Raw genomic sequence first — 72,089 nt, forward strand, 5'->3', positions numbered from 1 at the left:
ATTGCAAATAAATTTAATAAAAATAAGCATGAGATTATACTTGCTTTCTAGTGCACCATATTCTCAAAATTCCTAACATAAAACTCCCTCCACCGCTTGCTTAAAAGTTATCCAACCTCCATTCTAAAACTAAAATGATATTCAATCTTCTCATGAGAATAGATGAAAAATTGACAGGCCAGGTTGAGAAAATAAGCAAAATTGAAGAAAAGCTACAACTTCTTGAAGATCTACTATTTGAAGGAAAAAAAACTACAACCCCTATTTCAAAAAAGTAAGCAACAACCTTAAGTGCCTCCAATGAGAGAACTACTATAGAGTAGTTTGAGGTCCTTACATTTGACCATGAAGGTGAAACTGAAAAAGAAAAACTTGAAACTGAAAACATGAAAAAGGAAAATGACTCTGAAAGAGAAAAGGCTGTACAAGAAGAGAAGGAAAAAGAAAAGGAACCAACAACAGAAAGAAAAGAACAAGAGGAAAAAGTAGAGGTAGAACAAGAATTTGAAAAGCAAAGTTGAATTAAGAATAGCCACCAATAGAAAAAGGGATCCACTAAATTAAAAGAGATAGAGGTATCTCAATTCATCAGTGAACTGTTGAAAGAGACTAAAGCTAATTAACAAAGGAAAAAGGCAAGAATGGAACAAGAGGCTAAGTTAGCCTAAAAAAATTAGAACAACTTGTCACTCAACTAGTCAAGGACAAAGGGATGACAACAACTATTGGACCAACCTCTTAAAAACCTACTAGTAAAGGTAGAAAAACATTGGCTACTAAGACCACCACCTTTAAGAGAAGAAAAGCAGCAAGACTAGCCTTGACCTCCACTAATTAGCCTTCAAAGCTTGCATCCCCCAAGATTATCTCATCCACCTTGACCTTTTCATCCTTATCATCAAACTCTTCATCTAGCTCCTTTCGTAAGCCTTTGAAAGTGTATTTTGGCATTAATGAATCCTCACCGTCTTTGGACTCTAATTAGGATCCTTTTTAGATGATGACAAAAAAAGGGAGATAAGATTAAAGACTAGAGGTAGGAAGTAATGTGTTAGACATAAACTTATTTATTTAGCTATGTTTTTATGGTGTGTTTTAAGTTGAACAATGCTTATGTGTGTTTTATGTTGTCTTGAAGTTTATGCTGTTATGAAGGAATTGTGTTGATTATCTATATATATATATACATGTTCTTATGATTGAATGACTTTATTGCTCATGCTGTCATATTAGATAATTTTATTGTTTATAGGGCACATATTTAGGGGGAGCAATCCTAAAAAATTCACACATAAATTTTTTATAGATATTACACTCTTAATCTAGGAGTGTTTTGTCATTATAAAAAAAAAGAGGAGAATGTTGACTCCATATGTTTTTTATGATAATAAAACATTCCTCATTCATTAATGTATAACTTCACTATTTAAGTGTGTAGGATAAAGTTAATTTCCTTAATAAAATTAGTGTTTAAAGACAAGATCATATAATAGATAGGTTAATCAGTTAGAGTGAGAAAGATAAAATGAGTTAAAGAATATAGAACTTTTGTAATTGATTAGCAAAAAGCCTTAATTAGTTAAGGAATGACTAGGATACAAGTTGAAACAAAATAGAAAAACAATAATCAGTTACTATTAGGCTTAACTGATTGAGAAGGTGCTGGACAAAGGAAAACAGAGGTGTGATAATCGTTTAAGGCATGGAGTTAATAGGTTAAAGCACAAAACTGGAAAAACCTCAAAACGTCAAAAATTCAAATTTGAAATATGTCTGACCGCTAAGAAAATTCAAATTTAGAAATTTTATAATTGATTTAAGATTGTGTCAATCAGTAAAAGCTGAAGGAAGTGAAGCTCCAATCAGTTGAGGGGAGAGTTAGCCAACTAAAGGAAGTCTGTTGAAGTAGAGAAGCTTTAACATAGAGATCTCTTAATTGATTAGAGTATCTTGTAATTGATTAACGTAGAGTACATAGCAACAAGATAGTGCAAGGCAAAAAAGCTGTAATTGATTAAATTTGCTTGTAAGTAGTTAGTCAAACTTAGTTTGCCTATTTGAATTTAAGCACTCAAGGATAAAAGAATGGCTAGAATGGCATCAAAGTTGTCTTCAATGGCTAGAAATTGTCCTCAATAGAAAAATATAACTCCCCAAGTATAAAAGGAAGCTCTAATAGTTAGAGAAGGTAGATTGAAAAAGAAAAACCCATTTTGAGCAAAAAGCCAAATATCTTTCACCAAAAACACTTGTTCTTCGTTCTTACTTCAGAAAAAGTATTTAAGCTTGCTTGTAATCTTTTTGGATTTATAAAGACTTCTAGTTGTACTTCTTTTTCTTCTTTATCTTGGGTATTTAAAGTGTAGAAAGCACTCTTAAAGGTCATTGTAAAGGAATAGAGCTTGGGTTAAAAGCTCACCTTGTAAAAGCTTGGTGAAAGTTATTAATTCCACTGGTATAGTGAAGTTAGGTTGAAAATCCTTGATTGGTTGATCAAGGTAGTGGATGTAGGTTGCGAGGATTGAACCACTATAAATACTCTTGAATTATCCATTTTTCGTTACCTTTCCTTGGTGTTTTTTAATTCAAACAAGTTCCGATCCTTCCTTCATCGAGTTGATTAAGAGCTCTACAAGCTCTAAAAGGCTAACAAGAAAATTTTAAGTGCTATTCAACCCTCCCTTGTAGCACTTCAATGGGTCTAACAAACTCTAAATGATATAGACACTCCACTCAAGAAGAGTTATTTTTTCAGTGAGCATGTACTCAAGTATTGAGAACAAGATTGAATATAACAAGACAATTTCTCAAAATAGTAGAATTCCAAAGAGTAAGACCAAATGTATTGAGACCTACATCTCAAGTATCAAGCCTTGCTTTCAATCTTCAAAGTCTAGAGAAAAAGTTTGAATGAGTCAAGATAGAAGACTTCAAGTACAAAGACTTTACCTTCAGAATTCCATAGCAAATGTCTAAGTGCTTGACATCAAAATTAAGTTTAAGAATAAGAATTTTCTATACATCAAGACAAAGGTATAAAGACATTAAAGTGAGGTATGGTGACATTTCATAGAGTCTTGACACTTGGATTCAAAATCTTGACACTTGGTTTGAAAATCTTGATACTTGGTTTCAAAGTCTTGATACTTGGCACAATGTATAGAGACATGGCTTCAAAGTTTCGATACCTCACCATCAGATTTCAAATTCTGGAGAAAAAATGTTAAAGTATCAAGATGACTCCCGAAGGTATTAATACCTTTCTTCAAGAAAGCCAAAAAAAGATAAGAATAATGGCTAGTTTCTACATCAAATCATCCTCAATAGCTATAAAGCTTCTCCAACTATAAAATGGAACTTTTTTCAGTACATTTAGAAGTGGAAGAGAGAAGATCGAAAGATCATTTGATCAAGAATCAAATGAAATGAACAAGAAGAGGAAAAAGAGAGAAAAACTAAGTTAGAACAACCACTCTTCTATGAGCTATGTTTGAGCTTCCACCCTTTTATGTTTTCACTCATATATTTTATAATAATTTTTTAGCTACACCAAACTCTTCCTTTATGTACTCACCTAGCCAAATTAGCCTTCTAGAGGAATATGTGAGCTTTAACATTGTAAGAGAGAAAAAGTTATGCTTGAAATTTTAAAAGGCGATGATGTAAAGGTTTTACCAAATCCTTGAAAAAGGTAAGGTTTTGCTTGATCCTTGAAAAAGCTAAGGTTTTGCCTGATTTTTGAAAAGGAAGAGTGTGGGTTATGCCTGCTCATGTGAAAAGGCAGTGTGTGGGTTGTGCTTGATCTTGTGAAAAAGCAGTGTGTGGTTATGCTTGATCTTCTCGAAAAGGTAATGTGTAAAGGTTATGCTTGATCCTTGAAAAGGCAATTTTCATAATGGATTAAGAACTCTTTGGTGAGCTAAGGGAGAGGATGTATGCACCTATGGACAAGGTCGAACATCTACAAATCATTTGTATCTTTTCTCTTCTCTTTCTCCTCTTGAATTTGTGTGTTATTTCTTCGCGCTTCATTATTTATCACTTGAGGATTTTTTACTTTGTTGTGAAGAAATTTGAACATTTGTTATTGATCTTGCTTATTTCATTTTGAAGAAGTTTTTGAAATTTATTATCAGCTCCTTTCCTTTTCAATTTGAAATTGTGTTTCTTTATCTCAATGTGAAGTGACTTGAATATTTGTCTTCAAAATGATTTTAAATCAACTCACTCTTTAAATAACTTATGATTTACCTTGATACATATCCTCGTTTACTTCTCTTTGAATAGTTTTGAGAATCCACTTCCAACCTACTTGCTTATTTGTATTTTAAATTGTTTCTGAAATGTTTTAAAGAGAGAGCAAGTTTATGAATCTTTCTTCTTCTTAAGCTTGTGTTTTTATCATGAAAAATGTTTTAGAAATTTGTTCAAAGCTCACTTACTCTTCAGCTATATACTTGAGCATTTCATTTCACCACGAAGAGTATTGAAAATTTGTTTTTATCTTGTTTGTTCATTTCCATTGATTTGTTTTAAAGTGACAACAAATTTTGAAAACCATCATCAAGCTAAAAAGCTCAAGTTGTTGAAAGGAATTTTTGAAATCCAATTCATCCCCCTTTTACATATTCCCTCACCATTTTTATTGAGCTAACCAAACTAACTGATGTATAAAGCTACATATTTTTTACATAAACGTAATGTTAAATAAAAACTAAGAAAGTACCCAATCTAGTTCCTATATGATCTTTGTTCAATTTAGTCCTTATACTTTACAATTTTGTTCAATTTATTCTCTATGACATAGCATAAATTATTTTTTCTAAAAATATTTTTTAGGTCTTCCATATCATTATTGTCACATTAGCATGTTAGTGTCACATCATTATTGCCATGTCAGCATTTCAAGCCCACATTAGTGCCACATCAACAACAATAATGGAAAAATTAAACAGTGTTAGGGGGAGGGACTCAGTTGTTCAAATTTCAAAGTAAAAGGGCTAAAAAAGGTATAAATTGATGAAAATCGCATAATATAAGGACCTATAAGGTTCTTTGACTAATTTAAGGAAAAACTAAAAAAAAGACTTCTTTCTTATCTCCATGTCTAAGCTATTAAGTCAAACTTTTTAAAACATCCAAATAGTGGAATGAACCCAAAAATCTTACCATTTGTTTAGGGGTTACTACCATTGCTTCTACCAATAATGTAACCTTGTCACTTATTTCAAATTACTTGCATTAATCCATATGGTAGTGTAATTACCTACAAGACAAACTTACATGATATTAAAAAGATGATATACTAGTGGACAAAATCAAGCATCTACATTTTCTTCTGCATGAGAATTCTTGGTAGAGATGTTTGTTTAGGAAAAGTATTACTAACACAATAGAAACTTAAAACTTTTTCCCTTAGATAGAATCATTCTTTGCTTATTTAATATAGTGTTAGGAAGATAAGCTTAAAGTAGAGTAACCAAGATGGGGGTGAATTGGTTATGAATAAAAAATTCTCCTTTTTTAAAAGATATTTGAAAATGCAGCAAAAAAGTAACAAAAACAAAGTATGAAACAAATAAGTAAAGTGCAAAAAGTAAATAGTATTCAGCTAGATTTTTATAGAGGTTCAGCCTTCCAATACCCACGTTCTCTCCCTTGATAGCACAAGGAGTTTGAATCCACTATCAACTTGCCTTTTCAACAAGATCAAGCGTAACGTTTACAACATGTTTTCTAATATGATTAGACGTAACTTTCACAACATGCCTTTTCACAGGACCAAGCGTAATTTCAACCAAGACACTACTTTTTTCAAGTTCAAGCACAACCTTTACATAAAATACAACCTTTTAAAGTATCAGGCAAAACCTTGGTACCTTTTGCTTGGAGGTATAACTATACAATAGTAGATTCAAAAGAATCTCTAGCTTAAAACATCTAATAAAGCTTATAAGGAACTTTAGGCTCAGAAATATGAGAGCATTCTCAAATGATAGGAATGGTGAAGGAAGGTTTAAGCTCAATAAGTATCAGTTAAAGGATAAAAATGTGATCTCTAGGTTCAGCTCTTAATCAATTATATTATTTTTCTACTCACAGCTCTTTTAATTGTTTTTTGCCTTTTTTCTTTTCAAAGATGATTCAAAATTGTTCAAGTCCCTTACTTTAATGTTCTCAAGGAAAATATTTATAAGCCCTGTGATTTCTTGCCCACATGAGTCAAATTTGAATAAGCTTTTGTACATTCCAACTAGCTTGAACATTTTTGTCCTAAATGCAAAATCGATTCTTTGATCATGAGTTGTTGGTTCTTCAAAAAGTTTGAAACTTTCTATCTTTGGAGAATCAATTCTTCTATTTTGAGATGCCAATTCTTTTACAATTAGGTTGAAAAGTGACACCTTTGCACCTTTGAGAAATCGATTCTTCAACCTTAAGGTGTGGTTTTTCACTGTAGTTTTGTGCCAAAATTTGAATTTGGGCTTGATTTTTTATGCTTCATTCCTATTCATTTACCGAATCTTTTTCTTGGTCACCAAGGTTTTAATTCTTTCTTCTGGTGCTTCAAGAACTAATATCTTCTCCATGTAGAATCGATTCTTTGTCTTCAAGCTTATGCTCTTTTATTCATTCTTCACCCAAAATCGACTTCTGCTTCTTGGAGAATTAATGATTTCTTCTTCACATTTCTACCTTATGCATTTTATTCTCCTAGAATCGATTCTTGCTCTCTGAGGTGTCTGTTTTTCTTAATTGTTGAAGCTTCTATCTTTTAAAAATTGACTTCTTTTTTTCTCATAATCAATTTTTCACTGTTTATGTCTACTTAAGAATTGACTTCTTTTTTTCTCATAATCAATCTCCAGAATTGATTTTTCTTATGATAAAGAAATATATTTTTTTCAATTTAAACCTTAAACCCTAAATCTTAAACCCTAAACCCTTTAAATTTAAGAATTTAATTCTTAGGCTAGCACTTTGAATTTGAGTTCTTTAAAAAACAATTTCTTTGCATATAAAATTTCAAAAGTATTTGAGCATGTTTAAGAGCATATCTTTAACTTCATTAGCATGTTCAAATATTCAATTCATTTCTCTTTAAGATTAGCTTCAAAACATCTCCCTTTTTTTGATATGACAAAATTAATAGTTAATTTGCTCATTGAAGGAAACTCTTCCTGAAAATATGCTTCATGATTTCAAAATATTTTTCTCAAGTAAAGCTCCCCTTGAACTTGTGCTTTTTCAAATTACATTTAAGTTTGAAAGCACTTTTGACATCAGTCTTAAAAATGCAACCATCATGAATGAAAAATGAAGCGCATATGTACTCATAATATTTCTTTCCTTTTTTGTTATATCAAAAAGGAATAGAAAATAGAGTTTAAGAACAATGGGAAGAAAAACTCATAGGAAAATACAACGTTAATAGCAAAAGTTAAGTATAAGTATTAATCAACATTTAAGGATAAAACTTAGAGACATTCACAACAAGTGAGTTCAAACAATCATCAATCAACACAGAGAGATATTAACACAGAGTTGTGTAATCAAAGAGATGTCTCATTAAGTAAAAGAAATACAACATATCAATCTCCTTACAATTAGATTTGAACAAAATAAAGATGTATGCACGTACTAATGCATATGCCTATGGGTCAGAATTAGTATTAGCGTCTAAGTTATCAAGATTGTGAATTATGGAGGTTTTTGTCTTGTTCATCCTATCATGGAGTTTCTTTTGGTTATGGGCTAAATCAATTTGATTTTGTACTAGTTGCTTCATTTCTTTCTTCAATTTACTCAATGTTGCTTGCAACTTCTTAATTAAGTGACAATAGTGATCAAAGATGCTTTGTAACTGTGAACAAACTTTGAAATTGCATCCTCAATTTTTTGTTCAATTCTTTCAAGGTTCTGTTCAACCATCCTCCCTTGATTATCAACCCTTGCACTTAAAAAGTCATGCACCTCAACCCATATGCATCATGCTAGGTTGACTAAATGGCATGGAGTAATCTGTGAAGTGGTTGTTGATGAAGTAATAGCAGTGGTTGGAGCAAGTGGAGTTCGTGATGCTTGTTTCTTTCTTTCTTGAGCTTCATCCTTTTTGACCTAACCATGCTATTCAGCACTATACTCATCCCATTCTCCCAAGAGTATTATTGTCCAAAAACTTAATCTTGTTCTGCATTTTAGGTTTATCAATGCCAATGTCTATCTTTAGCTTATCAATTACTTCACAAATAGCCATACCATAGAACAAATTATTTCTTGCACAACGAACCAAATATATCATGTCTCTAAAAATGAATTAAACAAGTTCAATAGGTGTCCTTTTGATGTGATACATGAACAACATTTCCTTAAATGTCACCAAGGTATGCTTTGTTTCAATGGGTATTATGTTGCAAGTAATAATTTGATGCAAGATTCTATCATTGAGACTTAGCATGGAAGCACTGTACGGGAAGTTTGCTATTGTGATTAGGCCCAAAAGAAACTCTACATTCAACTCTTCTTTTGATATAGTATTCTCCTGACCCATGAAGGTTATTACATTCCTACTTGGTGGTTTTAGCTTTAACAACTTTTGAAGTAGTGAAGGTGTGATAGCATATGACCTTTTAACTAAAAAAGTGAGGACTAAGTCATCATGACTAACCACATCATCATCATATTCTCCTTCATAACTAATTGTCCCATTTGAATAAAATATTCTTACCAGATCTTTATAAACGTTTATTCTTAGATTGAGATAATCGTACCAACCCATTTCCTTTAAATTTTCAATTTTGGGAAATCTTAACTCATTTTCCAAAAAATCTAAGCCAGTAATCCTTCCATGAAATGCTTTTCTTATTGTATAGCGATTATCAAACATTCTTCTTTTAGGTGGAGTAGAAAAGTGTACGTCAAGAACATCAATTTTCTCTTTTCTCTGTTTCTTTGACGAAGTGGCAAAAGCTTTTCCTTTTTCTTCTCTTGACCTTTTGGAGCCATTTTCTCTGAAGGTTTGGAGTGAAGAATTGAGGTTTTGAGAAAAAGGTGTTGATTCTTGCATGCATAGAACCAATCCTACCCTTAGATGACTTGTATTTGTAAATGGGTCAATTGGAACTTAAATAAATTTAAAATTGAAAAGCTTTTTAGAGAAAGTTTCAGTCTTTTTATTCTTAAAACCCTACTTTTGGAAAGAGAAAATTTCTTCAGAGAGATAAGATTGTGAAATTTCAACTTTTGAAAATCTTTAAAACCGATAAATGAGAGTTTGAGGCTTAAATAATTTCCTGACTTAAAGTGCAAAAGTTGATTCCAAAATGATAAGAATTGATTCTTTACGCCTTAGTTTTTCTTAAACTTTTGCGATTCTTTTTGAGAATCAATTCGTGAAATTTAAGAGGTTGATTCTTTGAATTCTTGAAGCATTTTGGAAAATGTTTTTTTGAAGGATCGATTCTTTAAAAATCAAAGGTCGATTCTTAAACTTTGTAAACTTGAAAAATAAAGATCTTTTTATCCAAGTCCAATACAAGAAAACTTCTAACTAGAATCAAGTTTAGTTCACATAGTTGTTGGTTTTTGAGTGATGCATGTGTATGAAATGATATGTAAATTTTATTACAGCAACTATTATGCACACAAGATCATCAAAACATCACTCGTTCAAATTATGAATTCAAGAAAAGTAATATTTATTTGAGCAATAATCAACCAATTAGAAGGCAATCAAACAATCAACAATTCACTTTTTATAGGCAAGTTATTCATGAAATAGATATCACTTAATTTTGTAATAAGCTTAGTCCATGCATTCTTGCCTTGATTTTTCCTACAAAACAGAACCAATTTTTTATCTTTGTACACAAGCTTTCTTGTGTCTATGAGAGTTAGTTCTTCCAAGTTTGTTTTTATTTGGAATCTCAAAAATTTCCATAATTCTTCTCAATGTAGGTTTGGTTCCTTTTGGAACCTACACCTTTTTTTACAATCTTTTCCTTGGGGGCTATATTCCTGAGAGGACAAAAAATTATAGAATGTCCCTTCTTATGGCAACAAACACATATATATTATGCACCATGCTTTTCATTTTCTTTTTCAATGAAAGTTTTTATCTTTGTCCTATCATATCCTAAGCCATTGTAGTCAAAGAATGCTTTTTGAGTTTCAAGCATCTCATTAAGTTTTTAAGAGCTTATGTTCCATTTAGAATATGATTCAGTTAGTTGCTCATTTTTCTTCTTTAACACATTCACTTCATTCTCTAAAATGTTTACTTTATTTTCTATCTCAGACTTAATGTTAATCATGTAATCATTTTTTACGTTAAGCTTAAAGATGATCTTTCTGTATTTCAAATTCATATGTTCAAATTCAAATGCCAAGTCATCATATGCATCCTGAAGCTCATCACAAGAAGCAATGTTTAAAGAACAAACCTTGGAGTTTTCAACTCCCATAAAGCACAAATTCGTAATTTCCTATTCTTACTCATCTTGGGATTCATCACTATCACTCCATGCAACTACCATTGCTTTTCTCTTGGAGTTTCTTTTATGACTCTTTTTGAGTTCTTTCATATTTAGAGTGACCAGGCTTTTTTCATTCATAACAAATAATATAATCATTTCCATGATCAACCTTTGGAATATCTCTTCTCAAATTTCTTCTATGTTCTTTTTTTCTTGAAAGGCTTTCTGCTTCCTTGTTTAGTCCTTGGAAATCTATTAAACCTTTTGGTCAATAGTGTTATCTCCTTATCATCTTCCTTTTCATTGTCACTCTCAAGTGACTTTTCATCATTTTACTTTACAATCTTGAGAGCAATGTTTTTTCTTTTTGATTCTCCTCTGATTGCCTCATTTCTTTCTTTCTCATGCCTAAAAGGCATTTCATAAGTAAGCAAAGATCCTATGAGCTCATCCAGCTTAAGTACATTTAGATCTTTTGCTTCTTCAATGGCGGTGACCTTAAGTCTCCAAGATTTGGGTAAGTAGTGAAGGATTTTCTTCATCAACTGTGCATTTAGGAACTTTTTCTTAAAGCTTTAAGTTCTTTTATGATCTTTGTAAATCTCTCAAACATCTCTTTTATGGACTCCTTATCTTTCATTTTTATACAACTCATAATTATATGCCAGTATACTAATCTTTGGCTTTTTTACTTGACTATTGCCTTCATAAAAATTTTATAAAGTATCCCAAATTTCTTTTACTGTAGAACAAATAGCTACCATATTGAATTCATATTTAGTAAGGGCACACAAAATAGTTATTACAGTTTTGTGATCCAACTGTATCAACTTTTTAACATTGTCAAGCATAACCTTTACAACATGCCTTTTGCAGGATTAAGCATAAATTCTACAACATGCCTTTTGTAGGATCATGTGTAACCTCTTTCAGGTCCAAACACAACTTTTACACAAAATGAACCCTTTTAAAGGATCATGAAAAACCCTTCTACCTTTTGCTTAGAGGTATAACCAATATAACAATAGATTATAGTGAATCTCCAACTTAAAACCTTTAAAAAAGTTGATAAAGGAATTTAGGATCAGAAAGGTAAGAGCTTTCACAAAGATATAGATGATCAAAAAAGGTTTAAGCTCAAGATGAATCAGTTGAAGAATAAAAATGTGATCTTTAGATTCTTTGCTTGCTTAAGGATTAAAACTTTTTGCTAACAGCTTTTTCTCTTTTTTTTCGCTCTATTCTTCTTCAAAAATGATTCAAAATCTTTCAAATTCTTCTTCTCATTTTTCTTTAACATCCTCAAAAGGAATATTTATACCATCTGTGATTTTCCACCTATTGGAATGAAATTCAAATAATTTCTTGCACATTCCAACCAGTGTGCAAAATTTTGTTGCATCTGTAGAATTGATTCTTTGTTATTGAGTTGTCAGTTCTTTGCAAAGTCCATAGCTTTCTATCTCAGGAGAATCGATTCTTTTGCCTCAAGGTGTTGGTTCTTTACTATGGTTTGGCATCAAAATTTGAATTTAAGCTTGATTTTTGCTACTCCACTTTTGTCCAGTTGTACCATGTCTTTCTTGGTTACCAGGTTTCTGAATTGTACTTATGGTGCTTTAAGAACCAATATATTCTCCATGTAGAATCAATTATTTCTTCTTTGCTTTTCTGCCTTCTATATTCTATCTTTCCAAAATCGATTCTTTGTCTCTAAGGTGTCAGTTTTTCATAAATCTTAAAGCTTCTATCTTTCAAGAATTGACTTTTTCTTTTTTTAGAATCTATTTTTCACTGTTGATCTCTATTCAACAACTGACTTTTTTTTCTCCAGAATAAATTCTTCTTGTAATCAAAGAAATAGATTTTGCTTTCTTTTCTTTTAAGAATCAAGTCATATCTTTTGAGAACTTGATTCTTTATCTAGCATTTTGAATTTTAAAAACAAGAAATTTTTTAGAAAACTAAGAGATATTTCTTTAAGTTCAAAAGCAAGATCATTCATATTCAAAACATGTTCAAAAATCAAAGCATTTCAATATATCTTTCTTTTAAGTTTAGGGTTGAGGGTTGAGGGTTTAAGGTTTTCTTCATATTCAAAAATATCTTTCCTTCATTTTCAAAGGTCATTAAGTTCAATCAATTTTATCATGTTAAAACAAGAATAAAGCTAACATCTTTTTTCATGCCAAAACACTTAACCAATTCAAATCTAAGTATTTAGGGGATCTTATACTAATCAAATCTCATTTCAAAGACTTGTTTAAGCAATTTTGATCTTTTGATTTTTTTCATTTCAAAACATGGATCAATTGTAAAGCTAACAAGGCCAACTATTGCCAAGGACATTTTTAGCAAGTGGAATACAATAAGTCACCAATCAAGGGATGAAGAATCGAAGGTTAAAGCAACAACAATATCAATCATCAATGTTTAACGGGTTTAGGAGCAAAAAGGCAACTTGTAAGGTTTGGATTCTCTCTTAACAATTTCCTCAATAACCTATCAAGTTTTTGGTTGTTTGTGGATTGAAATAGCTTTTCAAGTGCAAGATAAGCCTCATATTTATATGCAATTTATGTTAATCCTAACCCTAGTAGGATTTGCACAACTTTTGATGCTAATTGCAAAATTGCCTCAAGATTAATTGATCCATTCAATTAAGTCCTCCAAGTTCTTAACTTCTTTCAATTAAGTTTAACTTAATTAACGCTATTTTACATTCAAGGTAAATATAAACTATAATCCAAGGTAAACCAATATTAGATAAATCAAACTCTTTTGTATTCATAATCAATTTCCTAATTGATTAAGTTACAGTTATAAATCAAGATTGGCATCGACCAATGCATCATGACTACCCAAGTGTTAAGAAAAGTCATAGTGGTTTGACTTCACCTTTCGGTGCATAGTCTTTCTGTGTCACATCCCATTTCAAGAGAGATCATGACCAATTCATGGACCTATGTGGGCATGGCCCATTAAGCCCAAGCAAGCCTAAATCCATAAATGTATGGGCTAATCATCCATCACATTCACTAACATAAGTTCATCTATGATCAAAACATGCAATAATTCATGGAGGCTAGTACATTACGGAACTTCTCAATGTAAAGTGTGGTTTCTTTCACATTTCATATAAATATTCACATGTAAATAAAACAATTATGCTATAGCAAGTACCTCGTGCCTATTTTGCTATAGACATCCACCATAGTCTTATCATTTTATGCACCCATATCAACCATAGCAAGTACCCATATCCTATTTTATGTTTTGCTCAACATAACATGTAAAAACGTAAACAAGTTTATTGACATTATTTACATAACATAGTTCATTATCAACAAAATAGTTCAAAACTAGACTAGACACATTACGGAGTGTATGACATTGAAAGGCTGGAAAAAAGGCTTTACCACACCTACCATGAATGAGTTGCTCTATTACTCCACAAGTTGCCTAATCAAGCAAGCTACTGATCTGAAACAAAATAAGAGAAAATAAAATATGGGTTACAAAGACTCTGTGATTGAATATGGGGTAGGAGACAAACAAAGGGATAAGAGTTTTTGCAATAATTCATAGTTGCAAAATAATTATGACAATTATGTAGCCATAAATGCACTCAAAATACATGATGCATAAAATATGGTACTCATATCAAAGCTCAACTTACAAAACGTTTGCAAGGAGAAAATGGTAAGTAACCTATGAACCTTCAAGTTAAACATCAAACATTTAATCGATAATGAACCCTTCATTTAATAAGTCATATCAATACATACTATAAGCAAATTAAGGGAAGAATGGGTACTTTTGGCCACTCATCCTTGAGGTATTCTTACCTCCATACCGGGACTCATAAGAAAAGGAAAAGTGGTACAATGCTTAGCTTAACCTTATGGTATTCTTAGCCCCACATTGAGACTTATAAAGAGAGTAAAAATGGTATGGTGCCCAACTTAACCCTATGATATTCTTACCCCACGCCAAGACTGTAGCCAACATACAAAAGGGGAAAAAGTGACACGTTGACCAAGCTTAACCCTGTGGTATTTTTACCCCCACACCAAGACTAGAACTAATCATAACACGATCAAAATTTCATAGAAGCTCATATATGAAACCCCACCCTAGTGTGAGATTTTCTAAGTTAGAAATCCTTTTAATGAGAAATTTAAATTGTGTTTTTGAAAACTTGAAATTTAGTTTTGTGAATGGAAAACTTCATGGTGTAAAGTTTCGAGATGATTTTGTATTTGGAATGTTAAAAAGTAAGTTTTGATCTTTGCAAAATTCATGCTTTGATGCATTAAGATGATTTACAAAGTTTTGTGTTGAAAAGAGTTCAATTGGACATGTTTCTAAGGTTTATTTTTATTTTTGGACCCAATCAATTGATAGATGTTCTTCATTTATCAATAGATATAACCTAGAAAGGGTTCATCAAAGCTGCCCTAAAGAATATCTATAGATAGATGAGCAAATCTATCCATAGATGGCCAAATCTATCTATAGATGGAAACCATCTATCGATAGATAGCCATCAGGAAACTTCCAAAAAGGGCTCTAAAGCTCATATGTAGATAAATAGCCCTAATTTATAGATAAATGACATCGTTTTCACAAAAATAAATGAGGTAAAAGCATATTTTCACTTCCCAAACTATATATATGACCCAATGCTCAAGGGTTTCTCAACCCTCAACCTTTTTTTTTTGAAAGGTAAAACCTCTTTAAAACTTTTTCAACTCATTTTTAATGAAAAATCATTACTTTTGATGAGTTTGATCTTAGTTTTAAAGTTTAAAGGTAAAAAAGATATTTTTATGCTATAAAACCTTTCAAGCTCACATTTAATGTTGAAAATTTATGATTTTTGCCCAAAAGTTTCTATTCAAGATTAAAGCTAAGGTTTTTGTGACCTTTTTCAACATCTAAGCTCATTTAAGGTAAGTTTAGAGGATTTATAAATTTCTAGCTTAGTCTAGAGACAAAAAATGGCCATAGTTTAAAGCGAATAGATTTTAAAAGTTTTTAGATTAATTAGTCTGAGATTATTAATTTAGAAATTGATTGTTATAAATATTGTCTGATATGAACGCTTGATAACACACCGAATTACATGCAATCGGAGTTGTAATCGATCTTCTAATAAAGTGAGTTGATACACCACTTTCAAAACCATTTTGATGTCTAAAGTTGAAGCATGATTTGAAGTTTAATGGCAAATATGATTTTTTGCAAATATTTATGAACTAAAAATTTATTTGTGGATGAGGAAAATATTTTAAAATCCGTTTTCAACCTATTATGTATGTAAATATGATATTATGTATTAGTTTTCAATAAGGGGGGATAAGCATTTTATGTTTGAGTCCACTCGATTACTCCAATCTTCGGACTAACACGGGTACAAGATATGATTTATGACTAATGCATGAATGTATGAAGTGTATGCTAGTTATGTTGAGGCATGAAATGTGTGAAGCTTGAATGATGGTTTTCATCTAAGTTATTATGATTATGTATATGAGGTGTTTTTCATATACTACATGAGATGTTTGAGGAAGCATAATGAATGCAATTTGATTATGCATGTAGTGTATGTTTTACATACGATTTGATGAAAGAATAGGTATGAGGAAATGCCATGAGATGTGTATATGATATGAAATTCCATGTACAATATGAGATGAGTAAGCATGTATATGATGGACATTCCACATACTAAATACTTTGAATATATAAGCCTAACGAGTGCATTTGAATCCACTCACATGGTATGTAGTGACGACTTCACTCCTATGATGCATCATAAACACTTAAGGTGCAACGGGGTTAAACATTGCCGACCTAACGTTGATGGGGGTTGTATCATCACAATATGTGAGTTCAATGGTAATGGATTTATTATGATTGTTATCTTTATCATATGCTGCATATTAAGTTCATCTTGAATACTGTTTATGATCTATATTCGATGTTGGCATGAGTTTGTATTTGGAGGAATGAAATTAGCCATAGAGATAGACCCAAGAGGTCAGGGAATTTAAGGAATGACAAAAATACACAATTTTGCCTAAATAATAGAGGTTTAGAGTCTATCTATCGATGCACATAGAACATTTATCGATAGATAGCATACAGAATGCAGCAGGAAGCATTTTGCTTTAAATCAATCAATAGATGTTCATCATCTATTAATAGATGTCCATCATCTATCAATAGATCAATTCAAGAATTGTATGTATTAGCTTGTTTGAAAACTTTTCAAAGGTAACAGGGTTTTCCAAGTGGCTATTCACACTTTTTCACATCACATATGCTATTTCAAACATGTTTAAACACCATGTTTCATGAGATTTAAGTTTAAATTGATCACAATTGGCATGAGATTATAAGTGCATGTTTATAAAATACTCTTATCCCTTAGCTTGTCCTCTTCCCGTATTTACTCATGGAGTCTTTATGACTCACACATTATTTTTTCCATTTATTTTCTTGTAGATCAGTGATAGCATATTGATAGCAGCCAGTGTCACAGATAACAGTGTTCGGTCTTCATTCTTTGATAGGTGTCTAGCAACCATTTGATGCTTAGAGGGTTAGTCACGTTTCGCTAACGATTCGGTCTTTACTTTATGTTTATGTTTATAGACTATGAATATGTTTATGTTGTGATTGCAAGTGTTAGGCATCTTACATGGATAAATGTATGTATGAGATTATGACTGTGGCTCTAAAGCCTATACGGACACTCGAGGGTACTAATGATGTTTAATGTTTATGTTATTGTGCATTATGATAGTGGCACTAGTAGATATATATATTTATCAAATGCTTAAGCTTATACAATTAAGTCTAGAAGTTTCTTAATTATATAATGAGTACTACAAATGCATGCATGATGATTTTATATGTAAATGGAGGCTTTAAAATGCTTCTACATAAAATGATGAATGTTAACGATGTTATGATAAGAGGCTTGCTTGGGTCTAACAGGTTATGCTCGCTTAGGTTCATGCACCGGCCATGATCTCTCTAGGAAATAGGATGTGACATCATACCAAGATCAAGCATCAATAACAAATCATGCCAAACACATGAATCAAGGAAAAGTGGAGACCTTCTCAATCCACAAACATAGTACTTACATTTAAGAACATTTTAATTATCCATAATCGTTCTCAATCACATATATATAATTATTGTACTCACACTAGACCGAAGGTCAGAGTAAGCGAATTGACTGCAATCATAAAAAGGCTTATCCACTCTTATTGAAAACTAATACATAATAGCATATTTACATATACATATGGTTTCAAAAACCAACTTCCAAAACATTTCCACATCCATAAATACATTTTCTAGAATAAATATTTATGGGAAATCATGCTCATCAATAAACCCTTAATCATTCAAATCATGCTTTCAACTTTACATATTAAAGTGGTGTACCCACTCACCTCAAAAGTTGATTTCGACCAAGTACGCTAAAGTCTACTTCAACGAAATTTCTGGAGTTTCAACTGTTCCTAAATTCCCAAATAAATATTTCAGTTAATACTTAGTCTAGGAATCGCATAATAATTGTTTCATATTATTTCAAGCTATTTGAGTTTGCCTAAATTGATTTTCTAAACTATATCTATTGCTAATCAAAATACCCATTTGTATAAACACATAAAATCAACATTCTTACCTTAGGTGATATATAGCGAGTGAGAAAATCCTTGCAAATCCTCTAGTTCGTAGACATCAATAATTCTTGAACAACAAACCATACTTTAAAAACCAAAAATCCAAGAGTTAAAGATTCAAGAATGGGAAAATCTCATTTTTCTCATTTAAATCCCAAAACCAAGCTTCAATCTTTCAAAAAAGGTGATTTTGACCAAAAATGGCTTGGAAGAGCATAAGAGTTAGGGCTTTATCTTGAAAATGCAACTGAGGGTTGCCAACCCTTAGAAAATATGGTATATTTATAAGTTAGGGTTAAAATTACATTTTTACCACTTTTATTTTTTTGAAATTGATGAACTATATTGATGTATTTAGCTCTAGAAAAATTGTATTGATAAATTATAAGTTTCTAAAACAAATTACCTATAAAATATCCTCATTTTTACTTGTTTCCCTTTTACTCTCCATTACTTAAGATATTTAATGTAAATAAGAAAACACTCCCCATTTGGATTCAATAAAAATAAAAAAAAATTAGAATCTAAAAGAATCAAAATCTAAATTTTGGTTTCAAGAACAAAATCGAAAAATTTCGATTGAAATTAAATTTGTAGCTTTCATTTACAATAGCAAACGTACTCCAAAAATTATGAAAAATCATTTTTGGTCATCTAAAAATCAAGAGAATCATTGCTATCATTTTTTATTTTCAAAAGATTATTTTATAAAAATCACATATTTTGACCGCTTGCAGACTTAAAAAAATTTTTATTTCAAAAGTGATAGACAACAAAAAATGTCAATGAATTCTCTTGAAGGTTAAAACTAAGTTTGATATTCAAATATGCAATCTATATGCTTACCTAAGGATTTCCTGACTTATCCTCTTACTCGATGTAAGATTTCACATTCTATGTAATTGTTATCATTTCATCATGTAACATCCGGACAAGATATAGATTATTGTGCAGTGTCTACTCTATTTTGACTATTTTAACACTGAGTCTCCTAATCAAACTTTGCATTTGAGAATTGCCAGACCCCTTTGCCGACATCTTTGCTTACATTGGTCAAGGGATTTCTTAAGTTTTTCTTATTTTGAAAATTATGCAATTTTATTGCTAATTGTCAAAGAAACTCTTTGGACTTTATTGTTACTAAGAAAATAAGAAAAGTAGTAAAATAAAAACCCCTAAGTACAAAATGCTTAGATGTAAGGATATCCAAGCATCTAAATAAGACTTTAATACCATCTTGGCATTGTATTGTAATGCCAAATATCCAAAAATTTTCTTCCTGAATGAGCCTATCCAAAAGGAACTCTTGTCAAAGGGGATGAAATATGTTTGTCCAAAATGTGGGCTAATTATCCAAACATGTAGCATTCCAATAATATGCCTATCCAAATCTATTGCGTGCCCGCTTACTGCCTCTCATAATGCCGTCTGAATCACATCCTTTTAATAACAAGCAATTTAAAAGTTCAAGCAAAAACCACATTCACATACATTCAAATCCAACTAAGCATAATACTACCTAATATCAATATCTCACCCGAAAGCATGTAAATGTTTAAAATCAAAAGCACAATTTCCCGGTTTATACAACTCTATTTTACTTAAGTCTCGTAACTCCACTAGACTTCCAAGGCAATCAAGAATTCCATTTAGGTAGTAAGTTTTCATCCTTCCACACTCTTATCATATTTATCATCTATCCAAACAATAAGCCTTCTCCCTATGCCATCACCACTTTAAACAAAAATTTGGACTAAATCTTGACTCCTTAATATTATTCCTTTGCAAGTTCATTAGCAGCACTGTTAGCCTCACGTAAAATGTGCGTAATCTTCCAACGAGGGGTTTTATTTTGTAAGCATTCCAAACTGATCACCAGCTACCTATACCTCCATGGTACCTCCTCATGGTTGTTTGACTATAAAACAACATTGGGTGAATCGCTCTCAATCCAAAGTTTTAAAAGACTATTTGGCATAATAGAATCAAAAATTTTAAAAGCCTCATGTATTGCTAGTAATTCAACCCCATTAGAATCACTTGCCCCAATTGCCTAGGAAAATTTAGCTTTAAGCATACAACTAAACTATCCTGACGGGTACCTCCAATTCTTGCCTAACCAGGGCTACTAGAACAAGCACCATTCACATTAAATTCAACCAACCTACTAGGGGAGCACACCACACAACATTCGGCTTGGTAGCTTTACTTTGTCTATCTATAGAAATAATATCAAGACAATGAATTAAACCTTCATATGTTAATTGTATGTGTGGCCATTTAGTTTTCGACCAGACAGCCACACGTAATTTGATAAAATTGGAAGAATTGAATAATATCTCACATCTTTTTGTTAAAAATTATATCGTTCCTAAATTTCCATATAGACCAAGTAATGGCATAAAAAGAAAGTAACTGGACATTACCTCTATCACCCCCAAAACTAATGTTTGGCATGCAAGGAAAAAAGTTTTGAGAATCATCATGGGATACCCATTGCATCTCCCATTGTTTACACCATAGGCACAAAATATTCCAAAAAGCTTTATATGAGAAGAAAAGATGGCTTACACTTTCTTAGTGACTATTACAAAATACACATGTAGTTTTATCTCCCTTTAATAAGCTCGTTGCCGTCAATTCCATCTTCACTGCTACTTTCTTCCACATAAGTTGCTAGACAAACAACTCAATCCTATACCAAGCATAACAAAAGCAAATCTTCTTCCATACTACACTTTGGACATCCTGAGTAAATAAGGCAACTTGGCAAAAAGAGTTGGATGAGTATCTGCCACTAGAAGTTGCTTTCCACACAATCGCATCTTTCAGATCTCTAGTCAACCAATAATGCCTTAATAGAGTCCACAAGCTCGTCCATTGTTGAATTTTCCAACCAAATAAATTATGGCATAACTCTATGCACCATTACCAAACTGAATTGCTCCAATTTCCATAATCACAAAGGACACCATTTTTATTCACAGCAAGTGCATAAATTCTTGGGAACTCACTCTAAAGATGCATATTATTAATCCAACAATTTTTTCCATCTCGCACATGGAAACCCATATTAAATTTAATGGGATATTCCCTTATATTTAATTAAGATGATATACCAAATGAAATTCTCATAGGATCATATTTAGTGAACTTATTTATGTAATATGCACCGAAATATTAGTTCAAGTATTTTGACACTTCAATCTACAAGATTGATTACTCATTTCATAAATGAAAAACATAACTATGTCCCAGCTTGTCAACTTTATCAATATCCATTTCTTGATAATATTTATTATTTTTAAAATCCATAAATTGTTAATATAATGAAAAATTATTATGAAATAAAATAATATTCATAAGTCATAAGAAAGTATATAATACTAATAATTCTAGTTTATTATTTTTATTCGATATATTTTCTATATTTTCAAACTTTTTAAGTTATAACTAGTTGATTATTTAGTAGTATTTAATATTTAATTACATCTTTTTAATTTATTGATATTTTATATTAAACTTGATATTATTTTAAAATAATTAATAAATAACTTTTTCACATGAATGTAATTTATTATACTTGGACTCTATTCACCTACTAGTAAAACAGTATCAGAAAGGAAACTGTCTCTGAAAACAGTGGAAATAAGAAGTTCTTACTTCCAACAGTTTTAGAAAGTTCGATTTGATTTCTGAAAGATCAAAAATAAAAACATGTTACTAAACAAGTTTTCCATTACTGTTTAAAAAAGAAACTGAAAATGAAAAAATAAAATAAATAAATAAATCAGTGAAAAATAAAAATATAAAATTGAAAAGTAATCAAGAATGCAAAGAATCTAAAATACAAATATTTTATAAAGAATTTGATAAAGTTATAAATATAAGAAAAGAATAAGAAAAACCTCCAATCACCAACGGCCTATAACATATTCACATTTTAATCTTTACAATAAGATGTATTGAGTACACCACAATCTTAGATATTACGCTTTCAAGCCTTATCATACTTTCATGCAATTACAGAATTCATTGTGAATTTTTACTTGGTTCATCAAGTTCTCATTAATACTTACTGAATTTTGTAACTTTGATCTTGCCTTGCTGACTTCAATTAATTACTCTTGATTTACCATCATAAAATGACAACATTACTTCCTTTTTAACACATGCTAAAGCTACCAAACTCTAATTTGTAGCAAATGAGCCATAAAATATATACACCAACTCTAATCACCTAGCCTTTTTATTGTTGAAGGGAACAGCGTAGTAAAGATGGAAACAGTATGAATTCAGTAAAATCAAAGTAGGGTCAGATTTAACTCCTGCAAAATTAAGCACGGGAGACATCAAAGCAATCACTAACAGGAGCAGGAACATGTCTCAACCCTAATATTCTTTAATGCCTTATCAATGTATTTGGAACAAAATTTCAGGGCTGCTCGCAAGTAAGAGTCATTGATTTATTTAACAGTAATGATGCTGCAGGGAGAATAAGCATCCCCATGATCACCATCTCTATGTTTGAACCAGAAGGGAGCTACGGTCTAGATGTCAGTAATTATTCGCAATCCCTTTCAATGTAGAATATGTCCCAATACTAGCACAGACAATACCAATTGCAGCGATCGTAATGCTCAAAACAATCTGTTCATAGGTTGAAAACCTTCAGTTAGTGGTGAGCAAATAAGCTAGTATATATGCATATAAAGTTAATAAAAATGGGGATGAAGCAACCCAAGAGGTTTTCCCAAGAAGATCACAAAATACTCTAAAGCTTGAGTTTGGTCCAAGATAATAGATAAACACGATTTAATTTCTCAACAAGGCTTCCATATAGGACACCAACAACATAAAAGTTAACTACATGCTTTAGTCTCAGATATTTGAAGTGGCATCTTATACTTAAAGTACCAAAATTTTCTCAATACCATTGTTGTGTTTAATCAAGATCCAAGCAAGCATCTATTACTTGTATTGGAAAGCATCACCATGTATAAAATCTCAAGCTTCAAATTTACTTTAGTCAATCATTGCATACCTTATGTGATGACGGATGCATGCACAATACATACATAATGCCCGTGGGTGCAGGTGTATGTGTGGCAGTATGTGTTGTTACATTCTTGTTTCATTGCCAACATTGCTCCACGTGAAAGTAGTAATTGTTAGAAATTGTGACTCAAACCCCAAATGATTTAGATAAGATTTTTTGATTGCTTGAAAGATATCGCATAGTAATCGAGTTTACTTGATAAACAAGTTTTGTTGATGGACACGAAGACTTGTAGGCAAGAACTCTGAAAGGAAAAAGATTCTTTGTGGGCCTATAATGGATGAGGTATAAGCGAAAGATACAAAGAAAGTTGTAGCTTTCACAGGGTAGGGGATTGAGTGTGTGAACACCTCATAAGACTTAAGGGAGAGCGGCCATGGGTGTGAATGTTTGATGTTTGGTTAGGGTTGATTGAGAACAAACAAGAGTGCTCATGTGTTTGAATTTGCGTTTGGTATGGGTTTATGGAAATGTGTTCAGATGAACCAGGCAGGAGCTCATGTGCATTTGGATTTGGGATTGATTGTGTGTTGTGTTAAAATGTTGATTGTGAATTTGATATGTTTGTAATTCTCTACAACCAGTGAATCTTTTCTCTCATTCGTGGATGTAGGTAAATTGAGTACCGAGTCACCTTAAATTATTGTCTTTTGTGTGCATGATTTATTGTTAGATTATGCTTCCACTTGCTTGGATTTCAATTGTCTGGCTTCGGGATAGTTTTTTTCTTTTGAGATTGGGACTGATTATGAGTTGTGTGTTGAGTTTTGATTGTCAATTACGCTTCCACTTGGATGTCATAACAGATATGCCTGCTTCCAAATTTATGAAGAGCAACTTATTATGCATTTTGTCTTTAAATTATAATTGATGCAAGTCAGCAGTGTTAACACATTTTATTCAATGGTTGTTCAATGCATTGAGGCATCTACAACAAGTTTAATATCAATTCATTATCTTAGTTCTCAATTTATTCTAATTTTCCTACTGTAATTGCGGAAGAAAATGTTTAAGAAGACAAAATAAATGAACATCACAAGTTATTTTCTCGAAGAAAAGAAAAAGAGCAGAAATGGATATAACAAGTGGAGTCTGCTTACCTGTGCCCTTGTGGCTTTTCTTCCAGTGATCTTTATGAAGCATAGCGATGGCATTATTATAGCCTAAAACAAAGCATAAGAAGAATGCCAATGTCCAGAAAACAATCCTTTAAAATACTTTCAAATTACAAACAGGAGAACTAAAAAGGAAGGAAAAAGCCTCCATAAATGGTTTTTCCATTTCTAAGACCTGCGAGAACAGAGTACTTACCACCATAGAGCTGAGAACAGAACCAATTAAGGCCATCATAAGACCTGCGATCAAACAAGCAATGTCACATTCAAATCACTCAGTTCCAATAATAAATTACTAATAAATAAACAGGTTTTAGATTCTTAATCTTTATTAATTGCACCACTCAAACAGGATCTCATTCTCCTAGCCCAACCAAATCTAGGTTTAGACTTCCACCCAACTCCCCCACTTGAACTATACAAACTTCAATGCCATTCGTTAGCCTGCTCTTAGGATATGGCACTTGGCCAGACATAACTAGATCTAGAACATCAAAGGAAAGGAAGTTCCAAAAATTTACCGAAGAAAGGCATGGCAAATGCAGCGCCAACAGTAGAAAAGACAAGTGCTGCTCTCAGAAAAATGAAACACCACAAACTATTTGAAACTTGATCAGGCAGCAGCTCCTCTATACTCCTTGCCAAAGGGATCATCAACAATGCATATTTGGTCAACGTCAAGGAAGAAAATAGGTATACTGGAAGAAAACTAAAGACTCATTCATTGATTTAATGTTCACAATTCTAACATATACAGCCAAAAGGATATTTTGTGAATGGGTTGATAACCTGCAAAACAACAAGAAAGGTAGCTTAGAAACCACATCACATCTCTCTCTCTCTGGCTCAAAATACCCATGAAATGCAGAGGCTCATATGTACCGTTGTCCACAGCGCGATTTTGGAAATAAAAGACTCTGGTGGCATATTCAAAGTTATCTGAGACAAGGTGCCTTGACCAAACTCAAGAAAACCCATTGCTGCAACACCCCCATACAATACTATACACAAAAGAAAACTGCACAAGATATTAAGAAGAAATCAGAACCAAAGGACCACATAACACATCCTTCCACGCCACCACGAATTTCCTTACCATAATACCATTGCCTTCTTAAATTGTGATTTGTCAGCCATTGATTGATAGATATTTGGAAACACAGAATGCCCCGAATGACAAAATCCATATACACCAATTACAAATGGTATGCCACTCCAATTCAGTGCTTGCCCAGTATGATGGAAGCCAACACCACCTGCTGCACCAAGGAATAGCAGACAAAGAACTATCACCAATGTCGCAACAACCCCACCAGCTGCAAAGTAAAATTTGATGTAAGTTCAAAATGTATCTTCAACAATTGAGGATCTTAGAAACAACTTTGCAACACCTGAAAGATATGAAATCAGACGGAGATCTTTTAGCCAAACAGTGGGTAGAACAACGAAGGCAGTTAGAATTCCAAAGAGGTGCATCGAGTCCATCTTTAAACCAGGCCAATCCAAAGAAACTCCAGGGAATAGCCTTGTAAGATTGTCGCCTTCCAGGATAATAAATTCCACGCAATATGACTGTACAGGTTAAAATGGAATTTTGTAAATTAGATAGAAAACTCACGGACTATGATTCAATAAAATTTAAATTAGAAGCGCAAGCTTACATATAATTCTGTGTACAGAACAATCTGCATCAATCAAACAAATACAGTATTAGAAAGTTTGCATACAAATCAGTGGCAAATAAATATAAGCTACATCAGCAATTGATTTTTCTTTTTCTTTTTCCCTTCAACTTCACAATTATCATTAACAAAACCATTGATTGTTATATGTAGCAGAAACGATAATTGAAATAAAATTTAATATTTAAATTATAGAAAATCAGGAGAGGCATGACAAAACATAGAAATTGCTAGTACAAATCATGATTATGAGAAGAAACAATACGTGTAAGATGCATACTGTTAGATACCACTATCATAGTAGGATATGATTGTCAGTAAAGACCACGCTGGCCTAATAAACTATTCATTATACTAACAAGCAAGAATCTTGAATAACTCACAGATATAAAAAGGCGTCCAAATCGTCCAAAGGCAGCTTCGCCAAGATCAGGGTAAGATATAATTCCTTCTCTGCTCTCAAAGCAGTATGTCATGAGTATGGCTGTATAACAACATACAACTGCAAAAATGATTAGCACCAACAAGCTTGCCCAGCCTCCCTCTGCTATTGTATAAGGTGTAGATAAAAGCCCAACTCCAACCATTACATTTACCACTGCCAGAAAGGAAAAACCAACAAGTTAAAAATTTGAACCACAGGGCACAACCAAAAGAAAATTAAAACAAAACTATCTCTTAATTTCCAAAATGTCCAATGATGTTAGTAATAAGAACTGAACTGACACTTTTCTTTTCTTGGTTGCAAGTAGGCATGAATGGGAGCAGATAAATAGACAACACTACGCCAATTTTCCCTCTAGATCATTTGACAAAAGTTTCACTCACTTTGAAGTGTAGAAATAAAGAAATCAAAAGTAAAGGCAACAGAGCATTATAACAACATTGCTTACCATTAAAGATAGTCTGGGTCACATTACATCCATAAGCAACGGGAAATTCTCCGGTAAGTTGCTTATGAAGTGAAGACTTCCGTGACCATGATGACGATGCTCTTGAAATCTAAAAAATCCTTCTGACAACTCTTTTGATGTTCAGGCAGTAGAGGAAGCTTTCCATCCAGGTCCAAACTACTTTTACTTTGGCTGCTAAAACTAAAATGTGTAAAATTTGGAACTCTTCCAAGAACTCCAAAACTTGGTGATGCTGTGATTGTGTAAGGATCCATTGTCTCTCTGTAACAAACACAAAGAAGTACCCAGAAAAAGAGCAGGTGATGCATCAGCCAACAGAGAATGTATTCAAAAAGCACAGCTTCAGAAGGATGTGGCAAAAGGCTAAAATGATTCCAATTGTCTGCAGCAGATAAATGAAAGTTCTAACTTTTATATGAAGCAAAGTGCAAAAATTTAGGCTTTTTATGATTGGGAGGATGGAAAGAGGAAGGATGAAAATGCTTAAATCCATGACCGATTCAACCACCATCTGTTTGTAGAATAACCATTATATTGAAGATTTTTCACTTCCTTCTTCCCATCCTCACTACCAAGTGAGGCCAAAACAGAATTACTCTCATTGACAAGTGATATCCTTGGAAGGAACAACAATCAATTACTTGCTTTTATATGAGGAAATAGTGTAATCCAAGAACCACCTACAGATGGTTCAGACCAGGTTCAAATGATGTTTTTTTATTATTATTATAACTATATCAACAATCAATATTTTACAAGAAAACATCATGTGTTGCAAGCTGAAATGTTGTATATCCCCCTTTAACAAGCAAAACAACTTGACGGTTTTATTTACTTCATTTATCTCCTTAATACAAATTCAAATTTCAAGTTTATTATTATTTAAAATTTCAGAATTACTTGTATGGTTAGGTCCCAGTTCAAGTTCCACTATGAACTGGTTTGCTCCATCTTTATATTCAATTTCCCCGGTTACATGCTATAGGTTGATTTATTTGTTAGTTTTCTTCCTTAGTGAAGACTTGCTAGGTTGAGTCTTTTACAATGTCTACTTATATATGTATGCCAGAGAAAAGAAAAACTAAACTCTTGTCAAATAGATGTACTAATTACATGCAACTCGAACAGGGTATCAATCGCTTGACTAAGCCAGTAATCAAAAACAAACACAGGAGGTAACTAGACATTTCCAGTTCTTCTGTTTTGGTTTTGCAGAAATGAATATATACATATATATATATATATACATACATACATACATACATATAGTGGATCGATACAGAATGAGAAGAGAAGAAAGGTGATACTTGAAACTTTGTGGCCATTGTTGGGAAGAGAAAGCGGCAGAAGGGGATCCGCTGCCTCCCTCACTGTCATCATCACTGTTGTTGCTGCTGCTGCCGTCATCTACCTTTGTCTCTTCGAGGTCCTCCTCATTATCAGCACCATCATTTTCCATGAAGAACTCTTCATCATCCCTGTCCTTGACCTTGTCAGCCATAACTGCTACTATAAAATAAAATAATAAAAAAGAAAAGACGATGGGCGTTGAGTAAAAAGAGTGTGAGAGAGAGATGGAAAAAAGGCAGAGGGATGGATCGTGAAGACAAATTGCAGGGTTTCCAAGAGATATGGAATAGCTGGCTGTGCTCCACGAGTTGGAGAGTGTAATGGAAGTATATATGGAAGGGAGGGCTTTTCATTCATTTTTACGTAACAAACACGAGAGCTGACGTGTTAGAGAATCAATTTTTTCAGATTCAGGAGTTCAACCGGGTGTCTGGCTGGAAATCACATAGATTGCCCACGCGCACACATTTATTTTTACCTGTTAAACTGAGGGGCAGGTATACGTGACAGAACAAGAGAAAGGCCAGGCCAGCACTAGTTGATAAAGAGACAGAAAAGAGGCTACCAGATTGCCAGTGGATGGGACAGCACGCAAGGGGCTCTTTGTCGGTTTGTGAATAATGGGTCAGGGCGAACAGCAGCCACATGGACATGGTTACTCCTTCTCCAGCGTTCCTCGACTGTAACTTCTACGACATGTGTTTGCTACTCTGTCCATTAATTTTTTTTCCACTGATTTTTTATCCCCATTTTTCTTAATTTTTGGCGGAACCCATGCCAAATTGCCCGTATAAGTTTCTTTCAATTTTATTGGAGAATCTTCCAATTTATCAATTTCAATTCTCAATTTAGAACTCATATACCCAGACTTTTAATTGCAATTTTCAAACTTTACTTAAGACAGCTTACCTTACCGTTTTATCTTTCAATCTTCAAGTGTTTACTTTATTTTATCAAAACTATGATTGAATGTGTAAATACTTCCACAAAAAAAGATATTAACTTATTAAAACTTGAAGCCTGTTTTGTAAATTTTAATTTAATTTTAAAAAATTTGATGCTCTTAAGTTTTATTTAAAAAAATCTAATGAATTGGATATTTATCTATAAAAATGGACGTTCTACCTTCGATTTTTTTTTCTTTCTTCATTTCCTGATTTTTAATATTTATTATTATAATTAAATAATAAGTCAATTTGCATTATGGGTCATGCCCAGTTCTGTGATGTTTGGATTCGGATTGTTCTGTTACGTGAGTCACTCGAGTTTTGAGATAATTTTAAGTTGGGTTTAGTTGCTTTGGATTATTTAAAGTGAGGTAAAATTAGATATTGGGTAACTTTACTTTGGATTGTCTTGTTTTGAGTCAAATCAATTTTAAGTTACACTATTTTATTATATTATCAAGTTATTGAGGTCCGATTCCAGACAGGTTGAGTTGGGTTTCTCATTTTGGGTCAGATTTAGTCACCTCTAGTTGTCATGTGACACTCCTATGAAGCTCCTAACTCCATCTTTTATATATTGTAGACGTAATACACCCCATTTTGTTTGGAGTTATTTTTGCAAATTTTGAAAATAAATTAAATTAATGCCATTTTTATATAATTAACTCAATTGTTAATTTTAAGCTCTTTAGGGCTTATTTTAATTGAATTAGTTATTAGATTAATGTTCCTTAAGCTTACTAATTCAAGTTTGCAATAAAGCCAATGTCATGCAAAATACAAAACAATAATAATAATACAGAAAAATAAAAAATAAAAAATAAAGAAAAATGAAAAAAGAGATAGGACCATATAAGCAATTATTTCTCTAATCCTATCTCCGGATTCTTTATTTTTTTTTCTGACTAGCTCTGGCTTTTTAGATTTATTTAAATTCTATGATTTTTTTTTGAAAGGTAAAATTCTATGATTATTAACAATTTTCAGATTTATCTAATGATACTTATTCCCTTAATTTTTGGATTAAAAGGTATTAACAAACCCTTTTCCAGCAACAGAAATCATATAGTAGGGTTGAAGAATTTGTTAAAAATGTTAGCTCAATAATAATGCAGAAATATTCAACAAATTCAATTCTCAATGAAGGCAAGTTTGAATATAAGTTTGTCAAATTTATTTGTACTTTAAAATATGTCAAGAGTACTTTGATACACAAATTAACAAATGAGTAAGTTGTAAACAAAGTTTCAAAACTTTCTTCAAAGTAAAATGCACAAGTTTAAGAAGTGAAAAGTCAAGAGAAAAGATGTAAATGATTTATAAAGAGCTAACACCGTCTATAGGTGCTTACCATTTCTCCCTTAGCAAGTTAAAAAGTTTAATCCACTATGATCAGATGCCTTTTCAAAAGTTCAAGCATAACCTTTTCAACAATCTTTTCAAAACTAAGGTTTAACCTCTATGCCTTTTAAGGATTCAACACAACCTCTAATTCTATCTTTTAATGGCTAAGGTATAACCTTTTTCTTTTTCTTTTACAAAATGACAGCAAAGATATCTCTATAAGGTGTGTTTTGCTAGTAAATATAGTATTGAAATAGTATAATTGGCATAAGAATGTATACAAAAAATAGAAATGAAAGCACTAAAAATTTGAAGCTCAAAGATAGTTAAAAAGCTAAGTGAAACAATGTGTTTGCTTGCTTTGGATTGATTTTTTTTCATATGAGTTGATTATTAGGCAAATGATGTTTATCCACACTCCTCCAACCTTGAAAATGTGTTAGAGAAGTACTATTTACAATTAAAGGAACTTTACAACCATTGGAGTTCATTTAATGTAAAATATAGCCTTTAGTTACCTCAAACTCATGCCTGATGGTCATAAGGTATCGACACCTATCTTCATGCATCGATACATTTATTGGGATTTTTAAAATCCTACATGAAGGTATCGATACATCTATGAGAGGTATCAGTACTTTGCTTGACAAAAACGTCCTATTTAAAAAATATTAATACTTTGATGCCAAAAAAATCAATACTTTTAAGTCAAGGGTCAATACTTGTAGTTCAACACTTTTTGTTTACCTTTGAAAAGGTATCAATTCTTCATTCAACAGTATCGATACCTACATGAAGGTATTAATACTTGTTAGAAATATTAGCTTAAAGTAAAACTACCAAGAAGGGGGTGAATTGGTTGTTAAATAAAAATTTCTCCCCTGTTCAAAAAACTTTGAAGATGAAGCAAAAATATGAAAAAATGAAACAACAAAGTAAACTATAAAATGAATGAGTAAAGAATAAAAAAATAAAAAGTACTCAGTAGGATTTTTATAGAGGTTCAATGTTCTAATGCCTACATTATCTTCCTTGATAGCACAAAGAGTTTGAATCCATTATTAGCTCACCTTTTTAACAGGGTTAGATGTAACCTTTACAATTTGTTTTTTGCAAGATCGGACGTAACCTTTACAACGTCCATTTTGCAGGATCAAGTGTAACTTCTATCAAGACCCTACTTTTTTCAAGCTTAAGCACAACCTTTACACAAAATGCAACCTCATAAAAGATCAAGCAAAACCCCTCTACCTGTTGCTTGATATAACCAATGCAACAGTAAATTCTGTTGAATCTTTAACTTAAAACCTCTAGAAAGGTTGATAAAGAAGTTTAAGATCAAAAAAGTAAGAGCTTTTTCAAAGATATGGATGGCCACAGAAAGTTTAAGCTCAAGAAAGATCAATTGAAAAATAAAAATGTAATCTTTAGGTTTTATTCTTGCTCAAAGAAAGGAACTTTTTACTAACAGTTTTTTTTTATTTTTTCGCTTATTTCTTTTTCAAAGATGATTCAAACTCATTCAAAATCTATCAAAATCCCTGCTTTAACGTCCTCATGGTGAATATTTATAGCCTCTATGATTTGTACTAGTAAGAGTGAAATTTGAATAATTTCTTGTATGTTCCAGCCAGCTTGCAAAATTTTATCATATTTGTAGAATTGATTCTTTGCTATTGAGATGTCAGTCCTTTGCAAAGTATGTAGCTTTTTGTCTTTGGAGAATTGATTCTTCTATTTTGAGGTGTCGGTCCTTTTATAATTAGGTTCAAAGATGACATTTTTGGAATTTTAGAGAATTGATTATTTTGCCTCAAGGTGTCAGTTCTTCACTGTGGCTTAGTGCTAAAATTTAAATTTAAGCTTGATTTTTGCCACTCCACTTTTTTCTAGTTATATCATCTCTTTCTTGGTTGCCAAGTTTCCAAGTTATACTTTTAGTTCTTCAAGAACCGATATCTTTTCCACCTAGAATTGATTTTTTTTCTTTGTTTTTCTACGTTTTTCATTCTATCTCTCTAGAATCAATTCTTTATCTCTGAGGTATCGGTTCTTCACAAATCTTGAAACTTTTGTCTTTCAAGAACTGACTTCTTCTTTTCTAGAATCGATTTTTCACTATTTATCTCTATTTAAGAATTGACTTCTCTTTCTCCAAAATCAATTTTTCCCGTAATTAAAAAAAATAGATTTTGTTTTCTTTTCATTAAAGATTCAAGTCTCTTCTTTCGAAAATTTGATTCTTAAGCTTGTACTTTGAATTTTGAAAACAAGAGATCTTTGAGAAAATTAAAGGATATTTCTTCAAGTTCAAGAGCATGATCATTCATATTCAAAGTATTTCAATATATATTTCCTTTAAGTTTAGCTTTAATACTCTTTTGAAGATCTTCTTCATATTTAAAAATATCTTTCATCATTTTCAAAACTCTTTAAGTTTAATCAATTTTGTTATGTCGAAACAAAAATAAAGCTAACAATACCTTACTCAAGAGTATCGATACTTGCAATGTGAAACTCAAAAATCAAGGTCTTTGGAGCCATTTTTTTGCATAAGTACTTAACCAATTTAAGATGTCAAGGGACTTTCATACTTGTTCAAAAACATATTTAAGTAATTTTGATCATTTGATTTTTTCATTTCAAAACTTAGGATCAATTGTAAACTTAACAGAATTAACCAACAAAAATAAGAAAAAAAAAGAGTGAGGTTTTCGGTTTTTTATCTTTTTTGTATTTGATTCATGTTTTTGAGTTTTCTAGAAGAGAAAGGTGTTTTTGAGCAAACCGATGCAGAAAGAAAATGGAGTGGGAGAGGAAGAAGAGACAATTGTCAATGGTGAAAAAATCCTCTCGCTAATGACTAGATCTAAGGATTTATGGGCATAATTTTCTTTAGATATAGAAAAATAGAGAGCAATTTTCAAAAATTTAAACTGATTAAATGAAAGAAAGGTTGAAAGGAAGAGAAAGAATTTTTTGGGAGTTGAAAATCGTGCCAAAAAAAGGTGGATGGCAATCGACGGTGGTTAACGCAACATACCACCACATGAATCTAGAAAAAGGAAGAATTGGGGAGAAAGGGAGAAGAGGAAAACAAAGGGGAAAGGGCTGATTTTTTGCCTTTTGTATCATAATCAAAACAATGTTCTTTTGATAGTAGCATTAAGGATTAGTTTGGTACTCGGAAAATAAATTGCTACTAGAAATTTTTTCTGTATAAAATATTTTACAAGAAAATTTAATATTTTCTGTTATTTAGATAAACTATCAAAAACATTTTTTATTTTTTGAATCATCTTGTAGAAAATATTTTTCACCATAATTGGTGGAGTTATTTGGGTGTTCTAATGATACATAGGAGTTGATTACAAAACAATGATGCCATTTGATTTTCACATTAAAATTAATAATGAAAATAAAAATAGAAAAAGTCAATAATAATATTTTCCAAAGCATTTAACTACATATTATAAAGAAAGCAAGCTCTAATTTTCAAAAAAAAATTCTCATCTCATCTTGTTTTTTTTTACCATAACACCATAAAAATATCAATATTCATAAATTGTATAAAATATCCAAAAATCTATATTTATAAATGTGTATTCATTAAGTGAGAATCATTGAAATATTTTTTTTGATATAATTATTAGTAAGATTTATTTAATTTATAAATAAAAAATTAACTACATTGAATGATTTCATTAAAATATATTTTTTTAATTTTAATAGTATTGAATAATTTAAATATTAATATTTTAAGTTAAATTTTTGTAAAAGTTAAATGATAATATTTTTAATTTTTTAAATATTTTAGCTTAAATATTAATATTCATCAAACCTAAACAGCTAAACTTAAAATAAGAGTTGTTTTTCTATTATCCGAAAAATATCTTATACCTTTTAAGATGTAAAACATTTTACGTGATCAATGAATATTTTTCTTGTTGACTTGTAAAATGTTTTAGATTTGAAACAAATTTTTTATCTTCGAAATAAGTATAAGTCCTAAAAATATTTTTTTTAAAATATTTCACTTCAGAACAAACAAACCCTAAAGTCTAAAACAACTTGCTTTGAAAAGCAATGAAGGAGAAAAAAGGGTTTTAGGCTAGATCTAACCTATTCTAATGTGAGTTTGTTGGGTCAACCCAAAATAGTTTTTGACTATTTTAATTTGGATTTTAAACCCACCTAAGGTATACGACTTGACCCAATTTTATTTTGTTATTTAATTTCAATTTTTTCCTTTTTGTGCATGTATCTAAATTTGTGTAATTATTTTTTAAAAAATGCTAGTAAAGAATAATGAGGATTATAGAATTAAAACTTTTTAATTAGTAAAAATATTATTTAACAAAATCTCCTTAAATAGAATTTGTAAGGAATTTGCAAGTGATATTTTTTTTAAAATTTTTCTAAATGAAAATAATTATGGGATCTTGCCAAAAGTATTGGGAGGAAAAAATCTCAAAATTATTTTTTAAAAAAAGATTATTTCTAAATAAGTATAAAATGCATATAAAAATAAATATCTAAAAATTAAAATATTTTATCAATTACAAATTGCATCATGATAATTAAGTTACTTGTCTCATATGCATTTAATTATAACTATGCAAGTACATGTTAATCTTCTAATGATGGGAATTTAAGAAAGTTATAAGTGACAATTTTCTTGAAATTATTAGGTAAGGAAATTTTCTAAATTTCGATCAAAAGTGTTGGAGAATTTAGAAATATTTTAGAATCAAAGGATTTTCATCAATTATTAAAAGTATAACAATAACAAAAAGAAATAATAAAAAAGAAAAGATTTAATTGAAATATATTTCATAAAATATCGAAATAATCCGATGACATAGCCTTTTCAAGGAAATAAATGATTTTCTTGAATACTCTTAAGGTGAAGAGACTCACCTTAGTATTTGCCAAAATTGTTGGGAAAACTAGAAAAGTTTCCAATATTTAAATAATGAGTGTAAAAACAAGGAAAAAAGAGGAATATAAAGAAAAGAAATAAAAATTAAAGGAAATAAAATTAAAATAAAATTGAGTATGAAGTCAATGACTACTTGTCTAGGATAACACATGATTATTTGATTTTTTTTTCTGAATGAGTGTTGTGGGATGTTAATACCTTCTTCATGTGTAATCATACTTTCAACCTATATCTGTTTCATAGACTAGAACTTATATTTTTTAATGGACTTAAGTCAAACATAAGATCTAATTAGATAAGATATATTCAATTAGATGACAAATCACGCATAAACAAAAAAGATTTGTGGTGACTCCTACACATTAAATGGTTGGATTTTAGACTCACACATTATGCAGCTTGGTGACTTAACTAGGGAATTTAAGAGCCGAGCAAGTAATTAATCATGTGCTTATTATAAGCCTTGATTTAGTGGTTCCATAATTAATTTTATTTTGCTTTTTTCCGTTATTAATGTTTTGATTCTTTTACTTGATGTGGGGGAGATTTAAGATGAAGGTTGGTGAGATGAGTGTTCAAAGGTACTTATGTTCCTCTAAACGCACTTGATTCATTCATAATAATGCATGAGTTCTATACCCAGGCTCTATACCTTTTAGGAGGGGTAAAGTACCTAAGCTTTCGTGAGGTGACAACTCCATGTCTTTTTTCTTAATAGCTTATTGTGGACAAAGATTATGCTACCTTACTAGTTTAAAGTTGACGACAATAGGGAACAATTTGAGACCCTTTAGTCTCTTGTGAAATTCAAATCCATCATTTAGAGAATCTTAAAGAGCTAACTTCTAAATAACGCTGTTCTATCCCATTATGTAAAATTATATAAAAATAGGTATGCATGAAGGAACAACTTTTACCCTTTTACATAATTGCTTTACAAGAATAATATCCCCCCTAAAGGGAAATATGGCACAAGAAAAGATAAAAAAAAAAAAGGAACAAAACCTTTTACAATTTGAAAGTGAATCACTCATGAACAAAATAAAACTTAGTTTTGTCTACATAATATTAGCTTTTTTTTGTGCTGACTTGCTTTCTTTTCTTTTTGTTTCACACCATGCATTTGCATCATGCATTTTTCGTAAACTGTTATCTACCATGTGACAATTCATGACAAAATCAATTTCCATTACATCTATGGAACATCTAATACACTCCACTTCTACATTCATTTTTTGTGAAGAGGCTTCTATTTTGAGATTTTAATGAAAAGAGATTCAACGAAAAAAGAGATATTATTTGGTAAAAGGCCATATTTTTACTTTGCTTGAGAGGATTCATCTCAATCTTTGACAAAACTCAATATAGGGGCAGTGGAAGAGATCTCAATGAAAAAATTTTCAAGAGAAGTATGGACATATTGCATCACTTCTTCGAGTTAATCTAAATGGCCAATTGATTAAAGCTATAGTCTAATTTTAGGACCTGTCCTATAAGTGCTTCGCTTTTATTGAGGTGGGTGTGATGCCAACAATTGACGAGTATGCAATGTTACTCGGTTTACTCCTCTCAAGTTTTATTAAGGTATACTAAAGGGAACTGAAAATAGGTTTATGTAAGAAGCTTACAAAGAAAACAAGAATTAGTGTGTAAGAGGTGGATGCACATGTCAAGAATATAAGTGAGAGTGTTTGCATTTCATGGAGTTTTATTTGGGATTTTATCTTGAAACACTCAAATGACGACAAGGTAGGAGTCTGATGGCCTTAATGGTCTGCAGTTTGGTTATATTTTCAAAAGTTTTAAGGGATATCAAAATAGTTGTCATTGATTATTTTGAGCAAGTTGAGAATAAATTTATCCCTCACCATTAGTTTTGGTATAGACCCTTAGATTATTGAACTATTGTTTCATTAGTTGCGCACAATTGTCACATGTTTGGGTTAAAGCCATTTTGATTGCAAGAAAAGTGCATTTCATAAGCCTTACCTCTTAGCGCTTACCCTTATCCTAATGTTTGGCAAAAAGGAATGGCTTAAGAAGAAGTCTAAGGAAAAATTGATTTCAAGTTTTCAGTGTCTTACAAGTATGAAGGTAGTACGGAAAGCACCATGGATGCATCGTAAATCAATGTTGTACAAATGTGGATAAGTAATGGGTTTTGCTTTTAGGCCTTGGAGAGTAGTTAGTTATGGCCCGATTATGGTGCAAAGACAATTGAAATCTAAATTGTTTGACCCAATGACTCATAAGCTCAACCAACTAAAGTTTTCTTATGACTAGTTGGAGACATCAAAGAAAGTGGTAGAGATTGTTAAAGCATGGAAACAAGCCCATAGAGTGAGTCAAAGATACTTCAACAACAAAGTTACCTTAGAATATTTGGCATGGCATGTAAGTTGAGTCAAGGACATAGTGCTTCCTTTAGATTTGTCTCCAATTTTCTTATTAGTCTAGAACTTAATGATGTTCCTATAGAAGTGAAGATTGCTAAGCCACCACTTAAAGATGATATAGTTATGTGGAAAGATGAAAATAGAAAAAAAACTATAAAAAGATATAGAATTATTAAAAGGTGAGGTCAAAAAATAAGGAAAAATTCAAATGCTTTTATGAAGAATGTGACAAATGGAAAGTGACATATAAAGGTTTAAGAAACATATTATCATCAGACTGTTAAGCTCAATGAATTACAAAAAAAAAAAAGAATAATTGCGAATAGACTCATAAATAAAGGAAAGTTAAATTGATGCTTTCCAAGCTTCCACAAATAATGTGGGAAAGAGGTTGTATTTGCAAAAAGTGGTCATCTAAGTGCTTAGAAAAATGTGTTATCAATGTGGTGGCACCATTTAGTACTTAAAAGAAATTATGATCACGTCAAGCAAGAATGCCTTTTGCTTTAAGATTATGCCAAGTTATGGAACATTAGAGAGATGTGGAGGCATAAAGTTTTAACAAAGAAAGCCCAAGTGGAATATCTTGCAAAGTAGATTAACAAACCCATTATCAAGGTAAGAGTAATGTTCAAGAAAATGAACACACTCAAAAAAGAAGTTTATAAAAAAGAAGCATATAGACAACCTTTGCTTAATTTTTTAATGAGATTAATGGCCAATACCAGTAAGTCAAATTTTTTTTAAGCAGTTAAGGAGACTAAGGTTTTATGGATGTAAACGATTAAGTTTTGATCTTTAAAATTATTAGAAAACCTTTTTGTTAAGAATTTTTACATGGAAAATACTCCAAATGCATTCGTTTAGATCATCCATGCATCATAATCATCCATACGTATTCATTTTTGCCAACTTGAGAAGAGATTTGGTAGTTGTAAGTGGTCAAGGAAAGGCTTTTGAATTCTCACCAACTATAAAAGTAAAGAACACAAGAAAATAAACTTTTAAAGAACTGATTTGTCAATTAATATAGTATATACGTATATTTATTCTAGATACAAGGTAAAATGATAAAACTAATCTATATTTTGAATCAAAGATAATGATGATTGTTAACTAATAATTACAATTAATTTAAATCTTAAACAAACTTAATGGATAAGCTAATCTGATAAGCTTTGTTTTGAATCTTGAGCTCTGTGAATTAGATAGGCTGTTTTATCTTTCATATGCCCTTGTAAGATGATGGAGTCATCTACTACACCCATTTTGGACCTTAGCATGATGAATATGTGTTTAAGTAATGGTTTAGTTAGTTTATCATCTAACTGATTAGTAGTTGGAATGTAGGTGACTTTGAGGATACCAATCAAGACATGTTGCCTGATAAAGTGGTAGTTTAATGCAAGATGTGTCATTCGAGAATGAAATACAAGATTGACACTCAAGTTCATTAAAAGAAAATAATTGTAAGGAAAAATGTTTCTTCAAGAAGAGACTATGGTGCAATGTGCCTTCTAGGTACTGGAAAACCTTTTTTAAGCTTGACCAATGGCCTTGAGTGGGATAGTGCATGTATTGTGATAGTTTGTTGATGGAGTAAGCAATGCTTGGTCGTGTAAGAGATAAATATTGAAGTGAACCAATCTTTTATAATTAATTGCATTAAAAGGATCTTATCCATTTCTGAGCTACAATTCTATGATGGTGACCATTAGTGTGGTGATAGTGTTTGCATTGTCCATGTCAAACTTGGTTAGAATATCTCGCGTATTCTTGTGTTAAATAAACCATTGGAGGTGGACGTCAGTTCAATCCCAAAAAAGTAATTGAGATTTCCAAGATCCTTTAAATAAAATCTATTAGCCAATTACTAGAGGAATTGATGCAAAACTTCTGTATTATTACTTCTCACTTATAGATCATCCACATAAACTAAGAAAAATATGAAAATTGAATCTTTGGCAATGATGAATAAAGAGGCATTTGAGGATGAATTCTTGAAATCATATGAAAGTAAAAAAAAAAAGCTCAATTCTTAATACCAAGCTCTTAAAGCTTGTTTTAAGTCGTATATTGCTTTGTTTAGTTTGCAAACATGTAGGGGCTTATCTTTATCAACAAAGCTTATGGGTTAAGCCATGTAGACACCATCATTTAATGTGCTTAGGAGAAAGGCATTATTAACATCCAATTATTTGATTGGCCATCCTTGAGTTAACGGAATGCATAATACAATTCTAATAGTTGTAGGTTTGATTACAAGAGTGAAAGTTTCTTGGTAATCAAGACTTAGTTTTTGGTGAAACCCTTTTGCAACTAATTTAGCCTTGTATCTCTCTATAGAACTTTCTAACCTTTTTTTAACTTTGGAAATCGATTTGCAACCTATAACATTCTTAGTAGATGAAGCTAGAACAAAGGACCAATTGTTGTTTTTAACCAATTCATTAAATTCCTTTGTCATTGCATTCTGCCAAATTTGATCACTTAAGGCTTGTTTGATTATATGTAATGTAAGCCTTTTTGGGTTTAAATATATTGTTTTGTGATCATGTGACCTTTGGATGAGTCTTTTGTGTTTGTGTAGTGTTATGATAAAGTGTATCTGAATTATGCATTGAAAGGACAAAGGTAGTACTTGAATAAGGAATTATGTAGGGATAGTTGATTAAATGGTTGAGAAGTGTTTGTACATGCCAACTCATTTGAGCTTGTGTCAATTATAGATGTTGTTGAAAAGGTAAAAATAAATGGTTGTAAGGTTGCAATGAAACTACTATCATGACATAGGTCTGTGTTCTTAAAAGATTCAATGTTAGCAGATGCAAAAAAAAAGGAATTTTCATAAAAAAATGACATTTCAAGATACAAATATTGTTTTGGTAGTAGGATCATAACATTTGAAGGCACTTTGATTTGTGTAATATCCTAAGAATACACATGATTTGAATTTTGACTATAACTTATGGTGATTTTAAGGCTTGAGACAAGGGTAACACAAGCAACCAAAAACCTTTAATTTATTGTAGTTAGAAAAGGACTTGAATAAGTCCTTCAAGGGTGACTTGCGATGTAAAAGAGTAATGTGAAGTCTATTAATCAGATAAGTTGCAATTTGAAAAGCATGTGACTAAAGACATAAAAGCATGGAAGTAACATGAAGGTTAGTTTAGTTTTTACAATGTGCCTATATCTTTTTTTAGAGAAGCCATTATGTTGAGGTATGTGAGGAGGTGTGATTAAATGTGAAATACCATGTTGACTTAGTAAGTGAGACAACTTTTTATATTCTCTTCCATTATCCAAATATATGGTTACAATATTAGTGTCAAATTGCTTTTCAATTAATTGCTTGAAGGATGGAATTAGTGTAAAGACATCAAGTTTATGCTTTGGTGGAGATAACCGTATGTATTTTGTGAAATGATCAATGAATATGACATAATATAAGAATCCTTCAATGAACTTAATGTGTGCAGGCCCTTTACATCAGTGTAAATCAATTCAAGAGGTTTTGAACTCTTAAGACTTGATTTATGAAAAGAAATTTATGACTTTTATTGCATTGACATGAATCACAAATTGACAACTTTTGGGAGGAAAATAAAGATAATCCAAAAAAATTTTAGCATAAAATTTAATATTCTAGGAGAAGAATGACCAAGTCAGTTATGCCAAATATCAACTGAACCTGTTGCATGAGGAAAGTAATGGCAAGTTATGGAGAAGATGGCAAGCTCTTGGAAATATGGTATATGACATCTTAATTTAGACCTTTCAAAAGTAATGCTTCGGTGCTTAAGTTTTTTATCAAAAAATGCCAAGGAAATAATTTAATGGAAATATTGTTACTTTTGCATAATTTAGACATAGACATCAAGTAATTGTTTATATGTGGAACATGTAGAACATTGGTTAAATGAAGGGATTTATTGTTGGAATGAATAACAGAGGAACCTATATGCTGGATGGGCAAACTTATTCCATCACCCACCATAATTTCATTAGGTCATACATATTTAGTATATAAGGAAAAATTGTTCAAATCAAAAGTAACATGGTGGGAAGCTCCTGAATCTACAATCCAACCTTGATCAGTAGTTGATTTGGATGAGGTTATGATGTTTGTAACTAGTTCTTTGAAGGCTTTCCCCAGCATTCTGCATGTCTTTGTTGTATGACCTATTCTATCACAAATCTAGCATACTTGTTTGATAGTGATATTTTCATGTGGAATAGATTTTTTTCTTTGATAATTAAAGTTACTGTTATTTGAATGATTGCCTCTAAAGTCACCTCTTCTTGATTAAATTGGAAATTTGGTTTATTTAACATGATTGACAACTACTTTATTGATGGAAAGAGCTTTTATTTTACTTGATTACATTTTCAAAATCAATGAGCTTATCAATAAGTTCTTTAAATGAGATGGTGCTTGTGCTCTAATCATAGTTGAAATCTCTTTATAGTCTACCTTTAAGACATTTTAAATGAATATTACAAGGTCGTCATCTGCCACTGGTGCTTGCGCCAATGCTAGTTCATTTGAAATTCCTTTCATATATTATAGGTATTAGACAATTGTTTTGCTATCTTGAGAAGAAACAATAAATATCTTTTTGAAAGACATACTCCTTGACCTTGTTTTGCTAGCAAAGATATTTGCTATCCCTTTTGAGAGGTTTTAGCTGCAGTTATGAGTAAAACAATGGACTTTGAACATGAGGTTGTAATAGCATTGAGGATAAATTGATCTTGTCAATACAAATGGTGATAGGTTGGATTTAATGTGGATATACCATTTTTGGTGATCATGGGTCAAGGCAAAGTGTTGCTCCATTTAGATATCTTGTGAGATCATAACCATCAATGAGTGAATTAAACTATAACTGTCAAGAAGGAAAATTGATATTGTTGAGTTTCAAAGATAGTTAGGGTACAGTATTGATGGAGATTGGCATTGTTGTTTGAGGCTAACGCATAATAGAGGAAATGGTGGTGGTGGTGGTGGTTGATAAAGTGGAGGTGGCTATTGAAATAAAGTTAAGATTGTGTGGCTGTTATGCTTAGCAAAACTTTAATACCATATAAAGGCAAATAATTATAAAAGTAAGGAACAATAGAAAATAAACTTGGAAAGAACTGACCTATCTATTAATTTGGTATATACATACATTGATGTTAGATACAAGATAAAGTGATAAAACTAATTTATATTTTGAATAAAAGATAGAGATGATCACTAGTAGATAAGCTACAAGTACTTTAAATCTTAAATAGACTTAATGGATAAGCTAATTTGATAAGCTTTGTTTTGAATCTTGAGCTTTTTGAAGTGGATTGGCTGCTTTATCCTTCATATCAATGTGTTGGAAGGATTTTAAGAACCTTCTCTTTTATAGTGCATGTAAATAATAATGGGGCTTCCAAATTGATGTTTATGGTAATCAAAGTTTTTAAAATAGTTTATATAATTCAATAACAAAATCATAAAGTATAGCGAATGTCATATACGTAATCACTGGTTCCATATAAAGGAAAAATATTTTATTAATATTGGAAAAAAGTACAAAAGGATGAAAAGTACAATCACGCCATCTTTGGGTCATAGGGTAGCCCTAGATGGTTAGCCACGTACATATCTTTACTAGTAAGGTAGCCTAATAATTCATCGACTGCTCGCTTCCTATAAAGAGCTAATGAGCCTTTACACCTATTTCACCAAGAACCATTACAAGGAATCAAATGAGGACACTCTTTTCCTTAAGGATCTTCCCCCTAAAGACTTAACAAGCTTTTGTAAGTATGCTACTAAGTACCATTACATTATTTGAAATGGAGACATTTCCCTTTAAGGCAACTTAATCTCTTGGACAATTTTACCTCATCATGGCCCCAAATAAAGTTGGCTCATGACATTTTCCCTAACTAATCTGTTAACATCTTTATTGATCGGTTAGCTTAAATTCTTCGATCTTCTGCTTGAAGACATGAAGGTCAACTTCTCTTTCTCAGGTGATTTCATCTACTCCAAGATCTTTTCATTTAACGGAGTACTCAAATGTTGGTCGTTGAGAGACTAAAGTGGTTCTTTCTACAAGAATCTCCTTTTCTCGATGTTGTGATGGTGCCTTGGTGCTAATGGTGGCTCTCGTGGCTTGACTTTAACTTGCATTTACTAGATCATATAGAATGGCTTCAGGTTGCTAATGTGAAAGACTAGATATACCTTCATTTACTTAGGTGGATCAATCTTATAAGAAGTCTTCCCAATCTTAGCAATGATTGTTACCGAGCTTTTATACTTTCACACTAGTTGTTAATCTCTCTTTTTAAGAAACTTGAGTAACTCAGGTGTCAGTTTTATTAGTAAAAGGTCACCTACCTTAAAGGGTCATGCTTTTTGACCTTTGTCTTCCCACTTCTTCATGCGACTTAAAGTTGTCAATATGGGCTAGCCCGGCCCAGCCCGACCTCAGCCCTTGTGGGCTGAGAAAATATGGGTTGGGTCGAGCCAGCCCATTTTTTATATGGGCCATTAAAACCTCAACCTAGCTTACCCCTTGTTAGCCCATGGGTTGGGTTGGGCCAGCCAATTTTTATTTTTTAAAAAAAATTAATTTTTATAATTTTATTTGATAATTTTTTTATTAATAAAATTATTCTATGATTTAATTCATAAATTGAATAATAAAAACATGTTACAAATAAACAAATTACACCAAATATAAAAAATAAATAAATTACATAATAAAGTTTAAATATTTAACACAAACTACTACCTCATAAACATAAGTATATAACCAAATAATAAAAATTTCAAGACTCATTTATATCCTCCTCAATCCTCATTCTCAAGTAAAACATTTAAATCTTGTTTAGATAGTAATGATGTATTAAGGTCTGAATTATTATCAATTTATCATCTAATATTCATTACTATAAAAGAAAAAGAGATAATAAGTTTTAATCTAAATTAAATTTTTAATTTGACAAGTGAATATTAAAGACATTAAAATATATAAAATAACAAATCTATGGTAACTAAATTATTAATTTTACATAATTAAATATATAAAATTATTAAATTAACTAAAATTATTTTTTTTGGCCCATGGGGCTAGCCTTGCCCCAGCCCACAACAACCCACTAATTTGGTGGGCTGGCCCATTTAAACCCAGTTCTAATATGGGTCAAAATTTTCTAACCCAGTCCACCCCATATTTAATAGAAAGTGGGCTGGCCTAATGGGCCAAGCCCATTTTGACAAGTCTAATGCAACTAGGGGCCTTCTCTAGATATGCCTAAGCTATCTCCGTGTTTTGTCTGCATTCCTTAGCAAAAGTTAAAAGCTCAAGGGCTCTCCCTTGATATGACTCCACTAAGGTGTAGGAAAGTTTAGGTTGATACCCGATGATGACTTTAAAGAGGTTTTGTTATTTGAGAGCTTTTCTACCAATTAAAGCATAACTAAGCCACATTTAGCAAAGTGGGCTAATTTTTCTAGTTTACTTGTACAAAATGTCATAAATATTCCTCTTATAATCCAGTAAGGCATTCTATTTGGCCATCTATCTAGGGATAACAAATAAAGGAGATGTTGAGTTCCGACCTCAACAACTCAGAGACCTTCTTTTAGAAGAAATAGTAAACCTTGAATCCCTATCACTTATAGCGTTTTAAAGGATGCCTAATTTTTCACCACATGTTTAGAAACCATACGTATCGTGTCTTTTGTGAAGCTAAACTTTTGGACAATGAAGAAGGTAATGTACTTCAAAAAATGATCCACTACCACTGGAATTGATGCCATATCTCCAACTTTGTAAAGCTATAATATAAAATCAAAAGAAATATTTTCCTAAGCTCTGGTCAATATTAATAAAGGTTTGAGTAATCTTGTTGGTTTTTGTCTCTCCACTTAATCTTGTTGGCAAATAAGGCACATATTTGTATAACCCATTACATCCTGTAGCATACGGCGCTAATAGTAACCCTGTTTTAGTAACACCAGAATGCATTGCCAACCTGGATGTCTTGCCCATAGAGTATCATGACATTCCTATATCATCTTTTTTCTTACCTTTCCTACTCTTGGAACAAATATTTGTAGCCCTTTTGTCAATAAGAGCCTATTTTCCACTCACAAATACTTGGAATTCTAGCTCTCCATTAATTTTATAATGGCAACGGCCTAGGGGTCTTGTTTCAAGTTCTCTTCAATACGGTTGTGAACGTCCATAGTCATTATACATGTTGTCATCGAAGCTATCAATCTGAAAGTTACAAATTCGACTTTTCTATTGAAAGCATCTGCCATTTGATTAGCCTTTTCAGCTTTATGCTCAAAGTAAAAATCAAACTTTGTCAAAAACTTTTACCTTCTGGCCTATTTAGCCATGAGTTTCGGTTTTGTGAGGAAGTGACTAACTATGATGTTATCTGTTTTAAGCATGAATTGAGACTATAACAAGTAGTGCCATTACGCCTATAAACAATAAATTACTGCTAAGATTTCATTTTCCTACGTTATGTTTCTCTACTTAACTTCATTCAACTTTCTACTTTCGAATGCAATCGGGTGTCCTTTTAGCAATAATACTCCTCCAATAACAAAATCCGATGCATCTATTTATACCTCAAAAGGTTTTCCAATATTCAAGAGCACTAAGACAAAGCCTGTCATTATCACTTCCTTTAAGTCTTCGAAAGCTTATTGACGTTTAGGTGTCCAACTCCACTTTTTTGCATTCTTTAACTATTTCGTGAGTACTGCCATCCTTTTCGAATATCCTTCCACAAATCTTCAATAGTGGTTGTCTAGCCCCAAGAATGAATAGAGTTCAGCTGTATTCTTAGGAGTTGCCCACTCCTCAATGGCTTTCTTTTGCTACATATCCATCTAAATGTGACTTTGCTTAATAATATAGCCTAGAAGTTGAATTCGAGTTTCAACAAATGCACACCTCTCTCTTTTCACATATAACTGACTGTCCCGTAACCTTTGAAATACTTGTCGTAAATGCTCTTAATGTTCTTCTAACGTTAAACTATACACCACAATGTCATCCAAGTATATGACCACGAACTTGTCCAAATAATCATGGATAACCTGATTCATCAATGTGCAAAATGTGGAATGAGAATTGGTTTGTCCAAAAGGCATAATAAGAAATTTAAATGCACCATACTACGTTATGGAAGTGGTCTTTGGTTCATCTCCATTGGCAACTCCTATTTGATGGTATCTATACTTGAAGCCTAATTTGGAGAAATACTTTGTACGACTCAGTTGGTTGAAGAGGTCTGTTATAAGAGGAATGAGATATTTGTTTTTTACTATGACTTTGTTCAGAGCTTGATAGTCTACACATAACCGTAAACTCCCATCTTGATTTTTTTGGAATAATATCGAGGCCTCAAAAAGTGCTTTTGAGGGTTTAATGAATCTAACTTGTATCAACTTGTTTGGGATAGCCACCTTGTTCAACCTTTTTACCGGAAGCTTGACTCTTGGAATTAGTTCTATCTCATGATCAACTGCTTGTCGAGGTGATAATACCTTAGGTGGTTGTTTTGACATCATATTCTTAAATTCTTTTAAAACCAACTTCACTCTCATAGGTATTGGGTCAGTGTTATCTCCACCTTTGTAAATGGGCATGGCCATATAGGAAGGTTTCCCTTTTTAATCCTCTTTTGAAGCTAGATAGTTGATATGATTTTTATTCCACTCCTAGGTACGATTGTAACAGATACAATACATGGTTGTTCCCTAAAAAATATTAAATAACTATCAGTAGAAAGTGGAATGGTTTATGCTTTAGTCATGAAGTTTAAGCCAAGAACAACATCAAAGTCATCTATAGTGGCAACTATGAAGTTTATGCCTCCTTTTCAAGAGTTGATCTTTGTCCTCACATCTTTAGAGTTCCCAATAATAATTGAGGCTGGTGAGTTGATTACTTTCATTTGCCCAAAATCTTTCTTAACCTTGAGACCACTCCTTTTGGCCTCTCCCATGATGATGAAGGTGCTTGAGGCTTCCGTGCTGAGCATAACTTTGGTCATTTTCCATTCAACACTATATCCACATAGATGAAACCTTATTGGAGCTCCTTTTTCATCTTGTCCAATTGCACTTGGAGGGTGTTAAGGAAATGATTTGAACTTATTTGTGTCAGCTCTTCCTCGACTTCCTTAATGGGGGGTAGGGTTAAGTTGTCTCGAGATTAGTTGTACATATTGCATTCAGGGCAGCTCGATGTGGGCATTCGATTACTAAATGAGGTTCATTGCAGAGAAAATAAGATACAAGGAGTTGTGGTTTGAAGCTTCATGACCTATTTGTCCTTGGTTGGGGAGTGTTTTTAATGGGTGGTCTCCTTTCACCTCCTTTATTTGAGAGTCTACTAACTTTGGCAAATTTCACCCTATTGTTAGAGTTAGAGCTATTTTTCCTTAATGGAGAGTCTTTTCTCTTATTTAAGCTATCACTATAATCAGTAAGATGTTCAACAATTTCCCTCGCCGAAATCACGCCCTGCACCTTCTATCATTGTAATTTTATCCTAGCCCATGGTTTTAGACTTTCTAGAAAATAGAACTTGTCCTTTTCGGTCATCTCCCTAATACGCCACCTTGTCTTCTTTTGACTTTACGTGGACAACTTGGAAGTACTAGTCTATATCAAAAAGAAAGTTCTCTAAGTTTTTCGCATCTCTAGCCTTTTCATAACTTTTGGGCTCAGGCACTTTGGCTTTTTTCCTTTATCTCCTAAGTTTGCATTGGTATTACTTGCAACAATCACTAAAAGATTTACCTGAGCTTTTAATTCTCTAAACTTACCTTGGAGAGTACTCACTATATCACTGGTCTCATCACTCAAGTTATTTATTATATTAGACAGATTCTGTTAGGTTAATTTAATCTTGCTTATTCATTTAAGCAGGATCATTTGAGGCTTTACCGTAACCATCGTAGCCTCTAGCTCCTTAATTTTTTTATGGTCCTTTGGTGTGCTTCATGTTGTCACCATGCTTGCTTTTTTGCTTAGCACATCTCGCCAATACTTTGATACCAATTGTCATGGACTAGGCCCTTTTTACTTAAGTACACAATAGCCTAGACAACGCTTAGGTGGACGCATCAACATAAGCCAGCCAAAAACTCGATTATATTTGAGTAAACCACATTTATAGCCATGAGTTAGTTTACACAATGCAATAGCAAAATCATAGGGCATAGTGAATGTCATATACGCAACTACTAGTTCCACATAAAAGAAAAATATTTTATTAATATTGAAAAAAGGTTCAAAGGGCCTGAGAGTGCAACCGTGCCATTGTTGGGCCATAGGGGTAGCCTTAGATAGTTAGCCATAAACAAAGTTTAACTAGTGAGACAACCCAATAATCCACCAATTACTCAACCCCTATAAAGAGCCAATGAACTTTTACACCAAAGCCACCAAGAACCATTACAAGGCGTGAAATGGGGACATTCCTTCCCCCAAGGGTCTTCCTTGTAAAGTCTTAAGTTTTTATAAGTATGCTACTAAGTACCATTATGTTATTTGAAATGTAGACATTTCCTCTTAAGGCAACTTAGTTTCTTAGATAGTTCTACCCCATTATGGCCTTATATAAAGGTTGGCTCATGATACTTGGCCATCAAAAATACTAAAACAGTTTAGTTGTCACACATATAATATTCGCTTGCAAGCCAAAGTTGTGAAGGACGAACAATCATCTCGAATGGATAAAAAGGGGAAAGGTTAGGATGAAATGAGATATTGATCGGTCAAGATGATGGAGTTAATGATGAGCACGAACTCTTGCTTAAAAGAGTTACCAACCTTAAGAAAATACTAATGTAAGAGAAGAATTACCATATCCATTGAAATTTACTCTAAATTTTATTTTGAGTGACATAAACTCAAAGTCCAATAAAATATAGAGCTGGAAGAGTTAAGAATGATATCTACGTTACTTGTAAGAATATTAAGGCATATTATCTAAAAAAGCCTCTAAACTATTTAGAAAATTTTAAATAAGTTCTTATATTTTTATTGCGTTCAATCAAGCTTTTATACTTTTATTTTGAGTCAAACAAACTTTTATAATTTATGATCAATTTAAGCAAAATGTCATTGATCATTCTATATTTATGCGGCATTAACGTGGCATACTAACATATAATAATTGATGATGATGTGTTATATTGACATATCATAATTAATGAAAATATGACATGCTAATTTAACATGATAATATGACCATATGGTATTTGTCACCTTCTACATCAATATCTTGTTAGTGTCCTGCATATATAAAATAACAAGTGACATTTTAATTAATAGTTATTATTTAATTATTATAAGAGTTGATTTGACTTAAAATAAAAATATAAAGACTTGATTGAATGCAATGAAAGAATAAAGGTTTATTTAAATTGTTAAAAATAGTTTAAAGACTTATTTAAGCATTATGTCACATATTAATAACATAAACATAAAAGTAAGATCAAACCAATGTATTCACTCCATTCCAGTTGGGTATACTTTGCTCCTTTTCTAACATGCATTAAATATTTTCTTTTAATTCATATCAAGCTCAAATTCATTATTGTTGCAAGCTAAAACAAGGAGTAAAAGTGCAATGCCTTCATTAAATTCGGTAGGCTTTTTAGGTATGTCCAAAAATCTCATCACATTTTGATCAATCACTAATAGGAAAGAGAAATGTTACAGCTCAAAGAAAAATGCTCTCGAAAACAAGTGTACACATTGTGAAAATGAACCCCGATAGACTGATGGTGTTTGCAAATATTATCGTTTTTTAACACACGCTCTCCCTTATGAAGCACGAACACGCCAAATCTTGAGAAATCGACGTCGTTTTCCAACATACGCTGTCCCCTTTGAACGCCAATATGCCACAGGGCTCCCTCATACGCGACGGTTCCAATTTCGTTACCTGGGCTTTGCAAGGGAAAGCCCAGACAAAATTTTGGGCAAATGGCGGGAGCCCACTTCCCTTTTCCCTTACTTTTCCCTCTTCGATAACTTCACTTCTCCCTCAATCCCCCTCTCTTTTCTCACTGCCGTTGCCGTTGCCAGCGGCGCTAGGTTCTCCCTCATCTTTAATTTCCTATAGTTTTTGCTCCTAAAACCCCAAAACTCCTCCCTTTCCTAAAAATCTGATCATCAATTTAAAAGCATTAGAATTATGAAAATCTGATTCCTCAAGCTGGCATGGCTTCGGTTAGGAGTTTTACGTGATCATACTACATTGACTATCCCATTCTGACCCTTGCTTTAATTTCTCTCTCAGTCTCAGTGCGTTCCGGTGAACCGACAAAGCCAATGGGGAAAGAAAAAGAGAAAGAAAATCCTTCACAGAAAGCCCTAAATCTCCTTCGAACTCGACTCTCTAACCCTAATTTCGTCTTCAAACCCCTCTCCGATTCTCCTGACAGCAACTACAGGTCCCTTGTCTTTCTTCCTCTCATTTTCTCAGCTTCCATTTTCGGAAATGCTCGCTTAAATAAATAGTAGTATTACCCCCCCTTTTTAATTTCTCTCTTTTTCTTTTGTTTCAATTTTTATTTTGCAGCAAGTTAAAGTTTATAATATCGAGTTCAGTCACTGAAGCATGCAACAATTCGATTCTGCTTCTTGGTCCTCGTGGTTCGGGGAAAGCCGCGGTAAGCCATCATCTTTGATTAAGCTTTTCTTCTGCTTCTTCCCTGCATTGTTTTACAGAACATGTTTTTCTAAAAAAATTTATTTGTAAACTTTTTAGACTTCTTCCTGTGTTGTTAGGTTTTGGAACTTGTTCTCAGCGATCTTTTACAACAATATCCTGAAGCAATATCTGTGGTATGGCTGTGCTCCTTAATTTCTTAGTTTACTTTCTTTTTTTTTTTGGTTTTAGGAAGGAATGTTCTTGAGGCTGTCATAGTAATGAAAAGGATAAAATTTTAAATTGATCTAGTCTGTTAGAAAATGAGGAAATACATTCTGAAGAGTTTGACTTGACATATTTATGTTTTGGATATTGCTTGGAATTTGGACTTAATTGAATGTGTTTGTTTGTGAAACTAATCCTCCAGTTCAAATTTTGAGGAAGCGAGGAAGGAGAGAGAATTTTTGTGGGTAGAATAAGTGTCTTTGGTACAGGTCAAATAAATGCAAGTTGTTCATGTACCTGGTGCTTTGACTATATACATCATATAAGGATTTTCATTTCCATGAAAGGGTTATGTGTGTCAATTGTGATAGCGTGTGTGCTTGTGTGTTTATGTATAGTATACTGCCAACCCGGTGAGTTATTATCTACTCTTGTTGTAGCGTGCTTTAAAGTGTTATAAAGACACAATGCTTTGATATTCATTGAAATTGTGCTCTCATCTTATCTTATCGTCGGCTTCATGGTGCAGATAAGATTGAATGGCCTTTTGCATAGTGATGACAATTGTGCACTAAAGGTGAATATCTCATAATTTTCCTCCTCCCACATTATTCTCTGTCATATTGGATTACTTGATCTTGAATTCATAACTACCAAATTTTGCTTGTTATGCAAGTTTAACTTGTGCTATTTGGTATGATTTTATGTCTTGCTACACTTGATTTCGTGCACAACATATACTGTCATATATAGTATAATTGCTGGTCGAATAAACTGCATACCCTGTTAAAGACAGATAGAGAGTAAATTGCACCAGTAGTTCCCAAAGTTTGGGTCACATATCATATTAGTCCCTCCAAAAGTCACATATATTACTTCCACCCTTATAATTAAAAGGTCCTGTCATTAGTGTTTCTATCAACTCAGTTATTCCAATGTGTATAAAAATTCTTAGTTGGGGAAAAAATTCCCAATTTTGCTTTGGACTTGAATGGTATTTTTGAAATTGTTTTGGACAAATTTCAGGTTTGTGGGTTGATTTTGGGGTTATTTGTGGCATTTTAAACTGGTTTTTTGGATTATTTTTAACAATTAATTTCTTTTTATAAGAATTTTGGCAGAGAGAAGGAATTTGTAAGAGAATGAGCAGAGTGGGGAGAAGAATGGAGAGATGTGGTCATTGGATTCCAGTGTTTTTAGATGGTGGATAGGGCTGGATTAGCCTCCCCCTCACAGCAGATTGAGGGGAGTGGGGTGGGGCCAGCCCGATCTCTCCCCGTACCATGTCTAGCAATGCTAGGAGGTGCCTTGCTCCAGTTACCTGGCATTGGAACTGGGAGGTCCAATTTGGCCCTTCCCAGTGGTTGGTTGGCCTCTGGTTGGTGGGAACAAAGGGAGAGGAAAGAGAAGAAAGAGGAAAAAAACTTATAAATTTTATTAAAATATAAATATAAATTATAATATTAAAAGATTATCATCCATTTGCTATTAATATTAGTTATTGTAAGATATTATTTATAGTAACATTTTTCATAAAATCAATTTAAATTATAAAATTAAAATCTTACTTTTTTTTCCCCTAAAATAGAGGCCTATCGTGCCTCACTAATGATCCTGGTTGCCACTAGGCGATGCAGAGGTTGGCAAATAAATATTTTTCAACAAAGCAATTTTTGTACACACCAACTGACACATGGCAGACACATGTTGCTAGCTGGCACTCAACAGTTGAGTTGACAGAAGAACATTTTAGTTATAATGTTAGAAGGATAGGGACGAATATTTGACTTTTTGAATTGCGAGGACCTATATGATATGTGACTCAACCTTTGGGGACTCTGGCTGTAATTTACTCATAGATACATGTTTGACAGTTGTTTGCACAAATTTATCGGAGTCGAGATATTCTTACAACAATTCTCCTATATGAATGGCGGAATTACTGAAACAGCAGATGGATCCTTCGTTGTTACTTTTGGAGGCAACGACGAGAAGTCAGTTCAAATCATTAGCAAGTTTGTGCATAAGCAATAATACAACTCTCTGTATCTAAAGGTACATCTGATGGAAATTATAATGGCCTAGACTTTAACTAATCATAAAACATCAAAGAAATATAATAGGAAATGTTCACATAGTGACTGATTGATGAGTGACTCAAATAAGTTCTGAGAATAGACGAACTACTCATAATTGGAAAATTACTGGGTCTGGTCTTATGCTGGCTAGGAAGATAAAATTACTAGCTAAGCGATGTTTCTTTTCTATACATCTTTACACATAATCTTCCAAGTTCTCATTAACATTATTAAATGTATTTTTTGTTCAAAAACAATATTCTTCTTTGTCTCTTACCGATCAAATAGTTTGTCTTAAAATTATCATGGTCATGCCCTTTTTTATATTTGTCATGGTTATCTGTCTTTCAGGAAATTGCTCGACAGTTATGCAAGGAGCATCAACTTTTGTTCTCAAAAGTGGTACTGTGGATATCGATTTGAGGTCACTATGATGCATTTCTAATAAAATTGATATACTGATTATGAGATGATTTCTGTAGGCATCATTTGATGATAACTCCCAGTTCTTAATAGCAATGTTAAGGTGAGTTTACCAGGTTTGTCTGATTTTTTTTCTTTTAAAGAATATATTTTAAAAATCTTTAAAACTGATAGCATTCATCATTGTCAGGGAATGTGGATTGGCACATAAAACAATTATTTTTATGCTTGATGAGTTTGATCTGTTTACTCAGGTAAGGATCTTCCATTTTGTTTATTTCATAATATGCCATGTAAAAGCTCTCTTTTTGTTAAGCGTGTGGGCCATACAGAACATACTAGCGATTGCTTGTAGGAAAAAGTTAGGTTTGAAATCTTTGAACCAAGAGATTAAACAGTTTTTTTTACCTTTTTCCAATTGATTTTTGCAGGGAAAACAAAGATTACTTTATAGCTTGCTAGATGCAATGCAGTCCGTGACATCACAAGCTGTTGTCATTGGTGTGAGCTGTCGACTGGTATGTTTAAAATGTTTTTATTTATTTTTTCTTGTTTACAGCATTTATGATAATAAAAAGAATAAATTACACTCAAGTACTTAAGTTTTGACTCTAAATACACTCAAGGATACTGTGAAAAATTTACATCCCACTCCATGGAAGCAAACGGCGTTAACAGTAATTGTAGACTGACTAAAACACCCTTATCCATATTATCTTAAAACAGGAAAAAAAGGTAATTAATGATGAAAATTATTTTTTTAGAAATATGAAAAATCATATTTAAATGCAAATAAAATATCTAAATAAAATTATAAGCTAATAATGCTTTTCAAAAATTATTACCAACCAAATAATAACCGGAAAACCACTATCAAGTTTCAACAATTCATTATTTATTTCTTGTAAAGGAAACACAAGCCATCCTTTTTTTTCAAAAGAAAAAGAAAAACAGGATGGTTTGATTGGCTGACTAATTGCTTAACTCTCATTTCATTTCTTTCTAATCTGCTGAACTATGAGTGGAGATGTACCTAGAGCTTTTTCCTTGTTTCCTTATGAAAAAGCTCAAATCAGTATCAAACCTACAAATGAATAAATGCAAATGAAATTATTATCATTGGACTCTCATAACATTGGGGTGGGATGTGTATATCTCAAACTAATATCCTTGAGTGTATTAGTGTCAAAATTCAAGGATTTGAGTGCAATTTACTCTGATAAAAAAATATGCATATCATTGTGTTATGTGCCACAGCTTGAAATTTTATCTGATGATATTAGTATTTTATCTTCGAGCAATCTTTCTTTTTGATGAATAAATTCTTGAAATATTTCAGACTTACCTCTGTCTTATTAATTGTTTTTAGGTTGTAGTTATCAATCATTTTGGTTAATGCTGTCTAGTATGAGGATAGCATTCTATAGATTTACTAAGCATTACTTATACAATCAGAGTTGAATTTCAATAAAACACTAGGAGTCAGAGTTCCCATGAAGAACTCATTTTGTTGCCATTGTTTCTATCTTCTTGACTTTTCTTTGGTTTCCAGCTAACTACCTCCAATAACTTCAGTCAAGAGAGGCCGAGGCAATGGTTGTGAGTGAGGACAAGTGGCTACTGGCTTGACAAATAAAACATGATTGTCTTCAACACATAATTAGTCTTAAAAGCAATCAAATTTTGTTCCTTAAATCATTATCCTTAAAGTTGACACTGAAATAACTAGTATAAAGTTTGAAAATAAATGGAAAAGACTGCCAGGTGGCTCTGTGACTCAAAAGTATGGAACTGATATTCAAGAAGCTGATTTGCCACCAAATATTTGGAAAATTGTTCTTTCATATAGCTACAAATTCAAATATTGGGTAAGTTTGGGAAACTGTCATGAATGTGAGCATTCAAGGATGGTTCCCGAAGAATATAGGAGGTTTTAGAATCAGTGAAGCTTGGGAGTTGGGAGTGCACTAGACAGAAAGCTACTCAGCCTCAGTGCTGCTAGATGGTATGCTTCAAAAACTATATGCCAAAGAATTTTTTTTTGTTTTATTGTTGGCTGCTAATGGAAACTTCAAACAAAGGATTTATTGTTGGAGAGGTAGACTTCAGACATCTCAAATTTTTTCTCTTACAATCACCAAGAAAATTTGAATTATCTGTTTTTGACTTCCCTCTTTATTGCTAAAATTTGGAAAGCCATGCTAAGGGACTGCAATATTGATCAAAAAGCACTTCCTTGAAGCCAAAAACCAAGTGGTCTTATAACAAATTAAATCACATTATCAGGAAGAGCACTTTATTACTTCTGTTTATCCCATCTGGATAGAACGCAATTGTAGAATCTTTGAAGTAAAGTTCTCGAGAAGAACGAAGCCTTCTGAGAAGAATTTGAGAAGATAATAAAATTGAATTCATAGCTATGTCCACCAGTTTGATGTTGAGAAAATTGTAAATTGTTTACCTTTCTCTTTTTGTTTGTTGCTCATGTGTTTACTTAGTTTGTTCCTATCATGATGTTTTCTCTTTTGCAATTCTTATTTTGCAGAGTTTTATATAAAATTTTTTTTGACTTACCCAAAAAAAAAAAATAGAAAACTGATGCCTAGCTTCTTTGTGTGGATTGAGTACATAAACATGCAATTTGCATAACTATGATTTATTTACTTTTTTAGAGCCCTTAAAATTTAATACATGTCATGTAGGATGTTGACCAGCTTCTTGAAAAAAGAGTGAGATCTCGTTTTTCACACAGAAAGCTGCTGTTTCTTCCTCCATCTAAAGAAGACACAGAAAGGTGGTTTTTCTATTGCCTAAAGATGGAGATCATGTGACTTATGTTTAAGAAAGGACAACCTTATCTGTTGCCCATTTGGCTTTGCAGATTCTTGGAGCACATTTTATCATTGCCTGAGGATTCAAGCCTTCCCCACAGCTACACTGCTGAATTTAATGGAAGGCTTAAAGTATCCTTTCCCTGAAACCTTTGCTTAATGGGATGATTGATAACAGTAGATTATAGCCATTTAAAGGGGGGAAAAGCTTCATGATTGAATGTACTTTTAAGGGTTGCCTGGAACTGCGTTTAAGAAGTCTCAAGTGGCTGTTAGGGTATAATTTTGATGACCTTCTAAGTTGCCTTAATTTAAGTTTAAACTGAATGGTAAGGATAATGCAAGCTCATGGTTCATTCTTATGGGCTTCATAAAATATATCCAGAACTATTGGGATGAATATATAAATGAAATGGTTTTATGGTATACGACTTATGGAGACTGAGCATATGAAGATACGTGTATATTTGATTGTCAAATAGAATAATATATAATAAACAGACCATCCTTCCATTCTTTGTATTTTTCCACATAAACTCAACTGCTCTTCAAAGTATAGCACTTCATTGTGTTCTTGTTTCTAGCTTTGAGTTGCAATTCAAAGTATAATATTAATGCTAGCATTGTCAATTATCAACATAATCAAGTTTTATAGGAGTTATTATTGCTGTTGATTTACCTCAGATGGTGGAATGTACTGCACGAGTTTCCAGGGAACATGCAATTCCTTTGTTACAATAATTTTGGTAACGATTATGGGCTGAATGCTAGCCTAGAACTATGGAGATTGACTAAGAGCCAAAAGGGTTTTAATATCAGCAAGCTGGAGATACAAAAGTGATTGCAATCTTGGTAACTAATATGCCAACTTTTTTCCAGCTTTTCTTTCCCTCAAAATTATTGCATTGCTTATAAAGCTTGAGTTGTATAGATCCAATTCTTCATATTGCTATCTTATGAGTTTTAGGAGCAGATGAGCTCTCTCTTCTTCTTTCTTATTTTCCTTTTCTCCCTTTCCTATGTTGTAACTCTCTCATTTCAGTCTTTCCATAAACTAAACAAGATTGCATTCACACTAGTCATCAACAACTGTGACACACTATTGTCTGACTAATTTTATTGGCTTTGTTTTATATTTTATATGTACAAAAACAGGTCTCCAAAAAGTAAGGGGTAAGGCTGCATAGATATGACCTTGCTATGCAGAGCCTCGTGCATTTAGGCTGCCCTCTGGCATATATGTAAATATTCTGCTTCTCAACCCAAACTTAATCATAAATTTTATTGAAAGAAATTGTGATTAATATAGATACGGCCTTGGCAACTAAGTTTTGACCCATCCAAGAAGCCTCTTTATGTGTGTGTGTGTGTCTTGTGCCGGGTGGTGTGCGCAGGGGTTATTGCTTTCTGCATTTGCAAAAGCCAAAGATAATGAAAAGCATACATTAAATGATCATGCATTCTTAAAATTTATTGAGATTATGTTTTTTCTTACTTGTATGTTTCCAAGGATCTTTTCTTCCAGAGTGGGTATGAATTCCTTGACATCTTACAGAATGTTTTAGCAGATGAGAGATTCAAAGAACTAATTAATACCTATTTGAGTTTCAATTCCACAATTGGTCAATTGGTGAGGTTTCTGTAAGTTTCTCTTCTTGCGTCTGGGACTATAGAATGTTATATAAATGTCAGCTATTACAATTACAACATATAATGATCCAAAAAAAATTACAATGTTTTATAATCAAATTCTATGATCATCAAATTGATTCTAGATTTCAAGCTGTTTCTTATATGGATCTGGATGTTGGATTCCTTTCACTTGAGAATTTCAAAACTGCACTTTCCAGCACTCAGCGGCAGCCAAAGTCAGAATGTATAAAAGGTATGAGGACTTAAATAGTCTTTCCTCTATATTGGTGTGGTGTTTTGTTTTGTTTACATGTTTTGAATATTTAATACCTCTTCACATATATGACGTGAGCTTAATTATTATGATGTGAGCTTAATTCCTCCCCAAGAGTAGTATGCTTTGTTGTAATACCTCTTCACGTATATGATGTGAGCTTAATTATTAAGACCCGTATGATATAAGGTTCCAAGTCAATCACTACTAGCAACTTGAGTTTAAGCTTTTGAGAGTGGTGTGGTTTAAGTTTGAAAAGTTATTAGGCCAATTGTGCTTGGGCTCGAGTTGTTACAATTGGTATCAAAGCGTGTGCCAACACGGTGTGGGTTTTCACATTTTGCTACTGAGATTTGGTTCTGTGGACCTGGCCTTGATTGTGATTATGTTGTATGGTCTTAATGAGGACATCAAAGAGTTGAATGGGTGAGATTGTAATACCTCATCCCACATCTAAAGTGAGTGTGATTATTAAAAACAATATAAGGGTTCAAGTCAAGCACTGTTAGCAACTTGAGTTTAAGCTTTTTGAAGGTTGCATGGTTTAAACTTGAAAAGTTAAAAGGCCAATGGTGCTTTGGCGAGGTTGTTACTGGTGTAAGGTCAAAATTGTCTCCTTTCTGTTTCTTAAAGTTATGCCAATCTGGAGTAAAGTATAGTCTTTGTCTACTGAAACTCAAACATGTGGCGTTTTGCACTCTGGCTATCTTCTCATTAGATTTTTAACTTGTGTTTGGGTGCATGAACATGAGATTCTAGTTTGAATTCTGCCTCTTTCACTTCTTGTTGACTCATGTTTGAGAAAGTTTGAAGCGAACTGCCATGGGGCACAAAAGCTTCACCTTGAACTTCTAGCCTTTTTTTTTTTAGCTAAAATTTCTAACTTCTAGCTTGGTGTTTCCCTGGTTGATATTTATATTTAGATGTTCAAAGAACACACTATCTTATAAAATAAATAGTCTTTGGAAGTCCTAATGGTTCAACTCCCTCTGGGTACTTTGTTTCAGACTGATGGTTTTCAGCAGAGTGTTGTTGGAAACTGTTATGATTTCATTAAATTTTTTTATTGTACTAATTCACCTTTAAAGTTTTAGCTACCTGGTTGATTGTCTGACAGCATTGTAGAGTATTGATGGTTGTTGGCAGACTGTTGTTGCAAAATTCTATGATATTTGTAAATCTGTGGTTGTAGTCATCTTTAAATTTTAGTTGATGATTTGAATTTCTGACATTTGACACAAGATCTTAAGAAGTTTAAAAACGATGCCACTTCTTCATGCATGTTCAGTGGCAAAATCATGATAAGATGATAAATTATTCAACTTTGATTTATTTAATTTTGTTGGAAGCATGACGATCTTGAGTGCACATTCAACTTTTTTAAGCAGATTGCTCCATATTGGAACTCTATCTGTTAGTATGCATGAAAAGGTTGGAAGTGAAGGAGCAGAACTCGTATAACTTCAATTCAGTTATGACAGGTTCATTTCACTTGTTTCGGTGTTATTTTTCAATTACTATCATTAAGATGTTATTTACTTACACATATTTCATGTGTCAGAATACAAGAGCATGCATGAGTTCCAGACATCTGACAATTACGCAGGAAATGTTTGTCTAAGGGTGTGTATGGTTCTATATGGAAGGCAAAATGTATTACTGCAATTTGGTATTCCGTCCACTTAGTCTCATGCCATGTGTTTGATGAGGTTTCACTCTGATTTTTGCAGGCATTTGAACACCTTCTACAACGTGAATTAATTAGTTTTACAGACAATAGAGGACATAATCAATCTGTTGAATTTCGCCCTGTAAAGCTTCTAATTTCACCGGCTGAACTGCATCAGGGGCTGAAGTCATATCGTTCATGTCCTGTAAGTTACTCTCATAACATTTATTACATAAAGTGTATCATGTTTTCCGTCAACCATGGTTGGACCTGCTAGAACTCACTTGGAGCATCGTGACTTATGCATTTGGCTTCTGTTTTTGCAACATTTTACTTTCTGCAATGCCTTGAAAATTCATTGACTGTTTCAAAGTTTGTGATCAGGGTGCTCTGATTGTTTTGTAGGCCATCCTCCTTAAATTAATTGCGCGGTAAAACTTGAAAGTAACATGGTTGAGGGGAAATATTGGCTGCCTATTAACTGCCCCAGGTGTACGGTCAAAAGAAATATGGAATCTCCCCTCTGCCGCATTTTGATGGGTCAATTCCACCATTTCTTCTTAGATATAAAAGAAATACTTTTCTACTGGCCAAGATGAACTTCATGTGTGAAGGATGTCACACTTTTGAAATCTTTCCTTTCTCTTCTATTGCAATCCAATGTTAATTATTACGACTGCATCTAGATTAATAACATCAAATTGTTTGTCCTCCACCTTTTGTGTCCTTTATATTCATGAGCATTGAGTATTTTCTTACTGAAGCACTTGGTGAGGATTGTGTTTTTACATTTTTTGTAATGCATCTAATTAAATTATATTACAGTATTTGTTTTGTAATAAATCAATGCAACATGAGATAATGTAATTGCACTAAACAAAGAAGTAATGTTATCAAATTTAATTTGATATTTTTGTCTTCATTTTAAAAAAATGATTAAAATTTTCTTTCAACATATCTTTCGTGTTTTGACATTTTCTAGTATTGTAAATAGATAAAAAAAGTTTTGTATGATGAATTAATATAATAATTTTTTGATGGATTTAAATATATTGATAATAAATATAATCAAGTATAACAATTACAATTCATATAAAAAAAATCGACAAATCAATCAATAGAATTGCAAATCTTAACTTTTATCATTTTAAGAATTTAAAAAATTAAAAATAATTTTAAATTTTTGAAAAAAAATCTATAAATTTTCGAAAACATGAATATAATTTTTGTTATTTTTAAAAATTCAAAAAAAAGGAGAAAGCCTGAAAATTATTTTTAATTGTTTAAAAAAACTCCTAGAACGATAAGAAATAAAAATAATTTTTCTTTTTAAGAAATTATAAAATATTATAAAACCCATCAAACAAAAAAATATATAGAATTTTTGAAAAAATAGAAGATATTCATTTTTATGCTCATAAGTTTTAAAATTATAAAATTATTTCCACTTTATAATATTTTAATAAACTTTTAAAAATAAAAAATACTTCTCTTTTACTTTCAGATTTTTTTTTCAAAAAATCTCTTTTTGATTTTTTTTTATTTTTTCCAAAAAATAATCATTTCCATTTTTTATTTTTTAGGAATTTGTCAAAATAATAATAACAATATATTTTAAAATTTTCAAAATTACTAACAAAATAAAAAATTTATTTTCTAATTAATATTAACATGGATTTGCAGGATTCTTGGTTATTTGTTAAAAATTTTATTTAAGAGATGATATCATATAAAACTTTACAATAAAAAATATAAAAGTATATTAAACTTGCATTTTAATACATAAATGTAATCCTAGAAATTAACATTATATTTTTAGTAAAGTACTTATAAACCAAACGATATAATATTATTATTTTTTTAACATTTTAATTATCACTTTATTTAATATACCAAACGCTGTAATGTTGTATTATTTGTAATCATTTTCCTTACAATCATATTTTTTGTATTTATATTCTTTATAACGTGATTACATTGTAAGACACCAAATATAAAAATATGAGTCTAGATTTTGCCACTTGTTCAAGCTCGGAAGTTGCACCTAATATTGGCATTTGATTAATACCTTATATGCTATGTTTATTAAACAATATCAATTGTGGGTTTAATGCTTTTAGGTTCAAAAATAGTGCCTTGTTATTTAGGTGGAATATTAATATAGTAACATTTTACACTTTTAGGTCCAAAAAATAGTGTTGTGTTATTTAAATGTGAATAACATATGGATATTATATGTCCAAATGCCTTGCTTTTTCATAGAATTTTCATCTAGAGAGTTCAGGATCCTTTGCTGTCTTGTAGGGATTGATCATTTTTATCTAGAGAAAATCCATCAATTATTCTTGAACAAGTACGCAGAAAATGATAGAGGAAATTAGATGAAAAAATTGCAAAATATTATTGTTTTATACCATAGTTTTCTATTATTGTTTTAAAACTTTTATAATTTCTTGCCTTTATTTTTTTTTTCAATTATGCCCAAGTTTGGTTTTGAAAAATAAGGCCATTCGGAGACAGTTTGAAACAATAATCCATCTCAAGGGCTACAAAGAAATTTTATATTAGAATATTTGTGGATTTGAGTTAGGCTAAACCCATTAGATTGCAGTAACTTGGACACCAAAAAATTTGATGGGTAAATTTGTGCTAAATTCATATAGCTTCTGATCCCTTGTTGTCTTCAATCCTTAATAAAGGGAAGATTGATCCTTATAGTTATGTTTGTGAAAGTTTAAGTGTTTCGAGTCCATTTTCTTGTGAAATCACTTGAGCATTTTAAAATAAAATAATTTGAAGAGTTAATTAAGCAATTTTGATCATTTGATTTTATCATTTTAAAACGATGATGTTTAACACTTTTAGTTTTTAAAAAAGTGCATCGTTATTTAAGTGTAAATAATTGATGGAATATTAACATGAAGTCGTTTAACACTTTTAGGTCCAAAAAACTATGCCTTGTTATTTAGGTGTAAATAAATGATGGAATATTACTATGATAACGTTTCACCCTTTTAGGTCCAAAAAAGAGTGCTTTGTTTTTTAGATGTAAATAGGATATGGATATTATATGTCCAAAAAATAATGCTTTGCTTTACCATAGGATTTTCTGTTAGTAAATGCCTTTGAGTCAATTGAATTAGTCAAAGAATATATATTGTCATTTAATACATATGTAATTGTATAATTGTATGTGATAGAGGTTTTTCTTTATGTTAATGCAATAATAAAGAGTTATTAAATACTAATTGGATAAAGCTCGTGGAACATAAAAGTCTTGCAAGAGAATTGTAAAATTATTCAATTATGAGATCACTATGCATCAAAGCCATGTTCCTAATATTGTTCTTGGTCATTGTATTGTCAAGATAGGGTATTAACAATGCTCAAAGATTGATACATGTTAAGCCTTTTTACTTGAGAAGTAAGCAATCGATCTCATAGATTGAGGTATATGATATACTTGAGGATAACAAGTAGGTGCTTGTTAAAGAACAAGTTCACTGAACATGGCTCACTATGAGAACTCCATTTGGTATTTCACTCAAGTGTCTATGGAATATGTTCTCATGTGATAGTCGTGCAACTAGTCCTCAGACTTGCGATAGCAAGTCATCTTGTATAGGGAATGACATACTTTGATTTCACCTCTACAAGTTTAGAAGTGACCAGATGTCTAAACAGGATATTTTTAGGTATGCCATGAAGCATGTGAAGGTGAATGAGTGGTCAAAGAAGGATTCATCACCTCAAGTGATATGAGGGGATGTATCTCACTTGTTTTCAATTCTTGATTAACTTGTATAAAGTTTTTGTGCAAAGCATGATGAATTTGAGGAAAGTTAGTTTTCTAAATTTATAAAGTTAGTTATGAATTATGAGAACTAATAGAATGTTATAAGTAGACACTGAGCAATGCTTTATGATATACTCGGGATATTTGATGAAAGGATCGTGTTGCACTAAGAAGTTTATCACTAAAAGGCTTTGTCAAATTCTCTAATTGACTCTTTAACATTTGGGTAGTCATGATGTATTACTAGATATCACTCATAATCTATAAATATAAATCACTTATCAAATTGTTATTTGATTAACATTTATATTTATTGCCAATATGTTAAAAGCCTAATAGGTCACACACATTAAGTGACATGATCTGGATTAAATAAAGATAATTGATTAAGTTGGACTTAATTAGAATAGATCAAAATAAAATGAGAAATTTATTAAGTTCACAAAGACTTAATTAAATTAAAATACAATTATTGTATTTACGGTTACAACTTAGTTTAGTTATATAAATATATTATGTTAGCAAACTAAAACTCTAAGCTTCTAGTTACTTCTCAATCGTTTCATAAAATAAGAAAAAAATAGTTTTCTTCATCTTACAAAACTAAGATTCAACAATGATCTTTTTGTTTTAGAAACAAAACTTACTAGAATAAGTTTAAAAAAAATCATACTTTGAGAAGGTCTTATTCGGTCATTGTGTGGATTACAATTAGAGACTAAATATTTGGGTGGCTGAAGATTTGATAAATCCTAAAAGTGAATAAGCAAAGATTTTGGATTTAATTAGCTCTTAATTATAATATCTAGAGTGAGGTATATAACTCTTAAACTTATAAATGTTTATAATTAATTTGAAAGTTACATGAAAAACATGAACATTAATCTTGTAAGATTCGATTGTTTTGTTTGATTAAATACTAGTTTTTTTTTTTGTTACGTTATATTTAATTTCTTGATGATTTTCATGTTTGAGCATGAGGTCAAATCCCAGCATTTTCATCCAAAGAGTTCTTGATCCTTTGTTGTGTTGGCTTTATTAGTTGTTGATGATAATAAAACATTCTCATTTATTTGTGTCTAACTTTTCTACTTAAGTGAGCAGAAAAAAAATGTATGTTAAACAATAAATTAATTATTCAAAAGTAAATATCAAAACTTATAAGAATAAGGAGCTACAATTGAGCAATAAAACAGAAACTTTTTAGTCGGATAATCAAGGGAGTTAGTTGGATAAAATTCAAAAGTGAAGTTGATGGGTTCAAGCAGATTGTGAGACAGAGAACACTTAGTCTACCAAGAGACATTATTAGTCGACTAAGAGCTTACTGCTAGAAACTGGGTTCAAAGACAGAAATGACTTAATCGACCAACAAGGATTGTTAGTCAATTAAGAGCTCACTGTCAGAAGTTGGGATCAGAAGACAAAAACAACTTAATCGACTAAGAAGCATGTTAGTCAACTAAGAGCATTCTGTTTGAAAGTTTGAATTTGAATGCTGAAAGATAGATTAATGGCTAGAACTGTCTTCAAACTGTTTCTAATAGTCTGATTCTGTTTAACACCCATCAAAGTTTATTTTTCAAGTATATAAGGCACTCCCAACAGCTATGAATGTTTTTTGAAGGCTTCCAAGATCAAAAAGAGCTCAAAATAGCGAAAACTCTCTCCATACTTTCTGCACTTCACTCCAATCCTTATAATAGAATTAAGTACTTCATTTTGTACCATTCAGATTAGGTTAGTGATCATAGGTACTTATAGTGTGTGAGTCATTCTAAGGGGATTGATCAAGCTTGGGTTAGTTTGATTGAGTGTATAGGTTCTAACTTAGTCTAGAAAATTTAGTTTTGGGTTTTGGTTAATCCTAAGAAAAATTATTATTAAAGGTTGTGGCTGAACCTGCGACAAGCTATTGTAAAAGCTTGGTGGAAGCTTGGAAATTTTACCATTTATAATGATTTAGTTTGGAAAATGCTTGATTGAACAATCAAGCTAGTGGATATAGATATTTGACCGAACTACTATAAATCTTTGTGTATTGTCTACCCTGTTTTATTTTTCATTTCATTCTTTGTTAAATCATTTCTTCATCTTGCATTTAACTTCTCATCATTGATCTTTAGCTTGCCTCTAATTAGAAGTCAATCTGAGTGAGAGCCAAAAAATGCTATTCACCCTTACTCTAACATATTTATTTAAGACCAACAAGTGGTATTAGAGCCAGATCCTTCATTAGTCAGGCTTAATATTCTAAAGGAGATCCAAATGACTCTTCAAAAATCTGTAGTTGCTAAGGAACAGTCCACAAATAGACCACTTTTGTTTGATGGATCAAGTTATCCCTATTAGAGCACTAGAATACCTATCTACATAAAGGTAATAGACTATGAAATGTGGTATGTCATTACTGATGGACCCTTCATTCCCTCAATCATAAATGTAGTGACAAATAAAATGATTCTTAAGCCAATAGCTGAATGGACTGAAGCTGAAACCCAAAAGGTTTAGACAAACTTCGAGGCAATAAATACTTTACATTGTGTCATAACTCCCACTGAGTTTAACAGAGTGTCAAGCTATACCATAGCTAAACAAGTGTGAGTCAAACTTAAGATTATCCATAAAGGGACTTATCAAGTTGAGAAGTCCAAAATAGCTCTCCTAACTCACAACTATGAGATGTTTAAAATGGAACCTGGTGAAGATATCACCAGCATGCTAGATAGGTTCACTAGCATCACTAATAAACACAGTTAGCTAGGCAAACCAATTCCTGAACATGAGATTATCAAAAGACTTCTTAAATGTCATCACTCTTGATGAAATTTGTAGATTTCTTCTCACTCATGAGTTAGAGCTTAAAGAAGAGGAAAAAGAAAACAAGAGAGAAGCAAAAGAAAAGAAAAAAAGCATTGCCTTAAAAATAAGTATTCTTGAAGAAGAATTAGAAAATTTATCCTGTGATGATGATGAAGAATTGGCTATAGTAGCAAGAAAATTCAGAAAACTTATGGGACAAAAAGACAGGAGATTGGCTAGGAAAGCATACAGAAGAGATAAAGCTTCTTCATAGAGAACCAGAAATAAAAATGAATCCAACAAGAAGGAAAGGATTATATGCTTTGAATGTAAGAAGTTTGGACACTTCAGGTTAAAATGCCCCTTGCTGAAGAAAGAAACTCTGAAGAAAATCAAAAAATCAAAGAAGACAATGGGGGCTGCAACCTGGTTTAACAGTGATGTTTCAAGCTTAGATGTTGAAGAAGAGAAAGTGGAAGAAAGAGCAAATTTATGTCTGATAGCAAGAGATGATAAATTTGAGGTATGTTCTACTCCTTGTGATATTTCTATTGATGAACTTCAAAAAGAATATGAATGTCTTTATGATGAATTTGAAAAACTTGCATCAAAATACACGATATTGAAAAGAAAGACTTCATTTATTGATAATGATTTAGAAAAGATAAAACATGATTTCTATTCTGTTTTTGAACAAAGGAAATTTCTTCAAACTGAACTTGAACATTCAAAAATAGATTATAAAATTCTAAAATTAGAATTGGAAAATAGAACTAAAGCTTTGCAAAAAGCTATTGATTAAAATACTGCTTTTAAGAGCATAAGGAAATAAACATCAAGAAGAAACACATACTTTAATAAAAATTTTGATAATCTCTCTTCTAGATGTTATGTTTGTGATAAACTTGGTTATCTATCTTATAACTATTATAGAAAAAGAAGCACGCAGAAAACAAAAAGGATTTAGGTTCTAAAAGGATTCTATATAACAACTAACCTTCAAGGACCTATCAAGGTATGGGTATCTGTTAAGAAAAATTAAAAATCTGTCTTACAAGTTGAGCCTAACCGAGAAGACATATCTAGAAGAGCTCAACTAAAAGAAAAGCAACCATGGTACATGGATAATGGCTGCTCAAGACACATGACTAAAATCGAAATGTTATTTGCTCAATCGGACATGAAAAAGGGAGGTATTGTATTATTTGGAGATGACTCAAAAGGTAGAATTCATGGTGTAGGAATTATTGGTAAGAATTCTCAAGCTCAAATTAGTCATGTGTTACTTGTTAAAGGTTTAAAACACAATTTATTGAGTATCAGTCAATTGTGTGATAAATGCTTTAAGGTATGTTTTGATTCATATAAATGTGAAGTGAAAGACATTAGCACTTACAAAATTTCATTAGTAGGAAAAGGAATCAAGAATATGTATGCTATATTTCTTGAAGATTTTGAGCTTAATTGTGAAACATGTCTCATGGCAAATGATGAAAATGATAGCTAGTTATGGTATAGGAGACTTGGACATGTGAGTATGCATACCATCTCAAAATTGATGAGAAAAAATCTGGTTATTGGATTGTCTGAACTTAAATTTGAGAAATATCAGAATTGTTGCCAACTAGGTCAACAAGTTAGAACATCCTTCAAAACCAAGAAGATTGTTTCAATCTCTAGACCTTTTGAATTGCTGCATATTGATTTATTTGGTCCAATTAACACAACTAGCTTATGAGGCAAATTATAAGAGGGTTCAAAATGAAAAAGGACTTGTCATAGTTAGTATTAGAAGTGATCATGGAGGTGAGTTCGAAGGAGATGAGTTTGAAAACTTTTGTAATAAAAAAAGGTTAGATCATAATTTCTCTGCACCTAAGACACCTCAACAAAATGGGGTTGTAGAAAGTAAAAATTGAACCTTAAAAGAAATGGTTCGACCAATGCTTTGTGAAAACAATCTACCAAAGTACTTTTGGGCAGAAGCTATCAACACAGTAGCTTACATTCTCAATAGAGTATCAATAAGGGTCATGATATCAAAAATCTCATATGAACTATACAAAGGTAGAAAATCAAATATTTTTCACTTTAGGAGTTTTGGCTGCAAATGCTTTGTATTGAACAATGAAAAACATTCTCTTGAAAAGTTTGATGCTAAGAGTGATGAGGCAATATTTCTAGGATATGCATTGAACTCAAAAGCTTACAAAGTTTTTAACAAAAAACCTTTAACAATTGAAAAATCTATCCATGTAGTTTTTGATGAATCTAATGCTTTGCAAAAGGAAGTTCTTGTTGATGAAAATGATACAGAGAACTTTGAAAGACAAATGGAAGAAATGAGCTTAGAAAATAAGAAAAAAAGTGAAGAAAACCCACTTGGAAGAGAATTAGAACCTCCACCCTTAAAAACTTTGCAAAGGATTGAAAGTCAACACATTGATCTTCCAAAGAGCTGGAAGTATATCAAAGATCATCCACAAAAGCAGATCATTGGTGATGTTTCACAATGAGTCAAAACCAGAAGAGATATTACAAAAGCATGTGAATTTTCAACTTTTATCTCACAAATCGAGCCTAAGAGCTTTGAAAAGATAGAAAAAGAAGAAAACTGGATATTGGCCGTGTAAGAAGAACTTGAACAATTTGAAAGAAATTGAGTATGGACTCTGATTTCTAGGCCATTAAATCACTTAATTGTTGACATAAAATGAGTGTTTAGAAACAAGGTAGATGAGCAAGGTAATGTTATTACAAACAAAGCTAGGCTAGTAGCTCAAGGATATAACCAAGAAGAAGGTATTGACTATGATAAAACATTTGCTCCTGTTACTAGGATAAAAGCCATAAGATTTTTGCTTGCATTTACATGTTTCATGAACTTCAAATTATTTCAAATGGATGTGAAAAATGCAGTTTTAAACGGACTTATTCAAGAAGAAGTCTATGTCAAACAACCCTCCAAATTTGAGGACATTGAAAAGCTTGATTATGTTTTCAAACTACATAAGGCTTTATATGGACTAAAACAAGCTGCAAGAGCTTGGTATGAAAGATTCTCAAAGTTTTTAGTTGAAAAAGGGTATATTAGAAGAAGTATTGATACAACATTGTTTATTAAGAAATACTTGAATGATTTAATTATAGTTCAAATTTATGTGGATAATATTGTATTTGGTGCTACTGATAAGGCTTTGTGCAAGAACTTTGCTGAAAAAATGTAGGGTGAATTTGAGATGAGCATGATAGGTGAACTGAAATTCTTTCTTGGCCTTCAAATCAAACAATGCAAAGATGGCTTCTTTATCAATCAAGAAAGATATATTCACGACATGCTGAAAAGGTTTAATATGCTGAAGCTGAAATCAATCAACACACTAATGAGTCCCTCTATCAACCTTGATAAAGATGAAAAAAGAAAAAGTGTTGATCAATAGCTTTATAAAAGAATGATTGGATCTTTGCTTTATTTAACTATTAGCAAACTTGACATTCAATTTAGTGTATACTTGTGTGCACGATTTCAATCTCAACCCAAAGAGTCACACTTAACTGTTATAAAAAAAATCTTTAAGTACCTTTTAGACACACAAAATTTAGGATTATGGTATCGTAGAGGAACATTCTTCAATCTCATTAGATATTCAGATGCAGATTTTGCTGGAAGCAAAATAGATAGAAAGAGCACTAGTGGTACATGTTAGTTTATATGCTTATGTCCTAGTCAAGTAAGAAACAAAACTCTGTTGCACTTTCCACAGTTAAAGCTGAATATATTTCCTTAGATAGTTACTGTGCTCATATTTTATGAATTAAACAACAATTAAAAGACTTTGGAATGACCATGCATAATGTACCAATATTTTGTGATAACACAAGTGCAATCAATATCTCAAAAAATCCAGTTCAGCACTCGAGAACAAAGTACATTGAGATTAGACATCATTTTGTTAGAGACCATGTGCTTAAGGGAGACATTAAGATTGAGTTTATCAACACCTTACATCAGCTAGCTGATATATTTACCAACCCCTTAAATGAGGAAAGATTTTGTGAAATTAAGAGAAATCTAAGAATGGCTAGTATACAAGAGTTTTAAGTAAATTTTTAAGCATTTTTCTTGTAAGATAGTGTATTCTTAGTTGATTAAGAGCATCACTTAACCAACTAAAAAGATTTTGTTTCTTTTAATAAAAGACCTAGCCAAACAAGGGTAAAACTTGGTCAATTAAAAAGCTAAAATAAAAATAATAAAATTTAAAAAAAGTGGTGGTAGTTTATCGGATGAAGAAAAAGAAGAGGAAAACCCATTAACTGGAAAATGAAATGGGAGGCAAAACTTTGAATTTTGAAAAATAAGGGTGACTAAAATGAATCCTCTAAAACCAAAAGAAGAACAGCCTCTCTCATTTCATTCTCTCTTCATTCTCTCTCATCTGAAATGAATCCTCTAAAACCAAAAGCTCCTCTCTTTAAACTCTCAAAACCCTAAATCTAAATGAACAAAACTGATGACTAAATCCTCTCTACCTAAAGATATCTTGGAGAAGAAGAAGGGCAAACAACCCATGGAAGAAAGTCCACCGTTTGAAATTCAAAAGAATAAAAAGAAACATAAGCCAACTTCGGTATCTCAGAAAAGTGGGAAGAAACAGAAAGAAAAAGAACAAAAATCAGAGAAAAGGGAAAATTCTCCACAAAAGGTAACTCTCCATCCTCAAAATTCAAAAAT

General features: G+C 31.9%; 2 protein-coding genes across 4 annotated transcripts; one reads left to right on the top strand and one right to left on the bottom strand.

The window, feature by feature from the left end:
* Nucleotides 1-22,395: 22,395 nt before the first annotated feature.
* On the bottom strand, nucleotides 22,396-27,073 carry LOC110426496 (Transmembrane amino acid transporter family protein). 2 transcript variants are annotated; one of them, XM_089785323.1, is made up of 11 exons: nucleotides 26,934-27,073; nucleotides 26,424-26,638; nucleotides 26,020-26,043; nucleotides 25,750-25,930; nucleotides 25,455-25,674; nucleotides 25,241-25,376; nucleotides 25,124-25,147; nucleotides 24,880-25,021; nucleotides 24,555-24,598; nucleotides 24,344-24,406; nucleotides 22,398-22,834 (listed from the first exon to the last, which is right to left on the bottom strand). In XM_089785323.1, the coding sequence occupies exons 2-11, from the start codon at nucleotides 26,625-26,627 to the stop codon at nucleotides 22,742-22,744; spliced, it is 1,131 nt and encodes a 376-aa protein (XP_089641449.1). In that variant the 5' UTR covers nucleotides 26,628-26,638; nucleotides 26,934-27,073; the 3' UTR covers nucleotides 22,398-22,741. The 2 variants fall into 2 exon arrangements, with proteins under 2 accessions (XP_089641448.1, XP_089641449.1); XM_089785322.1 differs by lacking the exon at nucleotides 26,934-27,073 and having other exon boundaries at nucleotides 22,396-22,834.
* A 23,919-nt stretch (nucleotides 27,074-50,992) lies between these two features.
* On the top strand, nucleotides 50,993-61,471 carry ORC4 (origin recognition complex subunit 4). 2 transcript variants are annotated; one of them, XM_021441699.2, is made up of 16 exons: nucleotides 50,999-51,424; nucleotides 51,553-51,643; nucleotides 51,762-51,818; nucleotides 52,379-52,426; nucleotides 54,279-54,329; nucleotides 54,410-54,453; nucleotides 54,541-54,604; nucleotides 54,782-54,868; nucleotides 57,053-57,144; nucleotides 57,232-57,313; nucleotides 58,737-58,822; nucleotides 58,957-59,066; nucleotides 60,476-60,568; nucleotides 60,649-60,710; nucleotides 60,818-60,961; nucleotides 61,162-61,471. In XM_021441699.2, exons 1-16 carry the CDS (start codon nucleotides 51,303-51,305, stop codon nucleotides 61,189-61,191), a joined length of 1,263 nt encoding a protein of 420 aa, XP_021297374.1. In that variant the 5' UTR covers nucleotides 50,999-51,302; the 3' UTR covers nucleotides 61,192-61,471. The 2 variants fall into 2 exon arrangements, with proteins under 2 accessions (XP_089641454.1, XP_021297374.1); XM_089785328.1 differs by lacking the exon at nucleotides 61,162-61,471 and having other exon boundaries at nucleotides 50,993-51,424; nucleotides 60,476-60,558; nucleotides 60,818-60,957.
* The last annotated feature ends 10,618 nt before the right edge of the window (nucleotides 61,472-72,089 follow it).

The sequence above is a fragment of the Theobroma umbraticum genome, unplaced genomic scaffold (genome assembly GCF_002168275.2).
Source record: "Theobroma umbraticum cultivar Fairchild unplaced genomic scaffold, ASM216827v3 scaffold_89.0, whole genome shotgun sequence".
In the NCBI taxonomy this organism is placed as follows: Eukaryota; Viridiplantae; Streptophyta; class Magnoliopsida; order Malvales; family Malvaceae; genus Theobroma; species Theobroma umbraticum.

Coding starts and splice junctions, on each gene's coding strand:
- LOC110426496 (XM_089785322.1), bottom strand. CDS start 26,627: ATGGTTGGAGTTGGGCTTTTATCTACACCTTATACAATAGCAGAGGGA. Junction 24,599..24,879: donor ATTTGCCATGCCTTTCTTCG/GTAAATTTTTGG, acceptor GTTTGATCGCAG/GTCTTATGATGGCCTTAATT. Junction 24,407..24,554: donor CTGTTCTCAGCTCTATGGTG/GTAAGTACTCTG, acceptor GCTTTGTTTTAG/GCTATAATAATGCCATCGCT.
- ORC4 (XM_021441699.2), top strand. CDS start 51,303: ATGGGGAAAGAAAAAGAGAAAGAAAATCCTTCACAGAAAGCCCTAAAT. Junction 51,425..51,552: donor TCTCCTGACAGCAACTACAG/GTCCCTTGTCTT, acceptor TTTATTTTGCAG/CAAGTTAAAGTTTATAATAT. Junction 52,427..54,278: donor ATGACAATTGTGCACTAAAG/GTGAATATCTCA, acceptor TCTGTCTTTCAG/GAAATTGCTCGACAGTTATG.